General features: G+C 26.9%; 2 protein-coding genes and 1 long non-coding RNA gene across 3 annotated transcripts; 2 read left to right on the forward strand and 1 right to left on the reverse strand.

Annotated features, from left to right (window-relative positions):
• The first annotated feature begins 4713 nt into the window (after positions 1–4713).
• On the forward strand, positions 4714–17315 carry LOC135929459 (sodium/potassium-transporting ATPase subunit alpha-1-like). The gene is made up of 20 exons (XM_065466060.1): positions 4714–4773; positions 5181–5240; positions 5471–5674; positions 5750–5863; positions 7504–7638; positions 7689–7806; positions 8136–8404; positions 8951–9149; positions 9294–9405; positions 9528–9660; positions 9798–10160; positions 10598–10734; positions 10860–11077; positions 12704–12805; positions 13232–13386; positions 13760–13854; positions 14668–14842; positions 15819–15949; positions 16258–16359; positions 17195–17315. Exons 1-20 carry the CDS (start codon positions 4744–4746, stop codon positions 17313–17315), a joined length of 2973 nt encoding a protein of 990 aa, XP_065322132.1. The 5' UTR covers positions 4714–4743.
• Positions 17316–21837: 4522 nt separating this feature from the next.
• Positions 21838–22142, forward strand: LOC135930523 (uncharacterized). Its single transcript, XR_010572805.1, has 3 exons — positions 21838–21860; positions 21905–22068; positions 22111–22142. It is a non-coding gene; the product is annotated as an uncharacterized LOC135930523 (long non-coding RNA).
• Positions 22143–22202: 60 nt separating this feature from the next.
• Positions 22203–50113, reverse strand: LOC135930522 (huntingtin-interacting protein 1-like). The gene is made up of 17 exons (XM_065467324.1): positions 50007–50113; positions 40631–40694; positions 38646–38791; positions 38234–38371; positions 37702–37862; positions 36979–37094; positions 36662–36719; positions 35196–35271; positions 34285–34695; positions 31918–32182; positions 31504–31592; positions 30355–30475; positions 29450–29748; positions 28518–29192; positions 26768–26922; positions 22602–22905; positions 22203–22413 (listed from the first exon to the last, which is right to left on the reverse strand). Exons 1-17 carry the CDS (start codon positions 50052–50054, stop codon positions 22318–22320), a joined length of 3222 nt encoding a protein of 1073 aa, XP_065323396.1. The 5' UTR covers positions 50055–50113; the 3' UTR covers positions 22203–22317.
• Between the last annotated feature and the right edge of the window lie 15734 nt (positions 50114–65847).

The raw sequence follows: 65847 nt of genomic DNA on the forward strand, positions 1-65847 counted from the left end.
AATTGAAATCTATTAACAATGTGGTAGAGAACTAAGAGCGCCTAAATAAATTATAAAAAAAAATTTAATACATTAAATTATAAATTAAATTAATAATAAATAAATACAGCGCCACGTTAGGTACCTCGATGGTGTGTAGATGTGGACCGCGTTAAAGACCGACGGCATCAATTAAGGCTTCGGTGCTCAGATCTAATTATTGATTGTTTTTTAAATATAGCCTATGCGGCTAGGTCAAACGTTTGGTTCGACTGGTGATCCATCCAGGATTTTATTTCGAACTCGGTTGAAAATATCTGAGGGCTTTACCTCTGACATTCATTGTTTGCTGATCCTACCTTTAACCACTAATAGTTATCATATAAATCGATATTCCATTTTTGGGCTACACTAAATTAAGTCTTTTATTTTCTACTAATTGGTTAGACTTATAAACAAATTGCCATCACTTATAATTGGTTAAATAGCCTAACTTCCAATTATTCAATTAATATTCAATATTATCTTGCCTATTGTTGAGGAGTGTATAATAACGATAAGATCCTAAATCAGGTTTGTGTATTTGACAGGCCAAATATGGTCAAATACGGTCTATGACCAAATTCAAATGTTTTTTAAGGTAATATTAACTTTATTTAAAAAAATCTATAATATTAATTTTAAAATATTTATTAAATTTATTATCATTCAATATAATTAATGTTTCGTCTCGATAGCAGAGTCTGGTACTGATTCATATTCATATCATTTTTTTATTTCCTGTTGTCAAGATGTTTAATCGGTTTATGTTTTAAAAATATCAACCCAAATCGACCAATTTATTTCTAAAGATGAAGTAGCATAGGCGTAGCCAGGGGGGGGCAAGGGGGAATTTCCCCCCTTCAGAAATTTATCACTTTTTGTAAATATCATTTTTAGCTAATAAAAAATATCCACCTTAGTCCCCCCCACTCCCTGACCCTCAAATATGTATGCATATATCTTAAATAATAATTTAAAAGAAAGAATGTAAAAGTTGATATTTTTTTTATAAAACTATTCATCATAATTTATAGATTTTTGGGAAAATAAATTTATAAATATATAAAATGAATTAAAAATGTTTTTTAATAAATGGAATATAAGCCAAAGATAAGTCTTAACTCTTAAGACAGAAGTGAAATGTATTATAAATATTAATAATAGATCCATAAAATTACTAAATAATATAATATATCAAATATATTTTTTTATAAAGTGAGTAATTTTAATTTATTTATCTTAATAAAAGTAAAATATAATTATAAAACTATTGAGAAAATTAAATCATAAATTAAAAAAATATTAAAGCACAATACAAACAGTAGAATATTATATGTCGTAGATTTACAGTATATTATCAAATGACAATCAAGTAATTTTTACCAATATAGCGAATTTTATATTTTACAGAAAACTATAAAATATTGATAAGGACATCAGAAAATATCTTAAGACATTGTGGGATGAATAATATGAAGATTTAATTTAAATATCATTTTTACTTAAAATAAATAGATGGCGTTAAATAATTAAATGCAAATTGTTGCTATATTTAATATCAAGAGCATTGATTAGTAAAATTTGTTAAATTATTAACTGTAATATATTCTCTAACTGTCAAATATGTCTGTAAAAGTGGAATTTTACCTAATATTTTATCACTAATTCTATATAATAGAGTAAAATCAACTATATGTCTACTTACTTTTTATAAATAAATTTCTTATAATTGTTTGGAATAAATTATTACCATGCTTTTATATTAAGGTATATACAATACAAGTAATCTATTATATTTTTATTTTATATAAACTAATAAAAGTATATTTCGTATTTGTTCCAGGCCTATTTTTTTTATTAAAATTTGTAAAAATATTTTATGACCATATATAGATTAAAGTAACCCGGCCGAAGGCCGTGGAAAAGAGGGCCAAAGGCCCGCCCAAAAGGGAGTCTAGGGGCGAAGCCCCCAGTAATTTTTTTATTTCCCCCCCCCCTTATGAAAATCCTGGCTACGCCTACTTAGTAGAACTAGGAATTGTTAGCAAAATCCCATTTCTCTTATGGGTACGGTGAACAAATTCAATTTACTGCAGAAATCTGATTGTTTCTTATGGAAATTACTGTTTTCCACATAATTTTCTATTAAATATGTGGCCTATACTTCTGAAATTTATGTTATCGCTAGAAATATTTTGATCATTACCACCTTGCTAAATGACTAATTCTGTATTATATCATATACGTCATTAAATGCACTACTAATAGGTTGCCCCTCTTGATTTTTGAGACCCAATAAATAAGCACAATTGTGATCACAATAACTTTTTTTCTTTTTTTCTAACATATTTTTAATTTTTTTTTCTTTAGATTTTTTAGAGTATTTGATCCTATTTAACCAGGTCAAATAATCCTCCGGTCAATTGACTGACTTGCTAACCCTATCCTAAACAGACATACTTAAATAAATGAGATATGAACCTACCTTTTGTTGGATAGTTAGAAAATTTGATAGGATTTGGGAATAGATTCATCTTTATAAATGTTTAAATCACATTCTGATATAAGATTTTATGTTGAATCATTTTTTTTATCTTCAAATATATTTAGTATATTTTTTATATCCATTTATATATCACTAAGATTAAATCACGTTTTTGTATAAATTTATTTATAACCATATAATAATATATACCTGATTAATCAAGAAAAATCTTCACTATATATATATATAATGAATATATTCAGAAAAAATGTAATCTTTTCTTTTAACTAAGTCAAGTGTCTTAAGATCAGAATCTGTGATTAAGGCTGATAATTGTATCTGTTGACAAGAGGGGAAAAGTCTTGTCAATAAGAATATTAGATGTCGGTCTTGAGAGAATTAATATTTTAGAATAACGTCTTTTATTCAATATTTTTATAAATAGAATATTAGATGTCGGTTTTGAGAGAATTTATATTTTAGAATAACGCCTTTTATTCAATATTTTTAAATTGATAAAATTAACTGATAGTTTTTATCATATAATCTCTTTTTATATCCAAGGTCAATCAATCATGTAAAAATGTATACGTTATCCAATTTACAAAATATAATATATCAAACGATCGCCTTTAACCTTATCTAAAATGAGAAAGTATATTAATACAAAACGAATATATCGTTAAAAAGAATATATAGTTACTAACATGTAACACTATCAATTATCCTTATAATTCTTGCTCTATTATTTAGAATTATTTTATATCTTGAACTTAATTCCCTAGCTATTAAAAATGTGTCGCCTTTTGAAATCGATCTTAGGATCCTTGACAACAAATATAAAAATTGAATTCATATTCTTGATATATTTTAAAATATATTGTCTATAACTATAAATTTGGGACTGTTTTAATCCATTACCAGGCGCACAGCCAGTAATTATCTACAGGGGGGTGGCGGGATAATTTTTCTAATATTGAAAGGAAAGGAAAGCGCTTCGGGCAGGGTTTGCAAACAAATGGGCTTATTAAAAGTTTCATATTTTTATATTGCTATAAAACTCATGTAGAAATATATTTTTTATTGAATCAAGTTTAAAATTTCGGCAAATATCTACTTATTTCACAGTTTAATAGCTCATAAAATAAGTGAGCCTCATTATAAGTTTAATACTTTTATTTGTTAAAAAATCATGTAAGAATATAACTTTTATTGAATCAAATTTAAAATTATTGCAAATATATAGTTATTGCATTAATACAAATAAATCATATATAGATTTGATAAAAATGATATTAATTGATAAATTATAATCGCTTCGATATTTTTAAGTTATCTTGATATGTACTTATATATATATATAAGAGTATCCAGTTTTTCTTAAGGAAGGAAAACACTATTAGGTGGGAGTTTTCGCCATAAATCTTATTGAAGGTCTTTAGGAATTAATTGTAGGCCTTGGCTATATTATATTTTAATAAAAATAAATTTGAGGTTTCACTTATTTTTTTATAAAAATGATTTTATTTTCTATATATTTTGAATTATAGTCGTTATTTTAAAAAGTTAACTTTTACAAAATTATTTCCAATTCTTATTTATAAAGATATATTGCATACATTTTTGAAGAGAGGGGATATGTAGGGTTAACCTTTTTATTAACTTAAAATGATGTTCACGAATAGGCAAATTTATTATTTGGGGATTTGGTTATGCGCCTGATATTATATCTCCATCAAGCAAAATGTTTTGGTTAATATTTTTTTGAAAGAAATTGACATTTTTTTTATGGGGGTCCATTAAATTTTCAAAAATTTTTGGGGAACTCCCATGCCACCTGGGTTGCGGGCCATTGTGTTACACAACTGCCTGCAGATCTCTGATAATATATATTATATGATTGCGTGTAATAATATTTTAAATTATAAAATACAATAAATATATAGTTTCTAGAATTGCCACAATGTTTATTTAACTTCTTAAATTTAAAATATCAATTAATAAAAAGAAATTTAATGTAAAAAGCGCTTTATATTTTTATTAAAATAAAACCCCCTTCAGCAACTCATCATAAATATATTCTTGATTTTCCACTAGCATAATTAGTCAAAAAGCTACTGCAAATTTCTGCATTTCCCTCATTTGAGATTAATTCACATGTTCCAAAGCATCGCAAATCAGTCGATAGCAAGAAAATTAGGATTTCGTGGGAAAAGGAAAAAAAAACGTCCTCAGAAATGGAGGAACTCAAAAGGGAGGTGGAAATGGTAAAAAAAATAAATTTAACATATATTTTTTTTAAAAATTTGATACGAAAAGGTTGAATTTTCAACTAAGAAAAGGAGAGAAGGAAAAATGTGGAGAAAATAAAAAAAAAAGGGGAAAGAGAAATAAAAATAAAATATAGGGTTAAAAAAAATTGAATATTGAAGATAACTAAATATAAAAGATTAAAATAAGAAAATGGATTAGCAAAAAAAATGTAAAGAAAAGAGAAAAAAATGAAAGGAGAAAACTATATTGATTGCATAGCTTGGCAAAGTTTGATATCATTTTATAAGAAACAGTTTTTCTGATTAATTAAACTCAATTCATTTAAAAACTATAAATATTTTTAACAGGAAGTATGGACATTTCTGTCATTCTATATCTAATTGACGATTTTTATTTTTAGGACGAACATATAATCCCGCTCAACGAATTGTATAAACTCCTAGGAACCGATCCTATAATGGTAATTTATAAATATATGATTCAAATCTTCTATTTTATTATCACATCTCATTTTAATCCACTAACTATCCCCTAATTACCTAATTAGATTAAGAATAAAAACTGTTGGATACCAAATAATTTTTACCCTAAAAACCGAACTGATTTGTTTCGAAGATCTTAATGGAGAAAATTTTTCTTAAATATATATGTACCCCATGTCTAATTATATATGTGTTTGCGTATCTGCAGGGTCTGAGTTCAGAAATCGCTGAATACATATTGGCTAGAGATGGACCAAACTGTTTAACACCACCAGCCGAAACCCCAGAATGGGTAAAATTTGTCAAGCAACTATTCGGAGGGTTCAATGCACTTTTGTGGATCGGTGCCGTTCTTTGCTTCCTGGCATATTGGATACACTCGGTTACGTATAGGGATGTCCCTAAGGATAATGTTTAAATATTTTTTTATCCAATTAAAACTCATCTTTATTTTATTTTTATCACACCTAAACAAACTCGTTACCAGTTATATTTGGGAATTACACTAATGAGCGTTGTCATAATTACTGGCATGTTTTCTTATTATCAAGAGGCGAAAAGTTCTAGCATTATAGAATCCTTCTCCAAATTGATTCCGCAGGTATGAATCTCGTTTATTGTTTATTTTTTTAAAATTTAATCAAAATTATATCAGGATAATTATTGAAGGTATGACATGACCTATTAAAAAATAAATACAAATAAAATAATAAATTAAATTATTCATATTTGCTTCTTTTGGAATGATTCAAATAGTTTACTATCTGTTCTCGTACGAATAATAAAATATACTATTTTTATTTGACTGTTATAATTATGAATAGCAAATCATTAAACTCGTTCAAAAGAATCTAATACAAATAATTTAATTCAGTTCATACTTTAAAAAAAATAAGTCTACCTTTATATAATATTTATATTATGTGTTCCTACAACGCATGGTTGGGGACGACAATACGAGAATTTAAATATTCATTGGATATTTTAATTTTTTAAAAAATTATGCCCGATAAATGATTGTTTATTTCGTAATTTATATGTGATCAGAATTGGGTGAAAATTAAAACACAGGGAATCGGGTTTTGGGGAACTGATGTGGAGAAAGAGTTTGAAAATTCTGAAAGTTAGAATCACTTATAATCTTTGATCAGAGCATGCGCGTCGTTGGCTATGTGGTTTGAGAGTCCTTCATATTTTTTAAAGATATGGATGTCAGGTACGTCCTCCGTAGCCTATAATCTATAATCGGTGCCTTTTCTCTATGTCCTTTCTTCCTTTCTTCCTTCCTTCCTTATGAGCCATACCAAAGTCTACAGGGATTTAGAAAAGACCTCATAAGAATTATTTTTATTTTTAGTGGAGTAAAGTATAAAAGCAATTGAAGTTGCTAATCAGATTTCTACAATTTGTCCTTCAACGAGAGAAATAAATAAATATTCCCTTCAACCTCACAATAATAATTTTTTCTCGGTTAGCCATTACCCTACACTTTGATGCGAAAGGTTTGACCCTCCTTCGTTCTTTAGACTTAAAAATAAGCTCTTTAGAGGAAATCCCTTCGAGTTTTATCACTCGAAACAAAGAGTCCAAATTGTAATTCTCAAAGGTTCATCTATCAATCTAATATATTTCCTCTTTTTTTTATATTATGATTTCATTTTTAATACTTTATTCGTTATTTATTTTTTTGTTATAAAATGTTTCATATAGTTTATAATATTCCTAATTTGTATATTTTTACTCCTAAGTAGAGATCTGCAAAGTTAGGCCCGGCCCGTACCCGGCCCGAGAAGCCCGAACAGGCTTTGGGCTGGGCTCGGGCCTAATTTTATTTAAAATAATCGGGTTCGGGCCGGTGGAATTTTTTTTAAATATATCTAAATTTATCAATTTTATATTGAATTTTTTATGTAAAATTAAAATATTTGATTTTATTAATTGAAACTAAACGACATATAACATATGTCTTTTATTTTGAGTAATTATAAAAATTAATTTCTATATTTAAATAAATTCGGGCCGGGCCGGCAATATAAAAAAATTTCGGGCCGGGCTTGAAAAATTAGGCCCGATGCAGACCACTACTCCTAAGAGTGTATCCAAAGTCAAAATTTTATTTAAATAAAAAGTATTTTTGAAATTTACGAAATCGAGTTGAATAATAAAAATTTTAACTTGTTAAATTTCTTTTAAAAATATTATTGAAAAATATACCGAGTTTATCTAAAATAAAATTAATAGCATACAATGGTGTGGAGAGACGGTAATAAGATGGAACTTAATGTTGAAGAGTTGGTAGTTGGGGACATAGTCGATGTACATTTTGGTGATAGAATACCAGCGGATATACGCATTATAAAATGTCATGGATTTAAGGTTATATAAATTATTAATTTATATGTAATATTTAATATACAATTAATAAGGTGGATAATTCATCATTAACCGGTGAGAGCGAGCCTCAACCTCGTTCACACGAGAATACCAGTGAAAATCCGTTGGAAACAAAAAATCTAGTATTTTTCTCAACCAACGCGGTGGAAGGTTAGTTTATATTTATACCTAATTAAAAATGTGTCCTGCCTAATTCTGCATGTATATATATTCCTTTTCTAGCTTAGGGTTGTACGCCTATGTCTAAAGTATATCATTCTAGGCTTACTTATATATTGAAAAAGTTACATTGACCCACAAAAATAAAATTAAAATTAAAAAAAACTCGTTCCCTTCCCGTTCCTCCAAAATTAGTTCAAGCCAATGATACCCAAAATTAATCGCTGATACCTAAAATATGATCTTATCACAATCTCAAATAAATTTTTCTGACAATTTTATCCATAGAATAAAATTAATTTACACTATTATGCTCACAGGAACGTTAATTGGCGTTGTAATACACACTGGCGATAGAACCATAATGGGGAGAATAGCAAATCTAGCTGCAGGTCTTGAAGCAGGGCAAACCCCGATCAATAAAGAAATTCAACATTTTATTCATATTATAACAGTAGTAGCCGTATTTTTGGGATTCACATTTCTTGTAATCTCGATCCTAATGAATCACAACTGGCTAGACGGGATTATATTTCTGATTGGCATCATAGTGGCTAATGTGCCTGAAGGCTTGCCTGCTACAATCACGGTAAATAAATTCTCCTTCACTTTCAAATTTTTAAATAATTTTAATATTCACTTTTTTTAAAATAGTCTTCATATTTTTTGGCTCTATTTATGGAATCTTGTATAGGATCCAATATTCTCTAACATTTTACTATAATCTATTCTATCTAAAATAAGATTTGAATTTCTAAAGAAAATTCCAATATTATTATGGATCTCCTTTTCCCTTTAGTATCTAAACGTTCAGATGCAATTCATTCCTCTAATAATTATCTGAGTCTAACCATAACAAGCTTTAGGCTTCTTTCGTATAGCAGGAGTATCGAGATTTAAAAAATGATGGGTTGTTTTGGAATTGAACACTTAACGTCAGTGGGTGGCTTTAATAATACTAGTGAGATAAAGAACCGTTAATAATTAATTAAATTTATCTTCTTCTTTGTTGGATACAAATAAATAAGTTACTCAGATAAGACCAAATATAATGCTAATTATAATATAGCACAGTTTATTAGATGGCCCTTTTTCTCTAAGTAATTATGTGTTATATTTTTATATTAACTCTCAGGTATGCCTAACTTTAACCGCTAAACGCATGGCCTCTAAAAATTGTTTAGTCAAAAATCTTGAGGCCGTTGAAACTTTAGGCTCCACGTCTACCATATGCTCGGATAAAACGGGCACTTTGACCCAAAATAAGATGACTGTGGCACATATGTGGTATGATGACAAAGTTTGGGAAGTCGAAACCTCCGAAAACCAAGGAGGTAAATTTTTAAAAACCTTCTAATAGCCCCTACTTATTTGGCGTTTGTGTTGTTTTTGTTATACAAATATTTTTCGCTAAAATTAAATTATACTGTTATATTTATTTATGAAGTAATATTTAAAATGTATTAAATACTAAAAAGTGGTAAAGAATCGAAACAAAAATGAAACGTGGGAGGCTCTGGTACGAATAGCAGGCTTGTGTAACAGGGCGTACTTCAAATCTTACCAGGATAATGTACCTATTATGAAAAGGTCAGTTAGGCTTGGAAGATACATCTCATTTATACAGAAGGTTCTTTGGGAATCAACGTTCAATTATTTCTTTAAAAAATTTTTAAATAACATAAATTTTACAAATATATGTATTAATTTAGGGAATTCATAGGGGATGCATCTGAATCGGCTTTGCTAAAGTGTGTAGAGTTGACGTATGGGAACGTAGAACAACTAAGGATGCTTTATAGAAAGATTGCGGAAATTCCTTTCAATTCTAACAACAAATACCAAGTAGAATTTTATAATTATTTTAGGCATGATTTAAAATTTATTGGTAATTTATTTGTTGATTTTTTTTTTGTCATAAATATTCTTCCCATTTATTCTTTTATCATACATATAGTTTATTAATTCACTAATTATTAAAGGTTTCTATTCACGAATCTCCTAAACTTCTCAGACATTTACTAGTCATGAAAGGAGCCCCGGAGTGTATTTTGGAGAGATGCACTACAATATTGATTGATGGTAAGGAAGAGCTATTAACGGACAAAATAAGAGAAGACTACAATAAGGCCTACATGGAGTTGGGTGGAAGGGGTGAAAGAGTGCTGGGATTTTGTGATTTTTGGTTGCCCCTTGAAAAATTTCCTAAAGGCTTTGTTTTCAACACGGAAGATGTAAATTTTCCTCTTGAAGGCTTCAGATTCGTAGGTCTCATGGCTATGATAGACCCTCCCCGGGAGGCAGTCCCTGATGCCGTAGCTAAATGTCGTGGCGCTGGAATCAGGGTAAATATACATCTTGATGGAATGGATGAAACATTAACATTCGATTCGCTAATTTATCATCTAATTAATTATAATAGCTATATTAAAATTTAATTACAACAATTAATTCCCTAATAATATATCAAATATCAATGTATATTAAATTTTCATTATCGGTAGAAAGAATATGATTTATTATTAAATCTTATTTAAATAATATGTTAAGTTTGCAGAATTAGGGTAACATGGAGATTTGCATTTTTGTCAAGATCATATTATTGCGCTTCTAAATAGTTTTAGATAAATAATGTAGGATAATTTTATCAACATCAGATAATAGTGTATAAATTTTTATAGCTTAGGATTATTAACATATAGGAGGAATTCATCTAAGAACATTGTTTAAAGTAGTTAAAATAACGATAATATATATTTATGTAATTGTTATTTCTCTAAAGGTTATAATGGTGACGGGGGATCATCCAATAACAGCCAAAGCTATTGCTAAGCAAGTTGGCATAATATCGAATACCAGTGAGACTATTGAAGATATATCCGCTCGGTTGAAAATTTCAATCGATAAAATTAATCCCCGGTTAGTCTATATTCTTTGACGAAATCTTGATATCTAATAAATTTCCAAATGTGTTTTTTTTCTCCCTCCTTTCTCCCCTAATTAAATAATTAGAAGAACCATTTTATTTTATATATTTTTCACAGCGACGCAAAGGCGTGCGTGGTTCATGGCAGCGACCTTAAAAAAATGAGCCCAAAAAATTTGGACGACGTTTTGAGATGGCATACCGAGCTGGTTTTTGCCCGCACGTCCCCCCAACAAAAACTCTTGATAGTGGAAGGGTGTCAGAGACAAGGAGCTATAGTAGCTGTAACTGGAGACGGGGTCAACGATTCTCCGGCTCTCAAGAAGGCGGATATTGGTATTTCCCAAAATATATACTTCTCTTAAGTTATTTTTTATTCACTTTGTTATGGATTCTAGGGAAATTGATAGTGGCAGGTTTCTAAAGAATAATATTTTTAAAAGGATATTTTTCCATATTTTATCATAATAAAAGATAATTTGAATTTATCTATGATAAGGACAACCCAATCGTAGAAATTTTTTTTTTTTACTTAACGTCATAAAATGAATTTTTTAATATAGTTTTATAATTTAAAAATCCTAAAAATGAATAAAAATAGACTTAAACGAAAATTTTTAAAATAGGCCAGGTTTGGGCCAAAAAAATTGATAACAGGATTTATAATATACTATCGTTAAAGCTGTATATTATTGATATTGCTACACGAAAATCATATGGCAAGTATAAAAGATATTTTTTGTTGCCAAATGGTAAAATATCATTAATATTAAAAATGTGCCAACTATATTTGGCTATATCATAGGCCTAACAAAGATTTTCCTACGTGGGTAGTGAATAGGGTGGGGGTGGGAGGATTAGAGTAAATTTGGGTTTACTCACATTCTTTTCTATGAAAAATTTTAATTATAAGTTCTTATTTTGTAAAAAATTGCTAACTTATGCTTATTTTTCTTTTAATTATTATTTATAAGGACATGTTGTAATCATTTTTTGCGGAAGAAAGGATTGTGGGGTAATGTTATTAAACGTCTCAATTTTTTAAAACGGCTAACCCAATGAGAAACTCTTCAAATTTTATAAAGGCCAAAGGTGTAATGCGCACGCCCATTTTCTATGCCTGGGGAACCATATATCGAGTGGTTCAAAATAATTTTATACCCCTAAAAGGCTTAGTTTATTTTTTTAATGAAATTTCGTATATATTATTTTAAAAAAACATATGATAATTTACTCAATTTTTTTTTTAGAATTTGATTATTTTAAAAAATTGAGATGAATAGGTTTCCATTATGTTGGACTATAGCTGGGCGATCCTTTTTATTTAGAAATTTTTCTCCTATTATATATTATTAACAAAAATTTAGGTTACCAAGCAAATAAGATTATTATTTATAATTAACATCCAAAAAAAATCAAGCGATTATTTTGTAAATCAAATTTATTAAAAGAAGATTTTGAGAAGAGAAGAATTGGAATGCACAAAATTTGATTCCCGAATTTCTCTAGGAATTATTGTGTTCAAGGCTTTAAAGCTAAATAAGTGATTCATATCCCGTAAACATGGGCCCCGATTTAAATCTATCGTAATCATATGCGGTAAAGGTTAAGTTTATAAAAATAGGCTACAACCTTGAAGATATGTAGACACTCGATAGAAAAATTGAAGTAAGGAATATAATTTTTGCAAGAAAAAAAATTACATCAACATTGAGGAGATCGTTGGACATATCCATCACGCTATTATTTTGATACCTCTTAAATTCATTTAAATAAGACGTCAGTCATATTCTGTCAAATTTTAGTATTTCTTATCTCAAAAAAAATATGAGGGAAAGTTACATATATTCTTTATTTAAATAGGAGATTATATAAAAAATAAAAAAATTATGAAATTAAAAACGCGGCCATTTTTATGAGCCATCTTTATACATTTTTTTTACAATTTATATAAATAATCAGGAGTTGCTATGGGAATAGCCGGAAGCGATGTTAGTAAGCAAGCAGCTGATATGATTTTGCTAGATGACAATTTTGCCTCGATCGTTACTGGAGTAGAAGAAGGTATATATATTTTTTTTCATTTAGTTATACAACTCATGATTGTTAATGATTGGTTTTGGCAGAGGTATAAGAAAATCTTGAAAATATAGCATTTTAAGGTAAAATTTGATCAAAAATTTTTTTCGTCAAAAAGAACCTTCAGAAATATATGCTCAAATATAATATCTTCTTCAAATTCGGGTTCTGAGTAAAGAAACCTATATTTAGCAATTTAAAGTTAAAAAAAATTTTTTCATAAAATTAATTGTACATTCACCTTCATATTTAATCCAAAATTTCCAACCTGAGTAAGAAAAACAAATAGGAAACCGTTTTGAAAAACTTCCAAATTTTAGATAAATTTAATAAGACGCCCAGGTAATATTAATAGTCCTTAATTCGAATAGAGTTTTAGTGTCAAAATTTTATTCACTATTTTTTTTTCAGGCCGTTTGATATTTGATAATCTCAAGAAGTCCATAGCTTACACGCTGACGAGTAAAATTCCAGAGATGAGTCCTTTCTTGTTATACATACTTTTAAACATACCTCTGGCCTTAGGCACAGTGACTATTTTATGCATAGATCTCGGAACTGATATGGTATTTATTTATATACGTATAATAAAACATTCTTTACCGCTTCAACTATAATCAAATGAGATTTAAATAAACTGTAATTCTTTGAAATTTTATCATTCGTAAATTTAAAGAATTTGCGTTTTGTGTATTGAACTTTATATTTGCCATCTTACACGTGGTTGTCGGTAAAAAGAACTATTTTTACCTAACTCTAAAAAGTGCCCACAGTATAAAAGGTAGAAAGTCAGAGTTTAATTTATTTAGCATTAATAATGGGGCTATCCAATGATACAATTAGGTTTTTTTTTCGCAAAAGAGCAGAAATACCTCCCATAGCCCCGGTCTCCCTAATTAGATACAAACTATATACTCACCTACTTATTTAAATTAATAGGTACCTGCCATTTCTCTGGCGTACGAAAAAGGCGAGAGTGATATCATGAAAAGGAAACCGCGCAATCCGAAATATGACCAATTAGTTAACGAAAGGTCCGAAATCGAAATAGCAAATACAATATTGTTTATATTAAATGTTTATTCGTTTGGGTTTTGCCGATTTTGTGATGTATAAACTTTTATCAGCACTAAAAGTTTAAAAATTAAAATCGATCATAGCAAAATTTAAATAAATTATATTACAAGCACTTTTACCATATATTCATAGCTAATTAATTTTGTTCAAAAGTCCTATATTTTTTTACCGAGATTTAAAATTATGGTTCAATTAAATTGATGCAATTAAGAAAATATGATAGCTTTAAAAAAATATAGATTATAAAGAAAATATAACGTCTATTAGATTTTAATATGGGGAGAAATATGGGTGCTTGACTTTCTTTTTATAATAGATTATAATTGTAATTATACTTTTCAATTACTATTTCCTATTTTTTTATGATAATACAGCATATTTGCTGTTAAGATATTTTTTTGCTTGTATTGCCAGTGCCACATGATTATAATATATTGTTTAAAAAAAATTTCATTTTCGATATTCTTATATCCTAGGCGGTGAGTGCGTATATTACTTGCCCTATAGATCTGGATTAGAATCCTGCTAAGGTTGAGTTTTTATTGAAGCTAATTTAATAAATTTGAGCTACGATCTATGCTATGTAGTAGATAGGAAGCAAGCGACCTCATGATTCCACTGTTAATAAATATTAAAATGGATATCATTGTATTTTAGTAAACTTAGGCCGTTGTTTAGCAAATTGCTATAACTTTATCCATTTTTTTTTGTCTTACCATTTCTTTTAAAAATAATTTCTTTAATAATCTTCCATATTTCTTTTATTTCAGATTAATAAGTGTGGCCTACGGCCAAGTAGGTATGATTCAAGCTTTAGCAGGTTTTTTCACGTATTTTGTTATCATGGCCGAAAACGGATTTTTACCCAGTAGACTCCTAGGTATCCGAGTTGCTTGGGATTCGGCAGGACTCAATAATTTATCAGATTCTTATGGCCAGGAATGGGTAATAACTGCTATTTTAATATGGTGATCTTGACTTGCTTAAATTTAGATCCGACGATCTAAGTACCTCATTAATTTGAGAGATTTTGATCGAAATATTTAAATTTAAAAAAAAAAAAATTAAATATGAATAATTTAAAGGATTTCTTTTAAATATTCGTTTTCTGATTATTTTTAATAATTTATACAAAAAATGTTGTTTAAAATGAATTTATTACTCAGTGTTATATATCCAGATTGAGGCCCAGAAGATTACTGGTTTAATTTCCTACGGAATATATTTATTTTCTAAAATAAACTATTGGATTAGATCAAAGATTTATAGACCTCACCTAATCCAATGAACATGTTACTTCTTCCCTCTCGAATTTTTAAATACTCTAGCCTCCCCCACCTGTTCGCTTTTAAAATTTTACCCCTATCCCATATAAATTCACCCATCCCCCTCATGCCGATACATCCACCTACTAAATCGAAATTAGCAAAATATGGAAATAAAAACTAGGCCCCTCCAATGTTATTCAAATGGCGCCTCATAACCCCCTACATCTCTTCAATAACGATCTTGCGTTATACCCCTCTCTCCATTGGTAGAAATCTCTGCATGAGGCTAGGGTATGGTTTAAAGGGTTTACACGGGTTAGGGGTAATCTAAATTTAAAAAATCCTTTATTAAAATTAAATTTTTTTTTCAATTTAATAATGATTATGACTATTGGAAAATAATTCTATTGGTATTTATTTTGTTAAGCGATACATTTTACTCACATAAATAATTTTTTATTTATTTTTAACATCTAGTAGAAGTTACCTTATAGACATGGAATATTGAAGGTAGGCAATGTTTTACCATGGTCAATCTATGATTAGATTTTTAATTTTTATATAAATGTTTATCTCTGGAATTTTCTTTTCATATAAGGGAAAGTGGTGTTATATTTTTAAAAAAATCTTAATTTTTATGGATCGTATTACAGACTTATGCGAACAGAAAAATCTTGGAACACACGTGTCATTCAGCTTTTTTTGTATCCACAGTTATTGTGCAATGGGCCGATGTGATCATTTGTAAAACTCGGATGAATTCGTTAATTCAACAAGGAATGACGTAAGAACAGCAAGGACGTGTCCGTTCGTCTTATTTTTAAATCTTATAGGCTAAACAGATTTTGAACTAGATCATCTTCGTTTCATTAAAAAAATATTTTGGTTTGAAAAGAGTTACGCAAATCTATATAGACTCCTTTTTTTAGGCTGTTTAGAGGAAGCTATAAAGAGAGAGAGCTAAACAGACAACTCTTTAGAAATAAGACGAACTAGGACATGGCCTGATATCTTTATTTTTAATATTTTATAAAACATTAGTACAATTTTTATTGTATTATAAAAATATATAATATAATCATATCCATTTAGAAATTGGGTGCTGAATTTTGCTCTAGTATTTGAGACGGCGGTTGCCGCTTTTTTGTGCTACATGCCTGGTATGGACATAGGGCTCAGGATGTACCCTCTCAAGTAACATAACTTTAGAAATTGAATTGAGATTTAGCTTAAATTTAAATGAAAAATGTAACATTTAATTTTTATTTTCCTAACTAGATCATAAAATTAATAAAAAGAGTCCTGGGTAGGGTAGGGTAGGGGGCAAGAGATTCTAACCATCTATAGTAGGGCCAAGGAAACCGGTCCTATATTGAACTTGGCCGGACAGGCTAGGATCTAATCATAGAAATTGGGCACAAGAACCTATTTAAATATCGTTTTTCAAAAAAAATTTAAACATGCATTAAGCTAGTATTGCATTACCTGGTTAGTTATTACGTGCCTATCAATATTTTTTGAAATATCCGCCTTTTATATTATATCTTTGTAGTGCAAGATACTTCCTGATAATTATATTTTTTGGAATACATAAAATATACTATATTAGAGTCCTGCACGAGTTCGGTCGGGCACTGAACTCTTCGTAAAATTTTTGGTCATGATCTCGGGGTATAAAAAAGTATATATTTTTTAGACCGACTCAGACCCCAAGAATAATTCAGATGCGCTGTTCTCTATTTTCCTGGAATCATAGAGAAATCTGATGGCACGTATTAACAGCTGATCGAATTTAATTTTTATTTATTGAGATCAATTTTTCCTTAATAATATAAATAATTCTTCTCTCATTATTATCATATTTTGATTTAAAGATAATATAAATTTATCTTATCAAAAGATTTAAAAAATCGATCACCTTCTAAATTATATTGTATCGCATTCCACGAGGATTTTAGCCTTAGTTAAATCTATGCGATAATTACAAAAAACATTCTATTACTTATATTAATTAATCCACAAAAATTAGATTTTTTTGGTGGCTACCTCCTCTTCCCTTTTTTGCGTTGATATTTATATACGATGAAGCCAGAAGATATATAATTAGAAATGAGAGAGGTGGATGGCTTGAAAGGGAAACTTATTATTGACTACGATTGAAGGAACAAATTTATTTAAATTGTAATATCAAAAAACTATTTTATTATATTAAAAAAATTATTTACTATTAATATGTATGCAAAAAAATTGTTTGAAATATAAATTGTTATTAAATACATGATTATTTTATGATTCAATAAAATGTTAATATATTATATTTTTTGATATTACACATATAGTAAATAAAATAAGATATTAGTAATTTATGTAATACTAAATATAAAAATAAAATCATAAATTCAATATTAATTAATGAATAAAATTTAGATATAAATTGTAAGTAATTAGGGGGTATCAGTCATTGAGAATATGAAGCTGAGGTAATTGGATTTTATTATATTGAGGGCTAATCTTTGGCGTAGGTAGTAACCCTCGTTGGGATCTTCGGTTAGTAGAGATCCGTTTCCCCAGCTCTTTAAAGAAGGCAAGGGCGTGAGAGCCGAACGATGTTAGAGTCGTGGCGATTAGTGGTAGGAATGTGTAATTGGCCGGAAGCGTTGGCGAATATTTAGCGAGTTTATTCGTCTCGGCGTCTACTAGAGCATCTCTATTTATATTGGAAGGGGCAAGGGGATCGATGCATGAGAAATCCCAGGTTAGAAATTCCTCCCTCTTCCAAGGGATCATGGTAGAGCCATCGGGACGCTTACCATCAGAATTGTAGAGTCCAGTGGGTTCTAGGGTTGATGGGATACCGGCAGATTTTAGGGCCCTGGCAATAGTATCATTGCATTTTGAATGTCTAATGAATCTGCCTCTACAGCGCTTGCAGTGTAAAGAGTGACGGCCTTTGGAGTTGACCGGCGTTTGACAAAGGATGCAGTGATAGGGTATTACCATATCACAATTAAGTCTTAGACCGATGGCGTGACGTAGCTCATCATTGCTTAGGAGCTGGTCAAGGTTTCGCGATGGAAAAGCTTTGAGAAATTCATACCCGCTGTCTGCGGAAATGGAGAAGAGTAGAGAATGGTCCTCGGGTTGGCTCCTCGATTTAAGGTATGCAACGGAGTTGCCAACTAGAGGCTTATCCCAGTCCTTCTGCAGTGTCGATGAGGGAGGATCGACTAATGAAAGAGATTTCCATAGATCAATTGCCTGGGGAAGTAAAGGGTCAGGATGTTTTGTGAGTGCGTGTATGATGGGCTCGCAGGACAGGCGAGAGGATATGAACGCACTAACAGAGAATAGGGAAGGCGATCGTATGACAATGCCGCCGGATTTGGTTGGCAAGGTAGCTTGTAGCCAAGATAGGTCTCCGAATTTGAGATTGAGTATATCCTCTGTAAGGTGTTTAATCTCTAGCTCGTGTGCAGCGAGGTTGACGTCGTATTGGAAGATACGTGACGATCGGAGTGTATATAGAATTTTTGGGATTAGGAGGTAGTTCTTTAATAGAAAGAACGCTTGGACATCTAAAACTGAGGTCAAAAATAAATTAATTATAAATTAAATAATTTGTCGAATTGCGTTGTTAAAATAACGCTCTACTATTTTCAGTAGCTATAGCTTTAGCGCGCTACATTAAAAATAAATAAAGTAATAGTGGTAGCCAGCTTGCTTAATAAATACATATAAATTATTAAAATATATTTATAATCTTATAATTAATTCTAAAGTAGAGATCATATAGAGACAGAAATTTTCGTGGAAAATGTTAATAATATAGAATTTCCTTTTCCTCGCAAAATATTTTAATCTCGATAAAAAAATTAATACAGGGTATAAATTTTGTTTGAGAAAATACATATAGAAATTGACACTGTAAGGATCAAAGGATGAGAATAAATTTATTTATTTTAAAAAAAATATATACACTATTCTACAGATATCTCGGCATATTTTTTAATATTCATTTAATAGAAAACTTATGTCTAAAATCGATTTCGTAATTTTATCATGTATAAAAATTATTTTATTTAAATTTTCGGGACATGATGATCTCCTTGAATTTAACGTCAATCCAGCGGTAGAGAAAACTCTTTCACTAGGTGTGCTAGTCGCCGGAATGCAAAGAATTTTTTTGTCGAGCCTGGAAAGATTGGGAAGTTCACTCTTCTTTTCTCTCCAAAAATTTAGATGTATATCTTGTGAATGTCGTTTTCCAAGAAAACTGGGGCATTCTTGTTCTGTCATCTAACTTGGAATACTAATATATATTTGTTGACTGTTTATAAGCCAATTTTGTCAGATAACTTGAATTTAATAATTCATCTTCATCCTCATTAGCTATATTTATTAACTGATTATCATCATTCTCTATAAGTTTAAGATGTTTTATTATAAATTCTGAAGCTGAACAATTTTGCTCTATTAAATATTTTGTCACAATTGTCAATTTTTAATATCTTGGATCTAAAAGAGAAGCCAATACCTAGATAATTTTAAATAAAAAATAAAAGAGTATTATATATTACTTGCAGATTATAAACCGGAAATCGTAACGCAAGTTTTTTTAGCAAATTTTCCTTAAGTGAAATAATTTTAGAACTATCACTATCCTTTACTATTAAATGTGTTTCAATTTCACAAGTAACGCCAAGTTTAAAGTAGGCCCTTTTTGTACTGAAAGAAATTTGACAGTTTCTTTAAATTTTGAAAGAAATAATAATAGTTCTTCCACCAGATCAGATTCATAATTTGAGAAAGTGCTTCCCAATTCTTTTCAAAACATTATTATTTAAATTCTTATTTAATCCAGATATACTTTGTATCATATTTAATATACTATGCCAACGTGTTGGCATATTTAATTTTAAGGTTTTCATATGCGTGGAATTATTGTTATTATCATTGGAATTGCCAATTTGAAAACGGGTATCCGAGTATGGATCAATGCTGTCAAGATCTAACATGTCTGATGTTAAATCTATTGTACTAGCATTATTTTGATATTCCTCGAATTCAAATTCGACCTCTGTAGTTTTATATCTTAGAGCAGTAATAATTTCTATAATTCTTTTGCAAAAAATTTCCAGACTACGGATTTTTTATTATCCAGAGTTAGGATACTAAAATTATTTATAGAATTATTATATATAGATGCATCCATTTTAAAAATATGTAAAATTATGGTAACCTTTGTAATTTTAGATTGATTGAATTATATAATGACGTCAATATAACTGATTTTAAAATAGTAGAAAATAAAAATTTATCAAAATCCTGATTGACATTAGAAAATTACAAGAGTGATGTTGACCAATTATTAGAATAACAAGGTATAAAATATAAAATAAATTTCTGCGCCGGCGTGATTTTCTCAAACCGCAGCGTTTTCGGCGTAACCAAATAGGTATATGTATGAATTAATTAACCTTTTTTATCACTTGTAATTCTTTAGACGCAAATTTCTTTTATATCAACCATCGAAAATATTTTATACGGTAATAAATAGATTTTATATTCAAAAATATTAGTTTTAGGTATGTCTTATATTGTTTTAATTATTTATTTAGTTTATTTTGTAAGCAAAATATAATAAATGACAAAATATGAAATTCAGAATAATTGTTTAGAGTTAGTAAATTTTAAAAAAGTATAATATATTAATATAAGGCCGAAGACTGGCTAAAAGCCGAGGGCAGAGGTATGGGGGGCTTCGCTCACCATTAAATTTTTTTTGTTTAGCCCCCTGAGATTGTAAAGGTTAGCGACGCCCCTGCTACAGAACAATCCAAACAATTTATAAGACAATACGACTGCGAAAGGACCTGAAAAAATATTCATAGGAAGATAATTAAAAATTATTTAGTTAGAAAAAGGTGAGTGAGCGAAATCTTAATTAAATCACATATGAAAAGATATCTAAACCAGAGAATTATACATCGGATTCTTAGATGAGAAACTAAAGATAACAGGGGTGAGGTAGTAACCTTAACGATAACTATTATGATTGTACTCAAAAATGCATTTTATTAGAATAGATTAAAATAGAATAAGAATGCAGGATACTATAAACATGCAGATCAAAACAAAAATAGTAAAAATATAATACGAACAATTGCCGATTAAATATATTTGCAATATTATTTTCATTACTATAATGTTATATCTGATTTAATAAGATTGATTCAAAAATATAAATTCCCATAAATAAAATACTTCAAATTTATTTAATCCACTTTTATGTGATTTTTAACATTTAATGAAAAAGTGAACAATCTATATTGAATATATAACGCTAAAAATATAGTTATTTTATTAAGGTCTTTTGAATTATTACTAAATTTAAAAGATCATGCATGTATATTTTTATTTAAAAAATTATTCTGCCCATATTTTAAAAAGTCGTCTGCGGGCCTATTTAGTTACAAATTTTGTTCAGCCAAACCCATCCATTCTTACAAATTATTTGATTGTTACCTCTATATTTTCACTTATTCAAATTCGCCCGGCCATTTTAAACTTCTAATTAATCTAATAAATAATATATTTTTTTATTCTCATTTTTTTTGAGGAACCAAATTTAGCTAATTTGATTATTTGAAATGAACTCTTCAATGCTAAAACCACATTTTTTATCAACGTATAAGGTATATCAATATAATAATACTATTTTTACAATATAATTATGAAGCCTGATGATATCGAGAGAGAAGCATTCAGAAAATATTTGGAAAGAGAAGGAGTTATGGATGTATTAACCAAAAGTTCAATATTTATAAATTACTATATTTTTAAATTTATAGTAGTACTCTTGACATTATATGAAGAAAAAGAGAAACCGAAATACCCATTGAAGTATTAAATTTAAATAATATAAATCTTAAAGATTATTAAAAGATATATTAAAGAACAATTGCAGGAACTTGTGGAAAAATTAGAATGAACTTATTTTTTTTAAATATGTAAACTATGGTAATAAATAGCATTTAAATAATATTCTGTGATATTGAGTATTAAATAATAAAATTTTTATATTAAAATATATGGAATTATAAATAATACATTCTTTAACATGATTATAATATATATATAAATATTTAGAAATTAATAAGTTTCTGGAAGGTGGTAATTTCTTTTCCTTAAAATCAACAGTTTTGAACGTTCTTTTTCAATTTGACTTTCAAGTTCAAGAACCTTGATCTTTTTAATAGAATTAAATATGGTTAATTTTTTTAATTTAATTTATTCTACAATAAAAATATTAACAAATTATTTAAAATGCATTCAATTGGGCATTTTAATATACAATGGAAATTAAATATATCAATTAATTTAAATACTGATTTAATTAAGCAAGTATATGATTGAAAAACATAAAAGATTATTACTTGGCTTTCCATCTCCAATAATTTGGCTTGATGGATGCTGAGATTTGTTAGATTAACCTCCAAACTCTCTTGGAAAATAATGATATACATAGTTTTTGAGGCTTTCAGAACCTCGTGAACTTTATCACCAACAGATTTGGAAACTTCACATAATTCCTTAACTAAATCTTCATTTTTTGTCCCTTTGCTAGATTTAACCTTTGCTGACCATGTTAATTGGGCTAGGTTTTTTGTCATTTCTTTAGCGATTGTCATGATTTGTTCATATTTAACTGATTTAAGTTGTAGTTTATTTACATTTTCCCTGTTAATATATATAATATAGTATATAATTTAAATTAGTAAAAATATCTCATATTTTACTATATATAATTCCTATTTTATTGGTACAAGTTATAATTAATTTATAAAAGTTAGAAAATCAGGAAAGCCCAAATTCTTAAATAAATAATCTGTGGATTATAAAATATTTATTCATCATGCTATACATATTTTCAACAAATTAGAAGGATCTAGGCGAGACCTCCAAAATCCAATTTATTAAATGAATAGGATATACAATGTCAAATATAATTATTACTTTAAGGTTATTTTGATGCTACTAGAGTATAATGTAAACTATTTTCTTTTTTTTCCAATTTCTAATTTTTTAAAATTTATATTTATCTTTTTGATTTTTTTATGAACATCTCATATTTTTATGTAACTTATTTGATTTTATTCAATTTATATATTTTTTTATTAGAGCTGTGCCGATCCACATATTTTTCACCATATTGCTTCATACCGATTTTTCATCAACCCCCTTTGATCCAAATTTTATTAAGAAATCAATATTTTTTATGAAAAAAATCGAATTATGAATATAATTTTTTTTATTTCTACAATTAAGACTATAATTAAAAAAATATATATTTAATTAATAATATATCCATTTTATGTTGGTATGAATTATAAATGTAATATTTAATATATAAAATTATAATTTATTAGATTTTTTTAAAATAAATATGAGAGCCAGCCTATCGATTTTGGTTGTAAAATATTTCCATAATTCAGATATCATATTTTAAAAATTAAAGTAAAAATAAAAAAATTGGCGTTATTTAAAAAGATTTAAAATAATTAAAATTTTGGTTAAAATACTATAAATCTATTTTAAAAAAGAAATAAAATTTAAAATTTTTTTTAGAAAATATTATAATAATGTAAAATAAATATACATAACAAAAAAAAGTAAAAAGATCGGATCGGGTTTTTACAAGTATCGGCCCGATCCGATATTTTCGGAAAACGCTAAATATCGGTACCGATCTGATTCGATATTTAATATCGGCACAGCCCTATTTTTTATAACCTTTTTTATCAACACGTTTGGGTTTTTACATGAAAAATAAGGAGAATTAAATCATTTTTAAATAAGATCTGGCACTAGAATTGAGCGGGTAAATAAAACTTTCTTTTGGATCTAGTTTGGTACAAAAAAGGATAAAATATCTCTTAATTTTTACTTCAAAAATTAACAAAATAAAATAACTCACAAATGAAACTAAATATAATATAGATGATGATATTACCATTATCAATTTTGGAAACATGTAGCATACATCCGCTAGAGTTCTGCAAAATTTAAGGATAACAGATTTTTGATCAAATTTTATTTAAAAATGCCAAAATCTATCTTTTATAATTTCATGCATAAAATCTTTCAAGATGAAATCAAAAATTAAAAAAAAATTTCAATTATTTTATTCCAACTTTAAAAAGATTTTATTTTAAACTGAAAAAAAGTTTTATTTTATATAAAAACTAATCCATGTTAAAGAAAGAGTAAGATCTTAAATAAGGTAAATATTTAAAGAACATTTAAAAAAAAAAAAGGTAATTGATGTAATTTGTATTTAAATATAAAATAAGAATTCTTGCTGTAATGAAACCAAAGATTATTTCCTTTTAATATTTTTTAAAGAAAAATAGTACATTTGAAAGCATGAGGAAATAAAATAAGCATAATTTGTAATTTTTTTAAATAAAAACTTGCACCGAACAACCAACTTTTTGAAAAATTCGTGCCAGACAGGTCTGTGCAGGGTTTTACAATGCATTCTATTAATGAAGGCCTATGCTCTGGCCCTATTGGTCTTAAACCGAGACTAGATCGTTTGGTAAACCGGTATTTTATGTTTTATTAAATATTTGTGTATATTTTATTTTATATTACTTTTCTAGAGGGGTTACTTTAGTTTTTGTGTGATTTTTTTAAAAATTTAGTTCTTTTTTATAATATATTATGAGAACGAAAAGTTTGCAAAAAAACAATTTACCTTAAAATTATTTGTATTATTAATTATATTATACATATATGATTAGATATTGTTAACATTAAATACTTTTATATTTAATAAAATGTTAAAATAAAAATTATATTAGATAAAAACAAAAATATTTTAAAAATAACATAAAAAATTAAAAGACAAGTCGTTTTATATAGGCCCGTCTAGACCTGACTTTTATTTGAGGGTCCGGTCCACGTGTATTGGTCTGGTTTAAAGACCGGATCATGGCCTTCACTAGATTCTATCCAGAATTTGAAATTCAAACAAATCCTTTTACAGAATCATAATCTTCTTAGTCTAGATTATAAGATATGCAGTATTTACATTTCAATTTTAACCAATAGCGAGTGATCGAAACCAAAAAAATGCTAATTAAACTTAAAAATTAATATTTTTCCATCAAATTACGAATTGATATTTTTTTGATATGGCAGTTGATTTTCGGGATGGAAAGTTTCCATTGAGAGGACTTCCGCATGGAATTAGGAAATAATGGGAAAATTAATTTATCTATGAATTATTTATTAAATATGTTGAACGCTAGGTTAGCATTTAAAATGGCAAAAAAGCAAATATGAAGAACCCTAATGGAAATGTGATTTAAATTTTAATTATACTTAGGGTTTAATAAGTGTTTAAAAGCCAGAAAATATTTCATCTATTAGTGTACTTGATAATTCCATCCCAAATATGCTTTACACCAAAATCATGAGGCTTTATATTATAATTAGTTAATAAATTTGATCAAAAAAAACATTCAAGAATGGCAAATTACTTCTTAATGAAAAAAAATCTAATTTGAGGAAAATTGTACAGTCAAATAAAATATATTTGTTAGGCTCAGGAAACAAAAAGTATGCCTCCTTATAGTAATCCTTTAATGCAACATAAAACTTAATATAATAAAAAATCTGTTTGATACTAAAATCATGAAATGGTAATTATTTTTAAATATACCTGGGCCCGGCATAAGAATTATTTTTAAAAAATATCCCGGACGGTTGCCAAAAATTAAAATAGGGCCGGGTCGAATTTAATCTTTTGCATAAATATTTAGTAGAATGGATAATGTGGTTTGTCAACACCTAGGCATCCATTTTAAAAAGCAAATAGTTCTAAACATATTTAGAATTATATTTGGCTAAATATTACATTTTAACTACATTTAACATCTGTTGCCAGAGTTCATTATCTTTGTGATCACTGGAATCCCTTTTTTGATCGTCGAGATTATTTTAAAAATTTTGGTTCATTGTTAACAACATTTAAAATATTATTAAATAATTACGCAAAATTTGATACCAGACGACACTATTTATTAACAATTTATTATCTAGGAAATGAGACGATAAAATATGTGAGTAAAGTATTAGCTTATCAAAAATATAACACTTGTTTCTATTTTTTTTTAAAGAATTTCATAAGGTTTAAATTTTTCCGATAGAACTGTTATCAGGAATTGAAACCTTTTTTTAAATTTACCGGGTATAGGTTGTGATTTTGAAAAGGGTTCGGTTCGGGTTTGGTAGAAACAGGCTAGAATTTTGAATAAATAAAAAAGCAGCAACTTCATATCTACTTATAACAAAAAATAATATTTTACTTTTTATGGTCATATTCAGTTTTGATATTAAACTGATTTTTTTTTACTATATTAAATTTTATGTCACATTAAAAGATTATGAGCTAAAAAATTAAAATCATGGTTATAGCCTTATTATTTTTCGCACGTTACATATAATATATATACTATTCTATTTTGATTAGAACATTGTGAGATCTAGCCAGAATCCTAAGTTTGGAATGTCTAAAATTTTGTAAATTTCTTACACCAATAAGATAGCATTGAGCCCAACAATTTTAGCGGCGGATATAAAACCTTCACTCCATTTATCTCCTTTGCAGTAATAAATCTGTTGAGAGTCTGGGTATTGACATACTTCTTTTTGTAGAAAAACAGCCTTTTCTATCAATAATTTAACCGCCTTTTAATTCAATATAAAAAAAATCTTTTTTTTATAACGATATTAAAGGTATATTTTTTTTAGAAAGGATTTTGAATTTAGGAGAATTTTAATTAATAATAGCTTTATTTTTTATAACAAAACAATAAAACTTTTTGTCAAAATAACTTCATAATTTGAAGTAATAAATATAAAGATAAAAAAATCAGAGATGTGAACCCTCCTTCTAAAAAAATGGGTTCGGGTTTAGGTTCAGTGAAAAATCTATGAACCCGGTTAGGGTTCAGGGTTCGGAACCAGAAAAATAATGACTTATATAAATTAGTTAAAATAACAGAAACATCATTTTTTTTAAATTTATTTTAATTAGTATTGCCATAAAATAATTTATCAACAGAATTATAATATATTCGTGATTTTGTACTTCTCTTTGCCTTACAATCAATTTAATAATCCATAAACAACAATACTCTAAAATAGATATTATTATATATTATCCTCATTTATAAAAAAACTTTTAAAATCTGCTTTGCTTGGTAAAATTTAAAAATTTTTACGAAAAACGACCCACTCTTTAAATTTAACAAAAATGATCAAAAAATGTTTTTTTTTAAATTAATATAAACAATTATTTTAAATATGAACTCTTTTTAAATAGGAAATCTTTTATAAATGAAAATCGTAAATTACATGTTTTTTATTTATTATTTTTAACATATAATTTATAAATAAATATAATGAAAAATTTTTTAAAAATAAAAAAAAATTTATTTTTTAAAAAGTTGGGCCCTGAACTCTAAATTTAAAAAAAATGGTTCGGGTTTGGGTTCAGCGAAATATCGAGGGTTCGGGTTTTCATCCCTGAAAAAAATCCTTATATTATGTAGAATCCAAATTCGATTAAATTTTCTTTATTTACCAAAGGCTAAATTTTATGATAAAAAAATATAAGAATCATTCGATTTTGCGCTACAACAGAAATAATCACTCGATTAAAAATAATTTTAAACAACATTTAGTTGGCTGAGTATTATAGTGTTCAATTTATTTGCCTAATATTTTTAAAAAAGATTCGGGCCGGGTCGGGTCAGACCTTGGAATTTTTTTAAAATATATCTAAATTTATCAATTTTATATTGAATTTTTTAAAACTAAACGACATATAACATATGTTTTTTATTTTGAGTAATTATAAAAATTAATTTATATAATTAAATGAATTCGGGCAGGGCCGGGTCGGTTAATTTTTTAAAAAAATCGGGTTCGGGCCGGAAAAAATTTTTTAGAAAAATTTCGGGTTCGGGCTTGAAAAATTAGGCCCGATGCAGATCACTAATTTACACCCTCAGATGATAGCACTTGAGATAAGGTTCTCAAGATCCCACAAATAATATTTTATGGTGGTGGCTCTGCTATACCTAAATATAAAAATTAATATTTTATGACTTTTTTGAACGGTTAAAAAAAATTAGCGATAATCAGAGCGGGACATTTTTTTAAAATTGTTAACGGAACAAAAATGGAGTATTCTGAGTCCTTGGTAAAAAGTAGTGGGAGGGGGTAATAATAGAAATAATATAATTTTAATATTTAAAAAAAATTGTCCATTTTTTTACCATCATTAGTTCATTGCACACTTCAAGCAATAGTTTATCTTCGGATTTATAAGTAGGAAGAGTAACCAGAACAGATATACTCTTCTCAAGCTGAAGTCTAGAAGAATCGATGTCTTCAAATATCTCCCAAATTTCTTTATCGCATTGTGCTAATTCTTCGTTTAGATTATCATTATTAAATGGCTGTATCAAGGAAGGAGTGATGGATGAATTTATAAGTAACAATAATTCATTAGCCAGGTATTTGAGGAATGTGTTCCACTGAGTCGTTATTCTAAGGATGAAGTTTTCGGGATGTATCTCATTTGTCGTATCAAAATTGTTGAGGTAAATATTGCACAACTCATTAGTCTCCGTAGTAGTGTTGTATGTTTTGTCGCTAAAAAATTTGCAAGTAGTAATAAGGCTTCGGTGCAAATTATCTATGAGTTTCAAGATTGAGGATGGGAATGTTATATTTTTCGCTATTTTATCAACAGAGAAACCGTTTGAAAGTTTATTGGATTCTTTAAAATTAGAACTGGAGGCATGAGCAAGCAAAATAGGAATATCAGTTTCTACAGGTTCTAAGCCTAGCATTTCAAAATCGTTATCAATATTCTCTTCCGCCTTGCCTTTTCCAGAGCTTGAGGATGAAATTTGATCTTGGTATAGATTCGATGCTGTACCTCTGGTCTAATTTTTTGAAAACAATAATTTATTTAATTCAAAAGTTAATTAATAATTTTTTTCTCAAATGCAAGAACAATTACTATATACAATAATTATATATATAATATAATATAATCTATTAAAGTATAATATAGTTTTAAAAATTGTTAAATTCAATGATTTTATTTGAAATTCAATTTTCCTTACTCTGATCATTCCTTGTTCACTATAAATTATATAACTTATAATATAAAATTAAACAATAATACTCGATAACTTACACTTTCGCAAACTCGCATGAGCCCTCCAAAAAATTTGCACAGGACTACCAAATAGTCAGTAAGGTTACCCTTACCAGAGTACTCTAAATCAGACTTTTTTTCATCTTGATGGATGGGTATCAAAGATTTCAGAATTTGACTTATAAAGGTACCACTCTGAGTCAAATATTCGATGGAATCATGTTGGACCGATGCTTGGCTTGAATTTGCATCATTATAGAAGTAAGGAACGAGTGTGGATGAATGGATGCTCAAAGTATCGTTCATTATGGTATCGCGAAAATTTTGGACAAAAATGGCTAGAGTAGATTATTTTTTTGAAGAAAATATTAGGGTAATGTATTATAAAACATGGTTTTTTTAAAAAACTGAATTAAAATTTATTACTAGATACTGAAATCTAGCTAACCACTCTATTAGTGAGGTAACAGACAGAAAAATATAGACTGGACCAGTAAACATAAACATATATTTTTAAATTATAAAAACGAATCGACACCGAATATTAGTATTGTTAAACATCCTTTTCCCCCGTCAGTAATATCTTCTGAGCGTTTCTTGAAAATTTTATTTTACCGGAAGTGTATTCCAGCATATCAACATTATTCATAATTTGTGAGTCATTTATATATAAAAAACCATGAAAAAATTAAATAAAATTAAGTTTGATGGCAAAAAAATTATCTAGAAATCTAGAAACATTTCAGGTAAAATGGATTTTTTTTCTTCAAAATTTTAATAAATGTCCTCATATCGAAAGCTATGCTTAATAAAATAAAAATAATTGGATTTGGAGAATAAAATAGGCCATTTAAATGAAGAAAATAAATTTATTATAATATCAAATAAAAATGCCTCTTTAAAAAAAACGAAATAATTTAAAAATTATCAGTGAACACGGCAACCTAGTATCTTGAGCGCCAACTCGAGGGATAGATTTTGGTCTATGGTTGATGTGTTGGGTATATTTGAGAATTCTTGATTATTTTCGGCCTGAGATTCCTTGTCCAATTTCGTTATTTTGGACTATTATATTTTTCAGTTGTAATTTTTTAAAAAAATATTAATTTATTTATACACTAGGCGTATTATTTATTAAAAATATCTGAACCGATTAAATTACCATAAATATAAAATTAAATTATAAATCTGGGGGAATTGACTCTTCTAATAGTGTATAATGAAATTTGTTATAATTATTTATTTAAAGCGATTGATCAAAGGCAATTTTTTTTCTAAACAGATCTGAAATTAAATTCGATGGCTTGTCTGAGTGCCAATACATGCCCATCCAAGCCATCTTAAAAAGGTTGTTACAACTTATGCATAGATTGGAAATCTAGTTTTATACCATATGTACATATATAAAATGTCGATTCGGTTGGAAAGGGCAAGCTTTAATTTTCATCAAATAAAGTAAAAGATTAAAATTTTATTCTAAGCTCAAATCTTTGGCATTCAAAAAAGGTTTTACCGTTATTGTTTGAAAAAAGATAATAGACAAATCCTATAAAATTAATAAGCTAAAGAAATATATTTAGAATAAAATAGCGGTGGGGAGGGGATTATTAAAAATTACTAAAAAGCGATTTTAAAAAATACATGGGATTCCACAGGTTATAACCTAGTGCCTTTTCTTTGTACGCATAAATGTGTATTCAACAGAGCCAAGGGTAATATCCTTTTAAACTTTACTTATCAGTAGTATTCTCTAATAGAGATCAACCCGACCTGTGAAGAATTTTAAAAAGGGTTTTCAGCCCGACAATAATATATTACTGAGATTGCTAGGGCCGCATTTTGTTGACCCGACTTTTAATTATTTTGTAAAATGTAAATCCAAAATTAGCATTGTTCTGGATTTAAAAATTTGTAACCTAGTCCAAAAAAAATATCACACAATATTTTGGTGTTTCAGGAACACGCAAATCCGTATTTTCTATCATGTGTATGACATCTTATCAATTTTTAAAGTGTTAAAACAAACATCATGGGATTATAAACTATTATAATAAATAAAAAAATATATAACATAATTGAGAAAAAGAAAATACCATCTTTATCAATTGAAAGTGGGAACTTCTTAAATTCTCGTACATGTGTTTCAGAGTTTCGTAACGTGTTTTGAAGTTTTCGAGACTAACTTTAATAACATAAAATTATTTTTTTTAAATAATATATTTATAAAAAAATATCCTAAGTAATTGGTGTGCATAAGTAAAATTAATTTAATATTAAATTCCGTATTGCAAATGAATTCACGGAATTCGCCCCCCCCCCCTTCATTTTTTAAAAAAAATTATTTTTAGACTGATTATCCATTCTAAATGATCCTTTATCATAGCTTTTGGGTGTAAATATGTTTTAAGATTTTAATTAGTTAGCATAGGGGACTATGAAAAGCGGAAGGGATTTGTTAAATTAATTGTTTAATAAAATTCACTATACTATATATATTCTTTTCCAACTTCTTAATTTTTCTTCCTCCTCACTGGGCTTGCAAATCAGATCCTGGGTATCGGTGTAATTATCGACCCTATCACTGTCTTTTGAATTATCTCGGTCATCGATATAAATTTCGGTATTGCTCGATTTATCTTCTTTGGAAAGATGTTGCGTCGTTCGAAAAGATGGGTTTTGGGCGTTGAACTTAGAAGAGGAGGAAGGCGTGTGACCATTATGAAAATATGGGGTTAAATCTATTTCCTCTTCCGTTTCTTCGACGTCAGATACCTTTTTTGAGTCATTTTGAAAGATTGAAATTTAAAACAGTTATAAATATCGAGTATATATGTATTTATAATCTTTAAAGACAATGTGAAGTGATTACCATATGCAATTTTTATTTATCTTAAAATTTTTATTTGATTTTAGATATTTTATCTTTACTATGGCAAATTTTCTATTGGTGGATGTGAGTAGAGATAAAGTCAGTATTTTTGAATATATTTTTTTGTTTGTGATATGGCAAGTGTGTCAATATTATTGTTTTTGGGGAGAGTAGTAGTGCGAGTATAATCCGAGTGATTTACTTATAGCTCAAAATTTAATAAATTAAAGGTTGCCCCTCTCAACAGATTTCTTGTTATTTTTGCAATTGAAATTTTATGGAAATACCTTGGCATCTAAGCACCATTCATAAAATCATAAGATCCGTCCAAAATTCCCTTTATTTTTAAAATTTAATCTCCACATCAACAAATACGAATTACAATATAGTTTTTGGGCATGATATCATCCATAAATTGCTTTAATAGCTTCATATAATATTAGAGCCTGCCCCCTTAGTAACCACTCTCAGGTTGCTGACACTGTTCATAGTTTCCACATTTGATTAAGTCAAAAAATTTAGCTCAAAAAATCAAATCGCTAACATCTGAACCGAGGGAATTCCTATTCCTCAGACAGAACATACAAACCAATAATTTCAAATTTAGCTATTGATCACTCAACTATGTTTTTCTTAAAATTAATTGTTTTTTAAAGTTTATATTATTTTATTTTTTATATTTTTATAGATATTATATATAATAATTTTAACAAATAATTTAATCAAAAAATAAATAAGTTAAAGGAAAATTTAATAATTTTAACTTATCGAATGCATCATTTTTAATATTTTTCCCAGTTTCAACAGAGGTTGCAAAAATATGTATTACCCTTATAGCGAATTTGCACTAACTCTTTTCAATGGGAGAGATTGTTGGTGATATTCAATTTACTTAAAGTAACACATTATTTTGCTAAAACCTCATACGTGCCACTAATGATATTAAATCTTTTTGTTTTAATTATTTCGGCTAATTTTCCTAAACTAGTGAAGCAGAGCCAATTTTTAAAAAACGGCTAGCTCAATATTTTAGCCAGAAAAATATCTTAGCCTGAAGATTTTGCTCATAGATGTTTATAAAAATCGGCTCAATTAGAGCGATTTTGATATATAGCCATAAGTTAAAAAAATTACTTTTGGCTTCAATATTTTATTCCTTTTTTGGGGGATATTATTTTTCTCTAGACATGCCTCTATTATTAGAACATTCCTTAAGACTTCATAGTTTTATAAATAGTGAAAAATTCCCGTTATAATTTAATCAGTTGAAATAATAATATGAATGACTAATGATACTAAGAGAAACAAAGTATAGGAGGGTAAAGGCGTCCTCGTTAGGGCTAATTTGCTATTTATGGAAGTTAACTTGAAGACACCTCTTAAAGTCACCCACACACAAAAAAAATTGAGATCTTAGTGGAACGATGTTGGGCATCTAAATCAACACTAGCTCATAGGTAATCAGTCATAAGAAAGTAGTTGAAATTATCTATGCTATGTTTGATGTTTTTTTATTATAGGAGGAGCTAGACAATGAATAGAAAAATATGTTAATAGATATCCCCATAATTTGATGTATGTCATTAAAACCATTGTTAACATCTGAGAATATGAGAAAATTTAATAGCAGGTAAGATGTTTTGTGATAGGACCTTTTCCCAGTTTAAAAAGTTATCATTTATCATGGTAAATATGGTTTTTTGATGAAATTATGAGACATGAAAGGATCTTCCTGGGAAAGAGTCAAGAGAGCCATAATGATAAAAAATAACGGGCAAAGGCTTTGAAGGCCATAAGATGCCAGCAGGTGATAAAAAGAAAATTAATTGATTGTGCTAAAATTTTATTATATTTCAATTTAAATAGGTTGCAAATTTAAATACGAATATTAAACGTTAGAATGGTAACTTTAATACACAATGTGATCCTCGAACTAGAAATAAATCAATGTTCACAGATGATATTTAAAAAAAAACAGTCAATAAAAAACGACTGTATTATAAACCTTTTTGACTTCTACAAGACCAGGACTCTGGATTCTTTTATCAACTTTTGAGAATTCGCTTTTCACGTTGCCTTCTTCACTTTCCGGTTTAAGTTGCATATTCTCTGCCAGTATTTGAGCCAACATATCTATGCTACTGTTTTCCTTACTTTTACCAAGCGAAGAAGAATCCGAAGTATCATCAATGAGATTTATGAGCCTAGCGTAATCGGGTTGGATCGAGGGGATAGAAGGATGTCTCTGGGCTATGAACTTGGTTTGTTGGTAAAGGCTTTTTCTATCGTCAGTATCAGGCTGGCGCGATGATGTAGTGAGTGATGAATTAAAGGGTGAATTTTCTTGATCATCAGTTGATTTAAATTGAGTTTTTCTTAATCTAACTGGAGTGTGTTTGACGAAATTTGGTGAATGCTTCAAAAAAAATGGGTAAAAGATAGTTTATGATAAAAAGGACAAACACGTGAATTGTAAATAGGAGAAAAAGAAATGATATATTTTGGAAATTTTTAATGATGAATACACGAGTTTGGGATTGAAAACATAAAATTTTAAGTTTTTGCCTTAATAAAAAAAATTTGATTTGAAAAATTATTATTAATTATCTATAATATAAATTTAATACATTCTTATTTATAATTTTATTTTAAAATTAAACTTTTGACGGCCCGGGGTAATCCGCTCCCTTTCCAAATAACCTAAACCATATAAAATCAAAACTACCAAAAAAAAATATTTATTTTCCTGACAATTATTGGCATAAATTAAAGTTTCATTCTTTAATAAAAAAAAAATAAAATATTTTATATAATAATAAATACTGAAATCGAACCTTAAATCATATATAAATTTTAGAAAATCAGAACAACAAAAGTTTAATTATAAAAAGGTTATTATAATGTATACGGACTCACCTCGGATAATTGTGGGATAGCGACCAAATTTTTGAGATATTGAAGTCGTAGGGCCTCTTCGAAAAACTTCTTCAAACTAAAAAAAAGAAGAGGAGGATAATGTTCATGAAATGTAAAACTGGGTTTAATGATGGATGGAGATAATTTGCATTATAATTATTTTTTTATATTCTTTCAATCTATTAAGCAAGAGAATATTTAGTAATAGAAAAAAATATTAAAATTTTAATATAATTGGGGAAAAAAAAGTAGGTGAAGGTGGTTGGGATAGAAGGCAGAGGAGCAGAAGGATCAAAGAGCTCACCGCCAGATTATTAAATATATCATCTATCAAAAATAATTATGGTTCGATCCCCTTATTATAATAAAAAAAACTAGCAGACAGCCCGTCGATGGATGAATCAGAAATTTCATCTTTATTATATGATAGGCGCATCGGAAATTTGCTTTTTAGAATATGTTATGTATTTATTATGATTATTGGATGGGAAAAGGGACTCCTTTAGTCTCTTAAATTTGCCAAGAGTAAATTGTTTTACTTAACTTCCACCAGACAGCGGTATATATCCGATTAGGATATTATAATCTAGACACTAATTCATAAATTTTTAAAAAAAATAAAAATACAATAAGAAATAAAAATAATTATTTTTCTAGCTATTTATATTTCATTCACAATAATTTAAAACAAAATAACATTTATTTATTAATAATTATGTATTCTAAAAATATTATCGATTTTTTCTTTTACATAACAAATTTAAAAAAATTATACATCTTTTCTACTTTTCGTCATTACTTACGACAGTAAAAATTAGAAATTACCTTTTTTAATAATTCCGAAATTTTCCAGCTCCCGCGTAAATACGGATACAAAAGAATTATAAACAGGTCGGAGGGTAAGTTAAAAAAAGGAAGGATATAAGGGTAACCTGCGATATAAATATCAAAGACAAATTTAGTTGTCCATGAGTAAAACACTGAGGTGGGAAGAAACAATATAAAATGATAAATTAGGATATGAAATAATTAAAACAAATATACCTTAATGCCCCTTTAACATAATTAATCAGTTTAAAATAAAATTAATATTTGATTATTAAATTGCGTTACATTTATTTTTTTTCTCGCTAATCTCTATAATAAATTAAAATAAATATTCTAAAAAAAAATTAAAAACATGATTGAATAAATGTTATTATTATATATAAAATAAATAAGGTGCTTATGGATGACGCATAAACATCATAGATATTAATTATTACAAAATTATATAGATATTAAATTTATATATAGGAAATATTAACGATTATAAATAATTCAACAAAATTGAATTAATAAAGTAAGCTATTAATTGGTTAAGTTTTTTTAACAAAAATTTTAAAAAAATAAATAGACTAAAACTTCAAGTATTATATAATTCAAAATATACAATGCATTATAAGGTAATGAAATCAAGAACTCACTATTTAAACATTTCCAAAAACCTTTGCCTGTGTCCAATCAAAAAGTCCTGATCGAGATCTAAAGGTTTAAATAATTATTTTTAAAAAATATAATTATAAATTTATTGTCTAATATCGGTAATAAAAAATTATAATTTTCATTTTAAGCAAGTTATATACTTCAATATATTCTGCAAAAAAACTGAATAAAGAATGTCCTACATATTATCGTTTTAAAAATGGATGCACGTTTCTTTAAATTTAATAGTATTCTTTTTGAGAAAGTATCAAAAATTATTAATCATAAAAATATAGTATAAATGTGTGAAATAATAAACTTGCGTGCAATCTCAGCATAATGTTGACTATATGATCGTAGAGTAAAACGGCTTCTTGTATGCAGGGTATCAACGGTTGAACTCTGCACTGACCATTCAAAGTCAATGAATTTAAGCTAATAAACATCGAATAAATTTAGAGTTTTGCTTAAAATAAATTTGAAATTGAATCATTTACAAATGTAAGCGTGACAAAATGTCGGAGGTTAAAAAAAGATAATCAGCCAAAAGAGAAAAAAAATACGATGAGACTGGGAAACTAGGATTTCAGGTCTCTGCAGTATTTGTCAAAGGATAACTGAATTTTCTTCGACCAAACTTCCAACATGTTATTAATTTTTCAAGACTCAAAATTAGAATTCTTTATTAAAATTTATAAAATATATCGCAGTTCATAATGATTTCATATCAACAATCGGAAATGACTCCTGACATTTATTCTCCCATCAATATAATTATAATATACTCGGCCCGTGCCATTATTTTTTTTAAAAAAATTTGTATTAAAATTCGAAAATTCCAAGATCCAATCATTTTCTCATCGTTTCACATGGACTTTTATTTTTATATTTTAAAGTTTTTTTGATAGTTTCAAAATTTTATTAAAATAATTTTATAGCGTGTTCTTATCCTGACTTTGACATTTTGTTCATTCCTCAGATATTTTAACATGGAGCATTCTTTTATGTTTATGACTTTAAATGAAGATTTTAATTTGAATACTTGTTGAGTTCGAGGGAGCGAAATATGCAAGCCTGTAGCTTGATTATGTCCTCAAGATAATCTAGCAGCTCCGTGGATAATTGGAAATAAGCATCGTCGTTTGTGTAGTATTTGTCCAGCTCTCTTTGTTCAATCATAAGCGTATTCGGAAAATGGGGGTTCTATATAAAAGGGTGAATGTAAAAGATTGATTTGGTTGAAAGTGAATTAAAGCTCAGTGCAGCCAGGCTTGTGGGCAAAATTTTTAAATAGTCTTTTAGATTAGATATCCTTGTGTGCTGCCAAGTATCTAACAACCGATTCAATTAAATATTTATTTTAGGAAGTTTTAACTAATTTTATGACTCAATTTTACTTTTTAGGCAGATTTGAGTTTATCGCTCATTTATAATAATTCGCAAGCCCCGAGCAAAGTTTAGAATCTTATTTATGGGAAAAACAATCATTTACCATTATAATTAACTAATATAGGTATTATGATTAATAGGAGGGAGGGAGGGAGGTGGGTAATTAATATATCAGTGTTTATTACTTTGTAATGGAAATCTAATTTGTTGGAGACTAGATTACAAAAGTTTTTTATTAGGGGACTAAAATCGTCTTTCAAATGGCCCCAGAGTTTTCCCAAATCCTTGATACGGGTTTTGTATTTGAGCGATATCGTGAGAGTCTAAAAATATTTTTTTAGTAAAGTATAACTATTTAATTATTTATGTTATTTAAAAAGTGGTTTTGGCGGATCCCCAAATAAAGCTGCTTATATTTATATTTTATCGCACACGTTGTCCCAATGTTTAACAAAATTTTAACTTAAATCGTCCAATCAAAAATAGTGCTAGCTCATTGATATCTTTATGCCCATTTTGAAGACTTGAAATAACTTGTCTAACTCCGGCCCCCATCCCCAGAGTTCATCATAATTTAAAAAATAATAAAAATTATACATTATGATGGCCATCTCTCATAAGCTTGTACAGGATGTAGCAAAACTTCCAGCATACGATCTGATTCCCTTGTAGGGGCATATTTTCCATGACAACGTTCCAAAACACTTCGCAACCTATACCCACGAACGAGCCTATAATTATGGCTGAGCAAAAATTTTTAAATAAAAAATTAATAATTAAAAATATCCTGATAATAGGGATTATAATCAAATTTAAGCAGAATACGCTTTTCAAAATTTTATAAACCAGAAGATTTTTTTGGAATCTGAACTAAAAATTCCGTTTCCGGTACTGAATATTATTTTTTTTTTTAAATAATTCGTTCAGGTTTATACCTATGACAAACACTTAAATACAAATCATTAAGACATTTTATAGGGTTTGGGGGAAATTAAGAATACTCCACTAATTATGCGGCAGAAACCTTTAAAATTTAGACCAGTCCCGAAATTAATGCTGTTAAACTGCTCGATTTAAGATTTTAGCCGAATTAATACTATACGATACGCAAAGCCTCGAGAATGTTTATAGATGTCCAAACCTTTCAGCCATCTATGAGCAAAATCTCTAGGCTTTGCGTTTATTAGTTAATATATTGTAGTCGTTTTCAAAAAATGAAGCTGTTTAATAACACTACATGGAACTTGTTGCGCAAGATGAGATAATTTTTAAAAAAAATTAAAAAGCGAGAGGGGAGAGGGGGGGATGTGGTCTGAAATTTTTAAAACAAATTTAAATTGTATATCAATAAACCAATTGAAAAATAAAATAATTGGATTATTTAACATTCCCTCTACTATTCACATCAGAGACCTGCAAGCCGGTTACACGGGCTGTAAAAATTTTTTATTTAAAATACCCGGGCTGGGTTTAAAATTTTTTTTTTAAAAAAAAACACGAATATAAGAAAATAATTTCCCGAAAAAAAAATCCCCATTTTTTAAGATATTAAAAATTAATAAAATAGGAGAAAAAATTCCTTATAAATATATCCATGTGAGAAAATCAATTCCGGAGAATTATTTTCTAAAAATTGTTATTGGGGATTTTTTTCCGGGGAATTATTCCGCTTATCAAATATATTTTAAAAAAATCCGGGCTAGGCCGAAATTTTTTTTCAAAAATAAATCCTGACCGGGCCGTGCAAATGGTACCTCTGCAGGTCTGATTCACATTCAAAATTTCTTATAAAATAATGCCAAAATTATTTTAACAAAATGTTTAGGAATTCTGGGTAATAAAATGGTTCAAAATTATAAAAATCCTTATAGAACCAAAAAAAAGTTTAATTCGATATACATCTTAAAATTTCATTCTTCCAGGCCTCTAATATGTAAGGGATGGGATGTGTACTAATTTGAGAATGATTTTAAAAATATTATTATATTAATAATCGCTCAACGCAAGGAACGTTCAACTGAAGGATTTTTTTTTAACTGAATGAAATATATATTAAAATTAAACAAGTATCTGAAAAGTATGGAGTAGGATGGATTAAAGGTTAGAAACCTATAAGGTTAGAGTTATTTGAAGGTTTGAGAGATATGGGTTAGGGTTTAGATTAGTTTTTAATAAATTTTAATCATTTTTATTAATAACAACTTGTCAACAAACAAAACAGGTCATGTTATTATATATAAACGAAAGAATTTTTTAATAAATCAGATGTTGTAACGGCAATTCCTTTGAGTTAACCCATAATCTATTATATTAACCAAATAACATGATTGGCATAAGGTTATTATGTTATATACTTATAATATTGATTTATTATAAGGTAAGTATGTAGCTAAGTGGGGAAAAAAATCGATACACTTGGTATGCTAAAAAATGGAATATTTTTTAAAACGTGATTTATCAAGGCTTTTCCTAATTTATCTACTCTTCCTTTATTTCTTAATCTCTTATCCACATCCACCCTTTTTTAGTCATTCGCTCGTTATTTCAAATCATATTTATAAGTAAGAAAGATATATACTTACATCGAACATGTTTTTCCTTGACTGGTGTTTCCTGTAAGTTCATAGCCTTGAAGATGCTATTGATCTAAAAAAAATATATTTATTAATTATATTAGGAGTTAGCCAAATCCCGAGGTTCCAAAAATATTGGTATCAGAATCTCCTTTTAAAAACAAGATAATTCTTTCTAAAATATTCAGAATTTTAAACTCAGGGTCATCCGCGTATTAAATCTCAAGTAGTGGGGGGGGGGGAAGTAGGAATTTTTCGCAATTATGAGCGTTAATTATAGGCCAACAGTGTAGTTAAAACTAAAAGTATGGATGCACCCTGGGTTTTCATTTTATAAATTAGTCAGGGGAGACTTCGATGTTATTGGCCTGAGGGAGGGGATCTATAGGGATGTGCTAAATCTGGTTCTCGTGGGATTCATTCAAAAAATACGAATCGAATAGCGATTATTAGTGTTCGTAGGAATAATAAAATTAACTATGCGAATTCAACTAATTTGTTAGTTTTTTAAAAAAAATATATTATAAAATTATTTATAAGAAAATATATTGACAAAACTTTTTTTTAAATTATTGCACTGTTATCTTATTTAGCTTGTAGATTCTGAATAATAAAATGGAGTATTAGCCATTAGGAATAACCTGAGTTGAGCTGATTCAAATATTATATGAAAATATTCAAACTATTTTTGGGTTATATTTCTGAAAATTTATATGATGCGCAAGCAATTCAGTGTTATGGAAATTTTTAATATGATTTTAAAAAAAAAATTATTCAATTTTATTGGTAGGTAATTTATTTAAAACAGGATACATTCGTTTTATTCAAGTAAATTTACTATTCGTTTCTATTCGAAACAAAATTTAATATTCAATTTATTTTTAAATAGGCCCTAGTTTTTACAAAAAGTATATATCAAATTTAATGTTAAATATATGTTCAAAATTTTATGATGATTTCATTTAGAAAAATTTATTTAGTGTTTGAATGTTATCTTTCATCACTTTTAATCAGGATTAGGATCTAAAACTAGAAATCTTGGAATCGAGCCAAATTAGACCCCCGTTTAAAAAATTTCCAGGAACCTGATCCATCTTATTTTAAAGAATAATTATTAGAATCCTTTTTTAAAAGTCCAAGTTTTAAACTCTGGTTATATACCTGGCGCTAGTTTTTAAAAATATACAAATCTCTTTTTACGGTTAAAGAGAATTTTTGGTTAATCCAATGATATAATATTCTATTCCATTCTCGGCTGCTTAACCAACTTAGTGACAGTGACTCATTGATAAATCAATTAGCTAACATTTTTTATGGCATGGAACCTCTACTATGAAGCTCAACTAAAGGAATGTTCAATGGAAGGCGATTCTTTTAATCGGATAAAATATATTTAAAATTAAACAAGTATCTGAAGAAGGATTATAATTAAAGGTTAGAGATATGGGCTAAGGTTAATTAAAGGTATTAGAGAAATGGGTTAGGATTATATTATAAAATAGATCAGCTGTTGTAGCGGTAATTTCTTTGAGTTGGCCCATAGTTACTAACGACGTGCGTACTCAAATAGACAAGTCGCACCCGTATTAATGTGTAATATATAAGTTGTCAAACAAGAATATTAGAATTAATAATTTCAATCGTAATAAAATGGGTGCGAAGAGATGGAAAAAAAATGTTGTTTTAAAAAGACAATATATATTTTTTTTAAATATATAAAAGCATTGACCTATTAATTAATTAAACGTGTATATCTTTTTTTAAATGCGAAAGTTATGTTAAAATGTTAATTTAAGTATTTTTTTAAAAAAATATAAACGATAAGAAAAAGTTGACATATTGAACAATAATTTAAAGTTTGTGAATCAAAAATTTTTTTAAATTTGGGTGTTATTTCTCCTCAAACCATGTGCTTGCTTCCGATCTAATATATGTATCATTAGTATCCCGAGCAAAGAATAAGAAATAACTAGGAAAAAAAGTGATACAAAAATTTGGCCTCGCCGGAAATGGAACCAGCAACTCCTCGTTTTAATTACACTTACCACTTATCCATATGTTTATTAATTTAAAAAAACGATTCAATTTAATATTTATTTAAAACCTATTAATTTAAACGATAAATGATTTTTATTAATACCGAGTCCAAAATATCAAAAAATTTTACGATTTCATTAAATTTTAAAATTTCGAATTGAAATTTTTAAAAAAGATTTTGGACATAATCTAAAATGAGTTTTTATTTTATAGTTTAAAGCTTGAAATAACATTACTGGTTTTTTAATGTTGTAACTTGTAAGTACATAAATAATTTCACTTTTTTTTTTGAACGTGACTTTCATACTGCAAATTAGTTTAATTTTTCAACAATAAAAAAAACAATTTAAATCTAATGTTAAATAATGATATATTTGAATCAAGATTAGATTATGTTAATGTCACGTCACAAAAATAATGTCACTCTAAATTCTGGGGATACTGTGCAACAACTAACAAAAAGCTGCCGCATGGGTCACCAAGAAACATTAAGTCCAATCTAGTGAAGATCAAGGATCCGGTTTTTAACCACTCCATATCGGGAGGGGGGATGGGAGGAATCTCGGCATGATCAGCTAGTGGGAGACCATTTTTGTTTCCCACATGAACAATTTACGCAAAAATTTTATGAAATCTTCAGTTATTTTTAAAAAAAAAATAAGCAATTGCATATTGAATAAAAAAAATTATATAGGAAATCAAAATGGGGAGTCAACAGCTGATTTGTATTCAACGAAACTTTAAAACGCTACGTTAAATATTATATGTCATTTCTAGAATGATGATGATCATTTTGGTTTCAGGCCCTAGGGTACAAAGAAATGGGTAATAATATTCTTGAGAATTTGACCGTGGTCACCCCGAAATTCATAAAGAGAATATTTAACCAAAAAAATATTTTTTATTTTAATTTTGGATTTTTGTAAATAAGATTAATAATAAAATAAAAAATTTGAATAGATAAAAGTAGTCCCGATTTCGATAGCGTGCTATGTGACACATTAAAAAATTAAAAATTTTTTGTAACAATAATTTCAACATTTTTGTAAAAATAATCAATATACAATAATGGTATAGGAGGAACTAGGAAAGAAGTCGGGGGAGTTAAGAAAGGTGGATTATTTATAATTTTTTTAAAAAAAGTTATAACAAAATGATATGAATGGATTCGGAGAGAAAAATTAACAATTATTCTTTTCATGTTTAAATAAATAATAAACTTTAATTTTTTTTAGCTCAATGAGACATGATGATAAGTAATTTAACGATTCGGGGAATAAAATAATATATCTACTTTGTCAGTGTCAGCCAAAAGTAAGATTAATGGTTTTTAATATTATAAATGATACTTTTAAAAAAAGATATCAATTTACAGTTACTTATAAAACTACTATTTGGGATATGTTAATTTTTTGGCACATGAGGTATTTTATTACCCAATTATAGTTAGCAATAGATATCTATTGTGATTTTAAAAAAAGATTCACAACATGCTTCCTGATATAAATATCAACTTTTGTCAATTGTCGATGAAGGTATTCACGAATAAATAGGAGTGCCAGGTATATAACGAGTTTTCGATTATTATAAAAAATGGCTCAAAGCTAATTTAAATTTTTTTGTATTCGTTTATTTTCCTTGCGCTAAATCTTTTTTTTAATAAAAAAATAAATAATTATCTGATGATCATTTAATATTGTATGATTTGCCAACTTTCTACTATTTTTGTATGATTTAACTTGCTTCATATAATGTTCATTCGTCTGGGCTTTAAATAGGCATTAATTAAGCCATAAATATTGGCATAGATATTTTAGAATGGTTAAAGTTGTTTGCCAACTTTATGAAGATCGGCTAATGAGAATTTTTTTTAGAATTTGGCTTAGATTTATTTTTAGAGTATTCTATATTAAATTAACCAGTATTCATAAAAAAATTCTGATTCAAAGATTTGCAAAGCCCGGCCCGTTAAGATTTTTTGCGCAAGTCTTACCAGGCCCGATCTTTATTTAAATATTTATCCGGCCTATCATAATTTTTTCTTGCGAAAAGCCCTGATCAGACGGCTTAATTTTTTTAGACGAACTTTCCGACCCGCTATCAAATTTTTTCCAAATGTCAATTAATGCTCTTACCATAAATTCATAGTTAGCGCGAATTCACGGCGAAGTATACAAAATATGATATAAATATAAAAATTTACATTAATCTTTGTATACTTTGCCGCGATAGCTCTAACTGTGAATGCACTGATACATACCTATATTTTATGGCTATCTATTTCTATAACAAACATTTTATGAATCAATTGCGTTTCGATCTCTGTATTGTGTGTATTTGTAATTGGATCATGAACTTTTTGTGAATTCAATATTTTTTTATAAATTTAGTATTTTAGTTAAGATAGCTTTTAAAATTATAAAAAAATAAGCATATTGTATTTATTTAAAATCAAATAGTATTAATCAAAATAAATTTATTAGCTCTAAATTTAAAAAAAAAAATTTTTAAATTGATTTTCGATGTCTGGTCCTGATATTTTATGTATGGATTACCCGGACTGACCTAGCCCGTTTTCCCCCTCGGTCCGTTATGGCTTTCGGACGGGCCTTGCACGATCTCTAATCTGATTACAAAATTCTCAATTTTTTAAATTTTACCATTATAAATAATATATCAGAATTAATATTGTTCAGTAAAGTGTCAGTTAATTAATTTACCAGTAAAATAATGATTACTTTACCAATCAGTCAAACAAATAAAAATTAATTTAATTCTAACCATCTCACTTCATTTTCATATATAGACAAACCCTAAGAGCCAGTCGCGGCTCATTAAATATTCAGATAAATTATATACATTAATATTGTTACATTAGGTTTTTGCGAAAGGTAAAATATTAAATAAAATTGGTATGGACGCGCCTATAAGGTTTTCGCGATATTATAATTGGACAATTTCTCTCTCTCCAATCATTTTTTAGGCGGCTGAAAAAAATGGTCATTTCGATATCGGTAATCTTTTTTTGAAAACATAGCCTAACTTTTTAAGAAAGCAGAAATAAATTAAATGGCACCTTAATATTTATAGGAATCTTCTTCGGCGTCTATTAACAGGAATTCGTTATTTAAAAATAGAGCTCAACCATTAAAAAAGCACGGAAATAAATAAACCGCGCCTCAATGCTTAGCGGATCTATTTCGTCAAGCGTCTGTAAATTGACAGGAAATAGCTAAATAAATAGCCATTACTATATTCTTTTCTTCGTATAATAATTTTAATATTTCTTTGTTCTTCTTAAGGTTAAAGAATATTTCAATAAACATGGCCTTCGATTGTCCAAGAATCTGACCTAGCTGATTACTATTAAAACGAGTTCACGTAAAAATAAAGACCAAAAATAATGACAACCTACTTGGAGCCTGCAATGAGATCAAAAATGCTAAATACAAAAAAGGGGGAATGCAATGCAATATTTCTTTTATATTCACGAAAATAATGAATTAATAGATGTTAGGGAAGGTTATACTTATATCATAATTGAATTTTTAACAAAAAAGTAACTAAAAAATAGAAAATATTTTTTTCCCACCGAATATTTTTAATTTAGAATTTTGCGCTTTCGAAATGAAAGAGGTTAAATTATTGATATTACATTTTTTAAAAAAAGTACTAACATTATGACAATACCTAATATGAATCTACTTGGGGCAGAGGGCTGAAAAACCAGAGGCATTCACAAAGAAGATCTTGACAATTTAATTGGTTACCGTTTTAAATCGTTAAAAACAAAAAATGGGAATTTTGCTTATTCTTAAAAAATGGCTAAAAATAGATAAAAAAATCATTAAGATTCTCAAAAATTTCAATTTGGGAACATTTTGGGAATCTAGATTATATATCTTCCATTTTTAGCGATTTTTTTAAAAACTATTTAAATACAAGGGTTTATTTCCCTAGCATCTCCAATAATATTTCTATTACTTTTAAAATTTTCTAGGAGATATAAGAGAATTTTTATTAGTTAGAACCGATTTCATTTAAACTTTATTTGTATTTCATAATTTTTTATTTTATTTTATTATTTATTTTATATCAAATATTTAGTATTATTTTAAAATCTTGATATTTGTATTACCTAATCATGTTTGCAAAAAAATGTCTAAATATTATAAAAATAAAAATTGCACAGGGTAAAAAAAATGATATGTACATTGTTAAAAAAAATGTACTGGTTAAAAAGATAAGAATATGTCTTATTTTCTCAACAGGCGCCTTTAGCAATTTTTCATAATGTTTATATAGTTGAGAGTGAAATTTTGGTATTATATCTAATAATAAACTGTCATTATTTCTTGATAGCAAAATGACCTATTAGTAGATTTAATGATAGAAAGGATGGCTTAAATAGGGAAGTATATCTGGTGTAATGTGCGACAAGAAGATGCCAATATGGTTGAAAAGCAAAGCTTACAAATCCATCGTAAGACCGGTGTTACTCTATGGAAGTGAAACATGGGCATTAAACGCTACGAAAGAAAAGAAGTTATTACAAGCCACGGAGATGAGAATGATAGGGTGGAGCTTGGGGTATACTAAACTCGACCATATGAAGAATGACTGTCTCAGAGCAAATGGGTATTCAACCTATGGCGGACTTGATAATCGAAAATCGGTTAAGGTGGTATGGTCATATACTAAGAAGGGAGACGAATGATGTAAATCGAAAAGTATTGGGCATGGAGGTGCCGGGAAAGAGAGGAAGAGGACGACCTCGTGTTACGTGGAAAGGTCAAGTAGATAAAGTTATAACTAAGAAGATAAATCCGGACATGGCCCTTACTCGATCAAGATGGAAGAAACTTATCAAAACAAACACGACTGTGGGACCATATGCATGATAAAGAAGAAGATAATCTTGAAAACAATTTGATGGATAAATAAAATCTAAATATTGTACTAAAATTGAGTTCATAACCACCTACCATTAAATTTTTAAAAAATAATCTCTTTATACTAATTAACCATATCTTGGGCCCTCGGCAAATCATTCATATGGGACTACATGTGTGTGTCATCATTCCCTTCAAACATAAATTTTAATTTAATAACACAGGCTGAAATTAAAAAGATAAACTTAAAAACTTCTTATTCACTCCAGTAGTGACTTCTACTAATGGGCATTTTTCGTCTTCAACATTTTTGTTTTTAAAAAATCTTGGCAATAAATACGACTTTTCACAAATGAACCAAGAGAATTCCTTTTTATTCGACAAAAAATTCAAATAGAAATTTTTAGACACAATTATGGTTCCTTTTTGTGGACTCAATTATAGAATTTTATTTTTAATTATATATTTATAAATTATAATATTTTTAATTAGGTTTTATGTATATTAAATAAAATTGTAATACATAAAAAATAAATTATAATACTATTGGTTATACATTAATTTCTCTAGTTTTTTGTAAAAATTAATGAAAGATGTAATATTGATTTTTTACATATTAAAAAGTTGATTCTTGTCTTAAAAAAGTACAAATACTCTATAAGGTTTTTGAATAATAATATTCAATTTATTACTTATATTTTTGGATGAATCAAATAAATGTTCAGATATTTGTGTAAAATTGCAAAATATTTTTAACCTTATTTAACCCTTTCAGGTTGGATAATATGAATTGGAAACCACTTACAAAATATTAAGTTAAAACTTAATGAGATTATATTTTGTAACCACCAAAATATTAAAATTAAAAATATTTTGAAACAACCCCATTTATTGCACAAGTCATATAGTATTTATATTTGAAACAGGAGTTAATAAAATATGATATTTATTATTTTGATGATAACAGATTTAATAAGATGTAGGTGCAATCAATGCAATTTCACCTTTCATCATATCTTATTTACAATTTTTTATGACTCCTATATGGTTGAGGGAGGTTTTAAGTATATTTTATTATATAAATAAAAATAAAACTATTACTATTACTACAACAAAATCAAAAATATTATAGGCAGTATTTTTATAAGCTGGAAGCGTTAAAGCTGAATTATGTTCAGATTTATCATTTCATAAATGAGCAAATTATTTTTATGAGGAAAATTTATAAAAATAAAACTTTTCAGTAGAAAAATAAAATGATATATAAATAAAATAAAATTTAAAAAATATATCCTTTAAATATGCATCATATAAACAGTTTTGGATTAGGTTTCCTGACTTGTTATTGATAATAGGCATAGTCAGGAATTTGCTGGGGAAGGTGACCACTATTATATTTGTTTCTATAAATTTTATTAAAAGTCTTAACATTCACACATTGCTGGCCTTAGGCTATGTTATATTTTTGGGATTTTCATTTTTAATAAAAATATATTTTTCCTTAAAATTTTGTATTAGTCATTATTTTAAAAATATATCACCTTTTACTTTTTCTTTCAGATTCTTATTTAGGGATATAAGGGTGTAGGGGTCTGTAGATGGATTTTTCTATAATATTTACTCAGGTTAGACATGTGGTATGGAGAGGGTTATTTCCCTTCCCTTCCCAATTGATTAAGTAAATGTCACTATTAATAACTTAACCTATTCAATAAATAAATACATTATTAATTTGCTGATACTAGTGTTGTTAAACAGTTAGATTTTTAAAAATGGCTGTCAAAATTTTAACCAAAAGATATTATAGAAACCTGGAAATTTTGTTCATAGATGGCAGAAAGGTTTAGATATCTATCAGAAAATCTCAAGGCTTACATAATATCATTTTGGCTAAGATCTTAATTTAAAATTTGCTAAACCGAATCATTTAAAAACATTAACTGATACCTATCAGTGCAATAAAATCATAATAAATTATTTATATTTTCAAAAGCAATGAAAAGAATCATTTATAATTTTAATAATAAAATGGTTTATATTAACTACATTTGGAAGCATACCACAAAAATAATATCTTTTTCTCAAAATATTATTGTGGGCCCTTCTTATTTGTGATCCCTGTATCTGTAAAAAAATTAGCCTAACTAAAGTGGGTTCCTTTTAATTATATTTACCACCAAATTAATAAGTCATTTTTAAAATGAATCTTGAAAAAAAAAAAAATATATAAAATGGCTATTCTTAAAAATTCTAAAATATATTTAGATAAATTTAAAATAATTTGAATTAAATTTGCGCGATTAATCTTACATAACAATTTAACAAAATTATATTTTAATGTCTAATATAAAAATATAATCAACATCAACATAAGTAAATATGATTTTTTTTTTCAAGTGAGAAAAATTAATAATTTTAACACTAATTTATATTAAATTTATTAGTTATTTTTATACTTGAGAATCTAAGAATTCTTTTTGTTTGGTTATCTTAATACCATTCATTTCAATTTTTCATTTTTCATTTATTATTAAATAAACTATTATAAAAATGTTTGACAGACAATTCAACCAATCATTGTGATTGATAGCCATCAAACTTAATGGGGTTATTAAAATAAGATTTTATAGATTTTAAAATGAAACGCTTAAATATAAGATTTTCGACATTACAAAATGATGAGAGCCGTTAAATGGATAACTTGACTAAGATATGTTAAATTCGAAAATTGACTGCAATCATTACCAAAGGAAGAAAATAAACTGACTAATAAGATTAAAATAAATTCATGACACAGATTCAGATGTGATAAATGATATATAATCATTCTGATCCGCCTCTCAATAAAGATAACTTGAAAACATATGATGGAATTATCCCACGAATTAAATTTATACCAAGTTGAAAAGATTTCCCATTATAAAAAACTGGAGATCCTTGAGATTTGGCAAATCACCTGAAAATATTTTATGTGGACTATGATTAATGTATTGAATGGATAATGTGAATCAAAATTAAAATATGAGTGAGATATATGTTGATAATAATTCTGAACAAGATATATACTGGATGGAAAAATTTGAGATAACCGAAGATGATATAGGATTGAATTATGTGGGTAAAAACCTAAGAAAGCACATGGATCATCTAGATAAAAAAACTCAAGCAATAGATAATCAGACATTAAAAGCTTATTTGAGACTTGGAGATCATATGGCAGAAATGACAAATACATTAGATATAAATAAAATTATAAACAAATGTGATTAAATGGAACAATGATAATGGAAATTTTTTGACTCAAGTTAAATTATAAATATTATATTTTTAATCTTTAGGAAAAGTGGAACCAAATAATTCTCACATTAAAGATGTCAATTCTACAAAATTCATTATCATTTTGGACCCAAATAAGAAAAAAATATATATAATTCTTTTAAATTTTACTAATCTCTATATTTTATCTTCTTCCAAATTATTATAAAAATTACATATCATTTTAATAATCTTTTATTCCTAATTACTATATTTTTTTCTCCTCCATTTTTTTCTTATCTTAATTTATCCTCCATTTTTAATTTTTCTTTTATTTTTTTACTTTACCAAAAATTTTATTAAATTTTGAATTTATCCTCCATCTTTTCTTTTATTTTTTTACTTTAACCAAAAAATTTTTATTTCTTAATTTGAATATAAAATAAACAATAAAATAAATAAATAAAAAAGTTTTTTTCTAATTTAGAATGCTATTTATTTATTTTTTACATAAAAACCTACATTCTTCAAAACACGTTTTTCTTTTCATTACTATATTATACCATGCTTTATTACTAATTTTCTACTAAAATTATATATCTTCTATTATCCAACATTTTTTAATTATCTTTTTATTATTATTTATTTACTTAATTACCTTTAATACATTACCCAAATATTACTAATTTATATAATCAATTTAATTATTCAAATTTTATTTCCAAATTTATTAACCACTTTTTTAAATTAATATAATAATCTCTTTTTATATCATAAATAAATAAATTTATTATATTTAAAATTTATCATCTAGTCACCTATTGATTTAAACCTATACTTGAAAAATCAAGTATTTTTTTATCATTTTTAAATAATTTATATTTAATATTTCTTAATTTTTTAAAAATACATAAAAAATTTATATAGAAGAGACCTGGCTACATTAAGTACAGGGAACGTTAGATCACTCTAATTACAAATTGACCTATGTCACAATCAATAGTTCTTGGCATTGGGAATCAGAACCTAATCAAATAGAAATAAAAAATATATACTAAAATCTGATTATTAATCTTTATTTAATAAATAACTATAATCAAATACAAAGTGAAAAACATAAAAAAATTAAAAGAAAAATAAAATTAATTTAGGAAAAATAAAAGTAAAAAATTAAAATCTAAGTTAAACAAAAAATTTATAATTTTTCGCACCATGATTTCTCCATTATATATCCTTTTTCTTTAATCAACATTTACATAGTCTCCCAAGCGAAAAATAAAAAGTTCTACATCCCACTTGTTAAAACTCTTTTTTTCTCATTTACATAGACGGGGATCTAAATAATAACTTAATAATTTTAATAAAACATTATTTTTGTTTACGATTTGAATAATGCATTTTTTTGTAACGCAAAAATGCAACAACCTATTATTTTATTAAACTAGGAGCCCAACATAGATAATTATGTCATAGATGATTGACTAAAAAATTGTGAAAAATATTTAATATTTTTTTAGTTTATTTAATTTTTACAGAAAAAAATTGATACATAAATAAATACTAACACAATTTTATTCTAGTTAATTTTTTTTTAAATAAGATAAATAAAATTTAAATTTTATTAACTACTTTTATTTTATTCTAATATAAATTATTATTTTATAACATAATACCTCTATTTCTAAGATTTATTATTATATGAATATAAATATAAGACTTTTATCTTATATTATATATATTATTATCCATTAGTTTTTTCACTCTACCCAAATGTATGACCATCTAACAAATGACTGTTGATGGTAAAGGTAATAATTTAAATTATACCTAAAATATATAGGCGTAGCCAGGATTTTCATAAGGGGGGGGGGAGGAATTAAAATAATTACTAAGGGCTTCGCTTCCAGACCCCCTTTTGGGCGGGCCTTTGGCCCGCTTTTCCCCAGCCTTTGGCCGGGTTACTTTAGTCAATATATAAGTCATAAAATATTTTTACAAATTTTAATAAAAAAAATAAGCCTGGAACAAATATGAAATATATTTTTATTAGTTTATATAAAATAAAATGAAATATTTTTTTATTAGTTTATATAAAATGAAACATTTTTTTATTATTTTATATAAAATAAAAATATGAAATATATTTTTATTAGTTTATATAAAATAAAAATATGAAATATTTTTTTATTAGTTTATATAAATAATAGTTTATATAAAATAAAAATATAATAAATTACTTGTATTGTATATACCTTAATAAAAAAGCATGGTAATAATTTATTCCAAACAATTATAAGAAATAGACATATAGTTGATTTTACTCTATTATATAGAATTAGCTATAAAATACTAGATAAAATTCTACTTTTACAGACATATTTGACAGTTAGAGAATATATTACAGTTAATGATTTAACAAATTTTACTAATCAATGCTCTTGATATTAAATATAGCAACAATTTGCATTCAATTATTTAACGCCATCTATTTATTTTAAGTTATAATGACATTTAAATTTAAACTTCATATATTCATTCCACAATGTGTTTAAAAGATAATTTCTGATATCCTTACCAATATTTTATAGTTTTCTGTAAAGTATATAATTCGCTATATTGGTAAAAATTACTTGATTGTCATTTGATAATTAGATATACTGTAAATCTAAGACATATAATATTCCACTGTTTGTATTGTGCCTTAATATTTTTTTAATTTTATGATTTAATTTTATCAATAGTTTTATAATTATATTTTACTTTTATTCAGATAAAAAAATTAAAATTACTCACTTTATAAAAAATTATATTTGATATATTATATTATTTAGTAATTTTATGGATCTATTATTAATAATTATAATACATTTCACTTCTGTCTTAAGACTTATCTTTGGCTTATATTCCATTTATTAAAAAACGTTTTTGGTTCATTTTATATATTTATAAATTTATTTTCCCAAAAATCTATAAATTGTGATGAATAGTTTTATAAAAAAATATCAACTTTTACATTCTTTCTTTTAAATTATTATTTAAGATATATGCATACATATTTGAGGGTCAGGGAGTGGGGGGAGGACTAAGGGGAATATTTTTTATTAGCTAAAAATGATATTTACAAAAAGTGATAAATTTCTGAAGGGGGGATTTCCCCTTGCCACCCCCCCCTGGCTACGCCTATACTAAAATATCATACATTTCTTTAATTATATATCTAAATATAAAATATTACTTATTCAATAAATCTAATTATTATCATTAAAACAATTTTTTTTTTAAAAAACATTATATAAATTTAATATTCTCAAATAAAAATAATAATAATTTTTTTGGAAAAAGGAATTTTTTTCTATTCTTTTATTCTTTCTTTTCCTTTGCTATACTCATTATTAACATATACAAATAGCTGGAATATAGTTCCACCTTTTTTACTTTACTTCTGGGTTACAAGGTTTGTTGGTATCCTTGAGTAAAAAAATCGGCATAATTATATGAAGGATGGGCCTTCATATAATTCACGTACGCTTGGGCAAGTCTATGACCAACTTGTTATTAAAGATTATAAGCACTTCAGACAACAATAAAAGGATAATGGTATCCGGATTAAATTGTGATGTGTTTAAATTCAATTGGACTTTTAAGATGGGTATTATATAGCGTTTTATAAAAATAAAATATTCATGAATATATTCTGTATTTTTATACGATTAATCAAATAAAGATTAATTAAATTCATATATCAAGTTTAGCAACCAAGGTCAGGTCCATTTCTGAACATATTTTATACAAAGCCTTTTAATTTTAGTTGGATTACTTATGAAATATAAATAGAATAAATAAAATTCTGAGGTATATACAAGTAGCATTTTTTATAGAATTTGACACTCTTCATTCTAGATTGTTAAATAATGCAAGATCTATCAAAGAATAAAGTGATAAGGCACTTTGTCTTAGATTTCTCCAATTATGACATTGGTCTTATTGCTGACAAAAAATTTAAAAAATCAGAAAATCCTCAGTAAGGCCGATAAACCTCAACAAAAACCTGCAAGAAAAAAATGTATTCATAATATATAGAATTTCTTCTTATAGAAAAATTCTAGATATCCTCGATGAATACAAAATTTATATGAGAAAAAGAAATTAGAAGCATTTTTATTATAACGGGTTTTTTTTCCTCTGCCGCTCTTTTAAAAAGATAAGATTCAATACTTGTTAAATAAATTTAAAAAAGGGATAAGACATAATATGCATTTTACCAAAAAATATTTTTAAAAAAAAAATAAATTTTTTTTATTTATTAGACTCGGGTATTCTCAATTGTATAAACTGTAATCTCTTTGTGTTAAATTTATAAATGTATAAGATAGTCGGATTATTTTAAAATTAGAATGAGAGGCCTCAAATATAGAATGTTTAAATCTTAATTATAATCGTTTTTTTTTAGAAAAATCAATATTTATTCTTAAGATTCTATTAATTTTATATGGTTATTTTTTTTAAATATTAAAAATTCAATAATATATGTTATTGTAATATATGTAATTTTTTGCAACTTAAAATTCTTAAATTTTATAATCATTTTATAAACATTTTAATAAAAAAAAGATATTTCCATGATACAGTAAATGAATGATACGAACGTTAACGATTCTTCTTTTATATGCTTTTCTAATATTACCTTAAATAAATTTGTAGAGAAGAATATCATATGGATGGAAAAATTAATGTATGTTTATGTCTCAGGTCCAGTTCTCTTCCTAGGTATCATAGGTAATATTTTATATTTAATCTTCTCCTACATAATGAAACACAATAAAAATATTTCTTATGACAAAAAAGACGAAAATATTTCTCGCAATATCAATACCATTATTAATGACTCGGATAAAAATGATATCATGCCTAAATATTCTAACAAAATTCAAACCGAATCAAAAAAAAGAATGGTATATCTAAGACCATCAAATAAAAAAATGAATGAATCTACAGCTCATTTTTTAGTTATCATTAATATAATTCTATTTTGGAATAGTATCGCATGTATCAATTTCCTTTTTTTTCCTTTTCTTTATTATTCGAGTCCCGATTTTGGAATCTCAAATAAATATTTCATGATTTACATTGTTTATATTGCTTACTTCGTGGAAGAATTATGCGCTATTAACCTAAATTGGGGTACCGCAATTCTGTCCATAAACAGATTCATGGCAACATATTTCCCATACAGATTTGCTAACTTGACAAATCGGAATCGAATTAAATATGAATTCAAAAATGAACGCCCTCAAAAATATAGTATTAGAAACAATGCGTATTTGAATTATATACTGCAACTTTCTGGCCATGATTTCATGCTAAAGAAGACAAGGAAAAGTGGAATGATATTAATGGCTTCAATATTTGTATTATCAATATTTATTTCGGCACCTTACTTATTTTATGTGGTTCTAAAGGAGGGAGTAAGAGACATAAATTCCAGACAGAATACGACCGTTATATTATATCCGGCCCCATGCGATTCTAAACTGTTTAAAAATCCGATCAGAATTTCTTACTATTATGTAATGAGTAATTTTTTTAATTCTTTTTCTATTCATTACGACAAATATTTTAGTATTCTAGTATATTTTCTGCCTACTTTTCTAATCATATTCTCGCAAATTTTTGTTTTCGCGAAATTGAAAAAACAGAAAAGAACTGTTAATGTTAAATTAAATATTAAAAATATCGAAAGGGATTTAACAATGGCCAATCAAAACAGTTAGCCCGGTAAATTAGGTTCTAAACGTCGGATTGGCAAACACTTTAATAATAATTTAAATACAATAATTATTCCAGTCCAAGTATCTTCTCATATAAAATCACATTTGCCAAAGATTAGTCAAAATAGTAAAATCACAAAATCTTCAAAATTTTATTTAGACAAATATATCCTCACTCTAGCTATTGGCATCGAATTTTTATTATTAAACTTACCATACGTGATTTTTGTCTTTATAACAAATCAAGCTTGGGTAGAAGGAGCTTCAAGCATGATAGCGAAAGTTCAAGCTATAGTTTATTTTTTAAAATATAGCAATCATTCCTTAAACGTCTATATCAATATTACTTTTAATTCTACCATTAGAAATTTTTTCATGTATAAATTAAATAAATGTTATAGATCATACATACCAAGAACTCGTGTGACATCTATCAACAAAAATTGATTTTATTATTTAAAATTATTCTCTTTTTTATATTAATAGTAACGAATGAGCAATTTATTTTTTATAATTAAATTTTGAAAAAAGTAAAAAATGACAATAAATAGCTTTAGTCGCTACCCGTTTAACCACAAATTTATATAATATTATATATAATAGTTAAATATGAACAATCATTTCTAACACATTTTATATTTATCCATAATATAAATTATATTAAATTTAAAATATTGATGTTATCTAGATATCCTTGTCACCCTTTCAAAAATTCAAATTTGTTCGATATACATATATTATAATATAAAATTTTTACTAAAGCTTCCTTACATTTTTCTATTTCCCATGATTTTTCATTTACTTTACCACAGTCTATAATGTTAATGGCTATAATTGTCAGGGTGTATTCAAAAACAAATATGAATCTCATAATGAATTATGTATTCGATTTTCGATTAGTGTAAACAAATCGAATAATTTATACCATTCATACTCTAATGAAAAATAAAATTTTCTATAGTAAGTTAAAAAAATCGGTTTTAAAGAATCGAATACGAATAATTTATATTCGTTTTTGATAGGCCTAATACCCATATGTCTGAATAAAGCATATGTTATATATATCATGAATTTTATTATTTTAATTACTCTAAAAAAAATTATTACTCGTTTTGTAAAAAATTATAATTATTTTGAATTTATAAGTATTATAATTATTTTGAATTTATAAGTATTATAATAATTTTGAATATATAAATATGGTATTATAATTTTAAATATATAAATATAATTAATTTATTATTCTCTTTTAACAATATAGAAATATCAAAAATAAAGTAAATATATGTAAATGTATAATGAAAACCTATAAGATTATTCAGTTAAGTATTATGTAAAAGTTTCTAATTAGATATGAATGTAACAATAAGAATAACTCTTTTAAGTTGCTTCTAAAATACATTAAATATTTATACATGTCTCATAATTATCTTTAAATATTAATGAAATTTAATATCTCACTTAAATCTAGAGCTCCTGAACCTTTGTTAAGTCTAAAGAAGCTGATTTTTGGATATAAACTAGCATACTTTAGAGATCAATTTTAGAAAGGTGATATTTTAAGTTAAATAAAAATTTATGCATATTATTAGAAAAATATGTATTTTTAGGGGAAATAAATATTACATATATTGTTATATTTTTTCAGTGCAAGTAATATTATATTGTCATTTTTTTGGTGCAATTATTTATTTATTTTATTGTATTTCCATTTATTAAAATTTGTAACTCAAAATTATCATAATAAAACAATTTATATTGAAAATGATGAATTATATAAATAATTTATATAGCAACTTCCAGTATGTTATTTCAGAACTCAAATGTATAGGATCAACAAGAAATTTTGGCGTATTATATTACCTCTTACGGGGGGGGGGGGGAGTATTATAAAATTTAAGTATCAAAAATAAAATAAACAAATTAAATTAGTATAATAATTAACAATTATCACAAGTAAAATTATCATAAAATATTGTCTTGCTAAGCTAAATAAATTAATTATAAAGTATAAAATTTTGTGGTTTATGTAAGGAAATATCCTATACCGAATTATCAAATTTGTATAAAAAATAAACTAAAATAAATTTAATGATTCCGATTTAACTTGCTAATTATCAAAAAGTGGTATGTATTTGTGTGTGATAATGTGATACTGTTATCAATAGAAATAAAAAGTGTTCTTGTAACTTATAAAAAAACCTTAAGGGTAATCCTAACCAGAGATGTGAACCCAAACCTGGACCCTGAACCCTCCTGAACCCTTGTATTTTGGCCGAATCCAAACCCGGACTCTTTTTAAAAGTGGAGGGTCCAAGCAATCAGAACAATTATGTTTATTTGATTTTTATGGCATATGGATTAGATGCCGATTAGATTTAGAAAAATTTACAGTCCTTTTTATACGAAATATTAGAAAACATGAAAAATCGAGAGCATTAATATTTGCAAAATAGTGTTGTATACGCTTCTATATATTTAGACCCTCGATATCATGTTTTGTTGAGTATTGAGCAAAAACAAATGGCTAAAGACCATCTTAAGGATTTATGGCATATTCAAAATTCCATTATTTACAATATATTGGAAGCTACGACAATACCTACTGGTAGTAGTGATAATAATAATGATAGTAACATAGATAATTTAGAAATTTTACTTATAGATAGAGAAAAAAATCAAATCTATCATCAGATAGAAAGGAGGATCAAAAAATGCCTATTGCATCTTTAATAGTAAAGTTCTCAGAGGTTAAGAGAATAAAGAATATAAATAATTTAAAATTCTAGGAAAAAAATTCTTCAATATATCCAGAATTATATATCTTATCTAGAATCTTCATGGCTGTACCGGCATCTCACGTACAATAATTTTATAAAGATAACTATCTATTGGTAAGGTTATACGTGAATTTTCATCTGTGAAATATATATTGTTACGTGGACATCTCAAGGATGATATTTTAGAAGATACTATGATTGTGCGATTGAATAAAACATTTAAAATATAAATTATATCATTTTTAAATTTTTTATTTGTAAATTATGAATATGTATATATTGAAGTATAATAATAAATGAATGAAAAAAAAATCTTATTTTGAGTCATTATTTTTATGTTCCCTGAACCCGAACCCTGGACGGGTCTTTTCAAATTTTATTCCTGTTACCGGACCTGGACTTTTTTTTGGTGTCGAAGGGTTCCTATCCCTGATCATAACCTTTTTTAATTTTATAAAGCCTTAACTTAAAATAAATGGAACGGTGTGTAAAACAACTCAAAACAATCTTCCCTTCCTATAAAGCGACTATCATTTGATCAAATAACTTTTCCGATCTTTATATATTTTTCCTAACCCCCTTTGGGGTGGGTCTATGTATACTATGGTGGTCGGTATAATTTAATGTAAGGCTTTGGCCTTAGATTCAGTGGTCCTCTTATATGATTTTACTACGAAAAAAAATGAAGCTAAGGTCAAGGGCTATGGATGGTTTATATATACAAGCGACCATCTTCCCAGGAATCGTGAAATGCCTGCAGAATTATTCTTACTCAATCATTATCACAGTGTTATAAGAACTCATAATGTCGGGGTCTTTATACATGGCTGTAGTGTTTATTGTTTTATTCATGACATTAGTGTTAGGGAAGTTTTGGGGATCTGTTGGCAATCAGTGGTTGGGTAATCGCGTAATTAAATAGATGGCTATTTCTGGAATAATTGTAGGTATTACCTTTATAATATTCTTACCCAGAATCAACACATTACTGTTAAACTCTGTTATGCTTATATATGATACTTCCATGTAAGTTACCAAGGCCTTTGAACCCGAAGACCGGTTGTAAATGTTATATCTTGATAAGGATTTTAGTAGTATGTTGTATATAGGTATATGTTTAAATAGTCTTATGCATTGGTTTATCTAGTATGTATATTAATGCATCCATTTCAATTTCCCTGGAATTTCTATATTGAATATTTATTTTAATCTATATGTATGCATGATTTCCTTTTCTGGGTTCATTTTATATTATATATGTAGTTTATTTTTACTGAACGTGGTATGTGATGGCTGGCATCGTGTAATTTGATCGAATCAATTTCCTTAGTAGTTGTTTCTGTAATGGCAGATGGCACCACAGATGATGCATGCGCTACTATATTGTCTATAATAATTTTGATTTGGTGTTGGGCATAAGTTTGTTGTTCCCCATTGTGGGTATTGGGATTTGAGTGAAATGATATGTTAAGGCAGGGTAGCCAAAAAATCCTAGTCTCGGCTAAAATATTTTTCTAAATTTGGCTGATTGCTACATCTTAGCGCAAATATATTCCAATTTGCATTTATAAACACACTATTAATTTACTCTACGAATTAATATCGATTTCTTAAATATCTTAAAATTTCCCACCAAATCATTTAAAACTTCTTCACTACAAATCTAAAGTAAAATATTTAAAAATAAATTAACATCGATTTAATTAGGACTATGAGAAAGCATTATATTGAATAAATCAGGGCAAATTTGAATTTCATAAATTATATGTCATTGTGCAGAGCTCTATGAATTTAATATTTTACTGCCTCAACTCTCGGCTAGGCAAACTTATCATTCCAATATTAATATAGGGTCGGTTGAAAAATGCTATAAGATAGATTTATTTCCCCAGTTTTAGATACTTTTACAACTCAAACAATCAGTCAGCATTTACTAATGCGTAAATATCACAGCAGAATCCCTCCAAATCTATTTCAAATCGTGATAGAGAAATTTAAATATTTTTCAGTATTGTTGGGATATTAATTTTATGATGCATTACCAGTTGGCAAACTAAGACATAAAATTATTGATGTTCCAAAAATGCTATAAATGTTTCGCATAATTTTAAACACATATTAGACTATTTTCCTAATATATTAAAATTATTATATATTTTAACAATTATTTACATTTGTAATAAATATGTTTGTGCATTATTTTTTCAGCATATTTTTAAAATATAATTGTATTTATATATCAAATTTTAAATGCATAAAAAATTTATATTTTTCTTTACAAAGTTTCTTTTGGACATTAATTCTATAATGATTAAACATACACCGATTATATATGTTAGCGTCAATATAACTTTAAATTATATTTTGAGCATGTTTTTTTTAAATTTAAAATCTGATTTTGCAGCTAGAATACCTATCTTATGAATTGTAGAACTTTCCCAACCGTCATTTATAATTTAAAAAGTCTACGGAAAAATCAATATAAAATACATTAAATTTCATGGCAAAATAGTCTGATATTCATAGGGTAGGTATTAAAAACATGATGGAATACATTTTCCCGGTAAAATTAGGATTTTATATATAAAAAATGCGCTCAAAAAATGATTTAGAGTTAAAAAAATAACACATTGTCGGAAAAAACACAGAGGCTTGCATATACATTTAATATTTTATCACTAATTTAAATTTGAATTTGTGTATAAGAAATTGTCAATAAATTAATTATTTTCCCCCCACTGCGAATTCCTGTGTACGCGCTTGGCTTAAGGGTCTCCTTTTTAAAAATATTACCATCGTTTACTTTATTAATGGGATTTAAATCGCCTTCTTTAATGATTATGGCAAATCCAATGTTTCTGCTAGTCTAATTTAATCTTTGAATGGTAGGTAATCTAATATTATTAATTTGTTTCATATATAGGCCTCATCCGAATCTCAAATCGCACCGAGTACTCAAAGTTATTTAAAAATTTTACATATTATGTTATAATTTAAAACTCCAGCTGGATTCGATAATGTAGTTTTATTGATAGCCAATTCTTTATTATTATTGGGTATTAATTTATGTCGGCCTTGGATAACTCCTTTAGCTCTTAGGATAAACAATTCTTAACATATTGTATTAGATATATACTCATGACAGGAAAAATTTTCGTCATTCTGATCTCACTTGTTTCTCGGTAATTTTACCAAGTTTCATTATTAAAATGAAAACATTTTTTAAAAAAAATACTAATTAATTTAGTATAATAATTAACATTTATCATTTAAAACTATCACTTTCGTATAAGGAATCGTGTAATGATTTTTCGATTAAACTTTTTTCCTACTATTTATGTAAACTAAATTCCTTTCTGGAGCAGATAATTTTTTTTCTTGACAACAATAAAAGGCTGAATTGTATTCGGGTTAAATTGTCCTTAGGCATAAAATAATTAATAAAATTATTCAGCACTTAAAGGAACTCACATTCCAACACAACTTAAACCATGTGATTCTTCAATCATTAACAACATTCCATCAAATGGATATCCGATCATGTGGGAAATTGGCAAACACATATATTGAAACTTTACTTTTATCCATATTTTATCCCCTCTTTTAGCAATTACAATCCACTTGAAATTGCTGAGAAAAAGAAAAACACAGAATATTTCATTTGTTAATAACATATTACTTCCATTAGAATAATCAACTTGTTTTTTAGGATATGATGACAAATCGCTTTTAAAAAATATAAGTAAAAGGAGTTCTAAATTCAAAATCTTAAAATCGTTTAGAATTAAACAAAAATTAAGCAGGTAATCCATTTAGTTTTAAATTATTTAAGACTTCATGGCTACAACCTCATGATGAAGAAAACTAATAATAATTCTTCTTCGTTTTTTCTGATTTTTTTTTAAAAATAGTTTACATGTTTTTTATAAATATGTTTTTTATATGTTAATTTTTAACATTTTTAAAAATGAATAAAAATAATAATTACGAACAGTATTGGATTCAGTTGGACTTTTAAAATACGTATTATATAGCGCTTCATTATTTTAGGAGTCATATATCAAATTCAGCAGCCCAAGATCTAATTCAAGATATGTTTTATCCAAGGCCTTTTAATTTTTAGTTGGATTACTCGTAAAATATGAATAATAACTTAAAGGTATGTAGTATCAATATTCTTATAGAATCGTTGTTATTCAAAATGGTTTTAAACAAAGCTAAGTTCTATGTGCTCTGTAAATTTATATCAAAAATTAATCGACACAACAAAATTAGCACACTTATTGTCACATTTCTCAATAAGGCTAATCTCCCGCGTATTCTTGAACCCACGTTCAGCATGGATAAAAAAAACACCCTGAGGGCAAAACGTCCTGTATCTGGCCTACCCTTGATCTGGAATTTTACTTGCTTAGATCCCCTCCTTCTAATAAAATATTCTTACATGATGGGTGATAAACACTTTGGCCCTATCATAGCTACATCATTCTGCTCATTTGGGAAATTTGAATCTTTTCTAAACGATTTCCAAATTCATAAAGGAACATAACTCTTTTGCTATCACAATAGTTCGTTCCAATTATCTAATGTTTAAAATTATTGTCCCGAATTATTCACTTAGCATTCCCTTTTTAATTTTTTTAAAATTTTATATATTTATTCTTTAAAAAATATTTTTCTTCTTCTTTTAACATAGATTTATTTATATATAAATTTTTTATAATATTAATTTTAAATAAAAAAAGATTCAATATTTTTTTTTAAAAAAATAAAGTACCAAGTTATCTACTTAGTTTCTAAATCTTCAGAAGCGGATACAGTAATTGTTATAATATATATAAAATTAATTTGCATACAATAATGTTTATAATTAAAAAAAATTGAAAAATCATGTCAAAATCCAAATTTATTTTTGAAAATAACTGACACGACCAAAGGCTTGAAAAAAATGAGGGTTTAGAGTTCTCCAAAAAAAAATACTTAGATGATTAAAAAAATCTAATGTTTTTTTACCATCTAAATTAAAAAGAAATTAATCTCAATATTAATATTCCGATGTAAAAATAATAATATTAATAAATTATATCCAACATGCAATCAATGAATAATTCGAGCTTTAACAATTCTTCTTTGATATGCTTTTCTAATATTACTTTAAATAAATTTTTAGAAAAGAATATCATTTGGATGGAAAAATTAATGTACGTATATCTTTTGGGGCCAGTTCTCTTCTTAGGTATCATAGGTTATATTTTCTATTTAATCTTCTCTTCAAAAATGAAATATAATGAAAATATTTCGCATCACAACAAAAATGAAAACGTTGTTCGCAATACTGAAACCATTCATCACTCCAACCAAAATAAAACGATATCCAAAAATTCTATCAAATTTCAAACCCACTCGAAAAGGGGTAAAGAAACTCTTATACCATCTCACAAAAGTATGAATAATTCTACGGCTCATTTTTACGTTATCATATATACGATTTTATTTTGGGATTGTATCGCTTGTATCAATTTAATTTTTTTCCCATTTCTTTATTATTCAAGTCCCGATTTTGGAATCTCAAACAAAAAATTCATGATTTACATTATTAAAGTCAATTACTTCTTGGACGAAGTATGCGCCATAAACCTAAATTGGAATACCGCAATTTTGTCTATAAACAGATTTATTGCCATATATTTCCCGTATCGATTCGCTAACTTGACAAATCGAAATCACATGAAAAATGAAGGCGAAAACGTGCCCCCTCAAAAATATAGTATGAAGAACAATGCATATTTGAATTATATACGGCAACTTTTTGGCCATGATATTTTACTAAAGAAGACAAGAAAAAGTGGTATGATATTAATGACTTCGATTTTCCTTTTTTCAATAATACTTTCCGCGCCTTACCTATTTTATGTGGAATTAAAAGAAGGTGTTAGAGACATACATTCCAAACAGAATACGACCGTGGTATTATATCAGGTTCTATGCCATTCTAAACTTTTAAAAAATCCTATCAAATTTTCTTACTATTATGTAATGAGTAAATTTTTTCATTCTTTTTCTATTCGTTACGACAATTTTTTTAGTATTTTAGTCTATTTTTTGCCCACTTTACTAATCATGTTTTCACAAATTTTTGTTTTCGCGAAACTGAAAAAACTTAAAAAAACTGTTAATGTTAAATTGCACTTTGAATCAAATATTTCCAAAAACACTGAAAATAGTTTAACAATGGCCAAACAAAATAGTATACCTAGCCAATTGAGCCCTAAAAATCAAATTAGTAAACACCTCACTAATAGTTTAAATCCAAGAATTATTCCAGTCTTAATAACTCCTCCTATAAGATCACATTTGCCCAAGAATGATCAAAATAATAAGACCATAAAATTTTCAAAATTCAATTTAGACAAATATATTCTCACTCTAGCTATTGGCATCGAATTTTTATTATTAAACTTACCATATGTGATTTTTGTCTTTATAACAAATCA

This window comes from Gordionus sp. m RMFG-2023, chromosome 5, assembly GCF_954871325.1.
Source record: "Gordionus sp. m RMFG-2023 chromosome 5, tfGorSpeb1-WG-v2, whole genome shotgun sequence".
Lineage (NCBI taxonomy): Eukaryota > Metazoa > Nematomorpha > Gordioida > Chordodea > Parachordodidae > Gordionus > Gordionus sp. m RMFG-2023.

Coding starts and splice junctions, on each gene's coding strand:
- LOC135930522 (XM_065467324.1), bottom strand. CDS start 50,054: ATGAATGGTATTAAGATAACCAAACAAAAAGAATTCTTAGATTCTCAA. Junction 32,183..34,284: donor GTCTTGTAGAAGTCAAAAAG/GTTTATAATACA, acceptor GACTCAAAAAAG/GTATCTGACGTCGAAGAAAC. Junction 26,923..28,517: donor TGTGCAATGAACTAATGATG/GTAAAAAAATGG, acceptor TTGAATTAAAAG/GCGGTTAAATTATTGATAGA.
- LOC135929459 (XM_065466060.1), top strand. CDS start 4,744: ATGGAGGAACTCAAAAGGGAGGTGGAAATG. Junction 7,807..8,135: donor CTCAACCAACGCGGTGGAAG/GTTAGTTTATAT, acceptor TTATGCTCACAG/GAACGTTAATTGGCGTTGTA. Junction 9,150..9,293: donor AACCTCCGAAAACCAAGGAG/GTAAATTTTTAA, acceptor AATACTAAAAAG/TGGTAAAGAATCGAAACAAA.